Source organism: Trifolium pratense, linkage group LG4 (assembly GCF_020283565.1).
Source record: "Trifolium pratense cultivar HEN17-A07 linkage group LG4, ARS_RC_1.1, whole genome shotgun sequence".
NCBI classification, from domain to species: Eukaryota; Viridiplantae; Streptophyta; class Magnoliopsida; order Fabales; family Fabaceae; genus Trifolium; species Trifolium pratense.
This window is the reverse complement of record NC_060062.1, coordinates 42408078-42479513: the sequence shown is the minus strand read 5'-3', so window position 1 is coordinate 42479513 and position 71436 is coordinate 42408078. Positions and strand designations below refer to the sequence as shown.

General features: G+C 31.6%; 7 protein-coding genes across 9 annotated transcripts; 4 read left to right on the top strand and 3 right to left on the bottom strand.

Moving 5' to 3' along the window:
• Positions 1–5971: 5971 nt before the first annotated feature.
• LOC123921721 (axial regulator YABBY 5) lies at positions 5972–10581 on the bottom strand. Its single transcript, XM_045974374.1, has 7 exons — positions 10173–10581; positions 8861–8980; positions 7106–7253; positions 6949–6997; positions 6789–6864; positions 6583–6651; positions 5972–6325 (listed from the first exon to the last, which is right to left on the bottom strand). Exons 1-7 carry the CDS (start codon positions 10251–10253, stop codon positions 6278–6280), a joined length of 591 nt encoding a protein of 196 aa, XP_045830330.1. The 5' UTR covers positions 10254–10581; the 3' UTR covers positions 5972–6277.
• A 24444-nt stretch (positions 10582–35025) lies between these two features.
• LOC123920910 (methyl-CpG-binding domain-containing protein 11-like) lies at positions 35026–38923 on the top strand. Of its 2 annotated transcripts, none has more exons than XM_045973255.1 (3): positions 35026–35175; positions 35366–35482; positions 37828–38923. In XM_045973255.1, exons 2-3 carry the CDS (start codon positions 35372–35374, stop codon positions 38608–38610), a joined length of 894 nt encoding a protein of 297 aa, XP_045829211.1. In that variant the 5' UTR covers positions 35026–35175; positions 35366–35371; the 3' UTR covers positions 38611–38923. The 2 variants fall into 2 exon arrangements, with proteins under 2 accessions (XP_045829211.1, XP_045829212.1); XM_045973256.1 differs by having other exon boundaries at positions 35109–35175; positions 35334–35482.
• A 69-nt stretch (positions 38924–38992) lies between these two features.
• LOC123920911 (thylakoid lumenal 16.5 kDa protein, chloroplastic) lies at positions 38993–42289 on the bottom strand. Its single transcript, XM_045973257.1, has 4 exons — positions 41850–42289; positions 40480–40619; positions 39954–40026; positions 38993–39455 (listed from the first exon to the last, which is right to left on the bottom strand). Exons 1-4 carry the CDS (start codon positions 42193–42195, stop codon positions 39346–39348), a joined length of 669 nt encoding a protein of 222 aa, XP_045829213.1. The 5' UTR covers positions 42196–42289; the 3' UTR covers positions 38993–39345.
• Positions 42290–47591: 5302 nt separating this feature from the next.
• On the top strand, positions 47592–51327 carry LOC123924015 (glucan endo-1,3-beta-glucosidase 14-like). Its single transcript, XM_045976777.1, has 3 exons — positions 47592–48185; positions 49124–50151; positions 51002–51327. The coding sequence occupies exons 1-3, from the start codon at positions 48116–48118 to the stop codon at positions 51083–51085; spliced, it is 1182 nt and encodes a 393-aa protein (XP_045832733.1). The 5' UTR covers positions 47592–48115; the 3' UTR covers positions 51086–51327.
• A 1249-nt stretch (positions 51328–52576) lies between these two features.
• Positions 52577–53573, top strand: LOC123923608 (mavicyanin-like). Its single transcript, XM_045976300.1, has 2 exons — positions 52577–52965; positions 53205–53573. Exons 1-2 carry the CDS (start codon positions 52782–52784, stop codon positions 53564–53566), a joined length of 546 nt encoding a protein of 181 aa, XP_045832256.1. The 5' UTR covers positions 52577–52781; the 3' UTR covers positions 53567–53573.
• Positions 53574–59358: 5785 nt separating this feature from the next.
• On the top strand, positions 59359–61584 carry LOC123881948 (blue copper protein-like). Its single transcript, XM_045930724.1, has 3 exons — positions 59359–59727; positions 59807–60265; positions 60877–61584. The coding sequence occupies exons 1-3, from the start codon at positions 59544–59546 to the stop codon at positions 61314–61316; spliced, it is 1083 nt and encodes a 360-aa protein (XP_045786680.1). The 5' UTR covers positions 59359–59543; the 3' UTR covers positions 61317–61584.
• Positions 61585–68203: 6619 nt separating this feature from the next.
• On the bottom strand, positions 68204–70278 carry LOC123881947. Of its 2 annotated transcripts, none has more exons than XM_045930723.1 (4): positions 69915–70278; positions 69714–69807; positions 69474–69588; positions 68204–69317 (listed from the first exon to the last, which is right to left on the bottom strand). In XM_045930723.1, the coding sequence occupies exons 1-4, from the start codon at positions 70013–70015 to the stop codon at positions 68455–68457; spliced, it is 1173 nt and encodes a 390-aa protein (XP_045786679.1). In that variant the 5' UTR covers positions 70016–70278; the 3' UTR covers positions 68204–68454. The 2 variants fall into 2 exon arrangements, with proteins under 2 accessions (XP_045786679.1, XP_045786678.1); XM_045930722.1 differs by having other exon boundaries at positions 69714–69828; positions 69915–70270.
• Positions 70279–71436: the final 1158 nt, after the last annotated feature.

Here is a 71436-nt window from a genome sequence, read left to right as displayed (position 1 = left end):
ATGATATTTTAAGGGAGTGTCCGCTATCTAAGGTATGATGTTTCATAGGAAGCGCGAAAAAATAAGTAGGATGAAAAAAATAAATCTTCTTATTGAAATATGCTTCAATAGCATGACCTTGGCTAATGTCTTGTTTAATTTTTATTTTTTTAGAAATGATTGTAAACTATTGTGGAAATTATTGGTTTCATTGTACAAGGTGCAGTTGGTAACTGGTAAGGGTATAGGAGAACAAAGGGAAAGGAAAAATAGAATTCAAGAATAGTTTGAAGGTATACGTAAAGTTTGATAGATGATTGTTTTAGTCAAGATTCGAACTCACTTTTTTTAAATGATTCGTCTTTAAGTGAAGTTTATTAACTGCTTAGACGCATTCACTTGGTTACAACTTACAAGATTGCAAGTGACTAGAATAACAAATAAAAAGTAGGTATATGATATTGAGGTGGGACGAGTTTTGCATCCTCGCAGCCAACTCCTTATAGAAAATACACATTCACTCTTGTTCCATTCATGGTTGAAAAATTTGTGTCTTCATCCTCACTCAGTCACTCATGGGCGTTGGTTTTCTCTTAAATATAAAATATATCTGTAAAAAAACGGACCCCTTAATCAGGAAACTTAATAAAAGTAGAGTTTCTTTAAGGATACATGTTAAAGATTAAAAATATAAAGGAGTATAATTAAATAATGAAAGTCTTGCTAACAAATGCGTTAAATGTTAAAGAATTGAATATATGAATATTTTATTGAAATAATTTTTATTTTTTTTTATTTTTTTTTATTTTTAAGATAATATTTCTATTTATTATTTATTTCTAAACATCTACCCTTAGAACACACTCTCAACAATGTAGCTCTTCATTATAGGTGTTTTAGTGGGTCTCGTATATACAGTTATACATAACTTATTTTATAATTTTTAAATGTTAGTATTTAAGTATTCATTCTCTACAATTCAATTCCTCAAGAAAACTAAAAAAATGTTAACTTGTGTCTTTAGATCGGTTAAAGAACTAATAGAAGTATCTTTTTTGAAAATTGTGTATTTAATATTTAAAAGTTTAAAATTTAAATTTTCAATAAAAAAAAGGGTAAATAGGGTTTTATCCCCCTGCAAAATAGGCCAGTTTTGTGTTACCCCCTACAAATTCTTTTTTCGTGATTACCCCCCTGTAAAATGAAGATTCCATCATTTACCCCCCTCAGTCGATAACATGGATGTTGACTGGACAAAAATGATGACGTGGCACGTACAAGTGGAATTAATTTATTTTATATTTATTTTTTTATTGTCAATTCATTAATGAATGTATAATTATTATTTTTTTAATTAAAAAAAAACTGAAAAAAACGATAGTAATTGGGGTTGAAGGTTCATATTCTTCAATAGTTGTGATTATAGAAGATAAATAATTTAGGGTTGTTAATAAGATGTGAAATTTGAGAGAAATTTGGGTAAGAAGATTTTGTTGATTGTGTTGATTTGTGATTACACCGAGAAGAAGAACAAGGATGTTTATAAATAAATTCCATTAACAATTTTTTTTAATTTCTTTTTCTTTTTGAAAAATTAATAATTATATTAAGTTATTTATCTACGTGGCACAAAAACTTTAATAAAAAATGAATGAAAAGCCACACATGCATCCCACGTCATCAATTTTGTCCAGTCAACATCCATGTTGTCGACTGAGGGGGGTAAATGATGGAATCTTCATTTTACAGGGGGGTAATCACAACAAAAAAAATTTGCAGGGGGTAACGCAAAACTGACCTATTTTGCAGGGGGTAAAACCCTATTTACCCTAAAAAAAAAAGATTTGAGGTTAATTAAGTGGCCTAGTAACAAAAATTTCACATTTTTAAAGTAAATAAAAGATTTGAGGTTCGAACTCCAAATCCTACATGTACAATGTGATGTTTTTATCAACTGACGAAGCTCACGAGAACTCTATTTGCTGTTAAATGGATGAAACATCAATTAATTGTAAAAATAAGTAGTCTTCAAAAAAAAAAAAAAGTAGGATTCGATATTAATAAGCAAGTTGATAAAGATACGCAGCATTTGGAAGACAAGGATGCATATGTTAATTAGGAGGAAAAAAAAACAAACATGCCCTTAACTTGAAGGTGCGGGAGAGGGAGAGTGCGAGATAGAAGGGGGTGAGTGGTAGGTTGCTCCGAAAGTCAGAGATTCATGAAATATCGACATTCAAATATTGAAATGAATGCATAACAGACATGATTTTGACGTTTCAGATTCTCATCGTCATAAACAATTCACCAATACATGGCAAACTGCTATCAACCACCAATGTAGATCATAGTACAAAATTACACCTTTAATACCAAAAAATAAAAAAAAATAAAGCATTACTACTCCTTTAATTATTTGATTAGGGATAAGCCGATTCTTAGTCTTTGGTCAATCATTGTAGATGCCAACGGGTAGAGAAGGGTTGGATGACATTCCTCCAATCTTCGTTCCCAAATTTGCTTCCCGTCTCCGTTCTCCATCATGGGGAATATTTTTCCCATCCCCATATCCACGGTATCCACAAAGATCCATACACATTAAAAACTAACAAAATTTTTATATTTTTCAATAAAAAAAAATGCACTAGTATTTCGATACTTATTATTCTTTTTTTTTTAAAAAAAAAACTCGAATCAATAACCATATAAATATACAAAATTCCTATTTGCAACAATATTAACATAAGAGAGTGGTTGTTGTGATGATGAGAAGAGAGGAGACAATGAGAATATAAGAAAGAAGTAGATGAGACAATGAGAGTGGAAGAGAGGGTTAGAAGAAAGAAGAAAAGAGGGTACAATTCTTTAGGGTTGGAGATTGGGTTGTTGAGACTTTTTTATCTCCTGATTATTAAGTTTTACAACCAACTCTTATGAATATTATGAAGTGTATAGTATTTAATTTCTTACTTTAACCACTAGTTTAATCTGGTTCGGGTGTCAGTTCTGACATTAAGTGGTTTCATCTCTCTCGATCGCAATTGCGTGGATCGAATTGTGGTCCTCACTGTCAAGTTCAACACAACTACCTCTGAATCAACTAACGATTGGTTATTTAATTTTACTTTTATAGGATTCAAAAATGAGTCTACTTAAAGCAAAAAATGGTAGCTTATGGTTTTGTTTTTTTTACCGGAATAAATCTAGTGCATTTCATTCATCAATATAATTTCAATACAAGGTGCACAATAATTAAAAACTTGGGGACTAACATAATAACGGGTTACTTGAGCTAACTCATGAGCTACCCTGTCAGCTTGTCTCCTAACATAACCGACCTTACAGTTTTCCATCGACATTAATAAATTACGACACTTATCTATAATAATTTCATACTCTCATTTGTACCTAATTTTATTTTTAACGTGATGCACTATTTGTAATCAATCTGTTTCCAAATACATGTTGCTACTATACAAATGGTTAAAGGTAGCTTATGGTTATAGAATTAATTTTTACACTTTTTTTTACATTAATTAATTTTTACACTCAAATTTTTTTATTTAACTTTTTTATAACAATGTATCCAAACATAACTTAATTTACTCAAAATCGTCAAATATACACGGATTTCAATAAATTATTTTAAATGTTATATTATTGTTTAAAATTCACTATATTTAATTATATTTGGACCTTAAAAAAAAATTTAGCACTTAAAGACACATCAAATTTACGTTTGAAGTCCCACATTAAAATAATTATCATTGATCATCTTCTCTTATATAGTAGTGCATCTCAAAGAACTACATGTATATATTTAAGGGCAATGGGCCCTGTAGAACTACATGTATATATTTAAAATAATTTTACATGCTTTTATTTTTCAAGCTAAGAGGTCTCTCTTGAATTGTCTTTGGCCTAGCTAGTTGAAATTTTAAAAAAATCAAATAATTCATCTCACACTGAAATTGAAAGTGAGTTGAACATCTTCAAATTAGTGCTTTCATGGAGATTCCTGTAGATTGATTGAGAGGGAATCCATGATGGCAAAATTGTGGTCCATGAATTTCTTTTTGAAAAGGCCTTCGTCAATTTATAAGTTGGAGTTTCCTTATACAAGACCAAATCTTATAGAAATTTTATTTTGAAAAGTAAAAAAAGTCCTGTTTTGACTCCCCTTTGTACTACATAATAAACCTTAAAGACTCACTCTATTAGATACTCGATAATCTTATTAATCTATATTAGTCAAACAATATTAGATCACGTTTAATTGGGATTAATTTAAATGACTATTTTACTATACATAATTATTCACATATAATTAAGATCAATGTTAAATTAATGATCCAACAATTAGTGTTGAGCAATTGATAGATCGAATGTAAGTCTTCAAGCGTCCTATTCTTCATAAGAATAGGTGGTGGGATTAAAATCCATATTATGCTTATGATGTTATTTGTTTAAACACCCAAAATTACTAATTAATTATTTAATTTAGTATTGTTCTCCATCACTAAAATTGAAACTCTCATAGTCTCATTTATTAACTTTTAGTTCAAACCATTTGGGGTATCAAATCCATCGAATATTTGATGGTTATTTTTATAAATTTATGGTAATAATTCTGTTTTTTTTTTCACCATTAATTTAATATGATTTAGGGGTCAGTTCTGACATCAAATAGTTTCAATTCCCTTCTGATCGCAATTGCGGAGTATCGAATCATATGGTAATAATTCTTTAGTTTTCCTTTTCTTTCTTTTTTTAACCTAAAGAGTGTATGGATAATGTTTGTTAGTACGAAGACCAATTGTTAAATGATTCTTTTTCATTTGACTAATTAGTTTCTCTCTCTCATCATGCCTTGGTCTTCATATCTAATTTCCATGATTTCTGCATTGTGCACTTTCGTTTCTTAATCTTATCCACACTAGTAGTATCTGATGTGTATCATATGTTAGAACAAATGCACCCAATTTCTATGGTCACACGATGCCTAGGATAACTTAGTGCTACAAAAAAAAAAAGCGGATGGATTGAAATGTAAAAATTACACATGTGTATCGGGAAGCTAACAAATGTGCGGATGCATTAGCAAATATTGGATGTAATTTTAATCATGAAATAATTTTTTACGAGGCTTGTCCAGTGGAGATTAGGACTATATTGTTAGCTGATCAATTAGGGATTACCACCCCTAGATTAATTGTTATTTAGTTTTTGTGTTTGCTGGGCTTTAGCCCTCTTTTCTATCAAAAAAAAAAAAAACTTAGTGCTACAAAACATAGTAAAGGTAGGCATTAGGCAAGTTATCATTAAGAGAAAACATATAACTTAAAGGGAGCATAACACTTCCCATTCACAAATCAAGTTATCATTAAGTAATGTCTCCCACATTTGGGAAAGGCCCTAGCCTAAACCCCTAATTAACTAGACATCATATCATATACTAGAATCAAAGAGATGCTCCATTTCCCACCTTCCTCTCCAAGGCCCTAACAAACCAATCCACTCATGACTGAATTATTTGATTCTATAACTTATTTATCCTCTACACTATATATAAAAGTAGAAAAATAATGAAATCTTGATCCTACTGGGAAGGGGACAACACAACTCAACCTCATGCTTTTACAACGATTGACATTAATGTTTATTTTTGTTACAATGTTATAAGTACAAAGTTTTCAATATCTTTATGGGTGGCGAATCACCATTAGAGAATCTATTAGGCATATGTGATGGATTGTTACGAATCTTCTACACACACAGAAGTACGAGATTGAACGTCCAGTTGTTTTGCTTAAGAATTCAAAATCTCTAATTTACCACTTGGACATTGTTGGTGGAATGACATTATTGTTGGTCCATTGAATATAATATTTGCCATATTTTTTGACAAAAACATATTTGCCAATTAGTCACTACTATTTTAAGGGTTTTTTTCTTCTTATATAACAAAACATTAACTCAATGTCTATTCTTATTTTTGCTACAAAAATTTATGTAATTTCTTTAACACCACTATATATAGATAGATTGGTAGATTATGATGACAAGGGAAAGTAGCATTCTTGCTTCATTCATATTAAGTAAAAACATTCATTAAACAAGTAGTAAGCAGTGACAAACTGCTATAACATATAGAGAAAAGAAAGGGGAAAAAAAAAACAAAGAAAATTAAAATAGTCAATTGTCCTTAAAACTCATGAAAAGCCAGGACAATCTTTACATGACACACTTAATTGAAATTGATGAAATCGTCCCTAACACATTATGAATATTGCTTTCTTTATTTGTTCATTAGTGCAGCCCTTGACATCAAACGCTTCTCAGATACCTAATCAATTCAAATAACATCTCATTAGATGAAGGTTCATACAAATATAAAATAACATGTGTAAAATCAAAATAAATAAATAAATCTTAACCATATTGGTGAATTAAGGTCAATATTAATATGGACCTTTAAAAAATTGTCCAAAGATGGACCATTACCATTTTTAATATAAAAAAAAGTGAATAAATATAATGTTTTATTAAAATTTACTAAAAATAGAAAGATGGGAAAAAAAATTGGTTTATTGAGATACTTACATTCTCTATCTTAGCTTGATTGTTGGTCTCCAACATGAGTCCAAAATGAATATGAGGAAAATGTGCCCACTAAAAAAATTAAAATAATTTCAAGTTATTATAAATAATTAAATATATTTGCCATTCAAAAAAAATTACATATATTAATATATATTTCCTAAAGTAATTAATTAAATTAATTAATAATTTTAATATTAATTACGTACGTTCTTGGCAGCAGTACTAAAAGCTTCTCTGTGACTAATATCAGGATTATTAGCCTTAATCCTCTGAATTTCTTCCCTGCATATATATAACAAAAAATGGTTTAATTTGAAGTTGGCAATGGTAATTGAATTATATATGAAGTACTAAAATATTGTTTACTTTATGAACTGGTTATAAGCAGAAGGTACTCGCTGCCTCTTCTCGGGAGCTGGAAAAAGAAAATAACAACTCATTCATCAGATCATGAATAGGCTATAGCTAGGTTCCATTAATGAATAATATAGGGAGTGTATAGTAAAATACTACTACTACTCACGGCGGTTAACAACCCTTTCTTGAGTGGTTGGTGGTGGTGCAGTAGTAGTGCGCATTGCAATCCTATCGTTGCTGTATTTGGAACCTGATCCAGCTGCAGTTCTAATCCTATACTCTGGATTAATATTCATGCCCTGCTGACTAGGTGCCTGCATATTCAAATCATCAATTTTCTTTTTTTCTTTACATAGACTACATTTTTTATTACATAGACTAGACTAGTGTAAAGGAGTAGATAATTTTTCACTTCTACATAAATTTTAGCTATCGAAAATACTAGTGTCGGACGGCACGATGGGAGTTTGAACCTCGATTCCTTCACTTTGTGTGTGTGAGTTTTTGATGATTTTGTCATTTCGTTTAATAATAATAATAATTTCTAATGTAAATTTTTTATCAATAATACACTAATAAGTGTCTTAACGCATATGTTAATTTTTCCCTTATAATAATAATAATAATAATAATAATAATAATAATTTTTCAAGTCTTTTATTTATAAAAGATATGAATTAATAAAATAGATGTACTCCATTATAAGTTGTTTTGGTTTTATTTCAGACAAATTAAGGTAGATAATTAATTTTGTATAGGAAAAAGCAATAATGAGTTACATATTATCCTTTATTAATGGTATTGAAATAAATTAAAAAATTAAAAGAAAAGAGATTAATAAATAGTAGTTAAAGATTTATTAGAAAAAATAACTAATATTGTCCTTACAAAAAAAAACTAATATTGTAAAACAGTTTATAATTTGGAATTTTTTTTTCTCCAAAACAACTTATAATTTGAAATTGAGTGGGTATATTATTATATAAAAAATAAAAACCAATACATTAAACATTTTATTTTTAACAGAAGTAAAAAACAGTAATAAACCTGACCAAAAAAAAGGCAGTAATTTATTTCTTGATAAGTGGAAATACTAGATGAGAGCTAGTGCTCTTTATTTCTTCTTCTTCTTCATCAATGCTATGTTGAGAGAGAAAAAGAAAGCAAAATTAAAGCAGCAGCTTTAAAATCACTGAGCATTGTATGACAAGAATACAACAACTAACAATAATAATCTGAATGAATGAATCAAAGTACACAAAACCAGTTGAAATCAATTGAAGGTCTTAGATTTTAGGGATCTACACCAAACAAAAATACTCCACCACTTTTTTAAAAAATTAATTATAAAATAATCTCTCACATCACACTACACACACAACACAAGGTAGGGGTTGTTTCTGAAAAGAAATCATTAAACCAACATGTAAACTTTGCTACACATCAAATCAAATCAATCAATCTTGAAGGTAATACCCAAAAGTATTTCTTGAAAAACATTTTGAGTATATTGAGTTAAGACAGTTTCTGACGAGTCTATGAAAAAGTGGTAAAAGAAAAGGGCATAGCATAGATAGGTTTATGTTTATGGCGGCTTGCAGTTGCAAGTTTAGCTACCCACCTAGGGCTCATCAGGTTAAAAAAATTCTACTCCCAAACATGCTTTTGAAATAAATCGATTCTGCATAAACCTAGCTTCTAGCTCCCAAAAGCCAAACCAAAGATGTTTCGATTTACTCAAAAAAGAATAAAATAAATTTCCATAAACCCTAGCTAGGGCCTAGGATAGGATAGATAGGATCCAGAAATCAAAGAAGCCTAGTGATATAGGTCTATTTAGTATTTAATTATTTGACAACTGTTTTTTTACTTTTGAGTTAGTTATTAATGTGTGTTAATTACTGTAGAAGATGATTTTCACCTGAACATCTTGCCATGACAGTGACTGAAACGCGGCGGCCATGTTCACAGACCATAGATTTGTGCAGTGACCACATCGAACGGTCACTATGTCAAACAAGCTACTGCATGGAACACTCACCTGCATCATATGTTATATCAAGTCAAATCAATATTTATGTATTTATGTGTTAGATTCATCTCTTCATACAAAGGCAAAATAATCATCTTGCTATGATGCTGAGTTCGGACTATTCGGACGATTTTTGTCATAACGGTTAACATATTTTACCCTGTGCACCAATAAATAATTTTAATTTTGCTTATAAAAAAAATTATATTATGTGTTAATTATAGATCATTAATTATTTCTCATTTCATTACTTCTTACATGCATACTATAATAAAAGAATTTGCGGCCGAACTCTGAATTATCAGACTTCTTTCTTTGAGAATCAGATGGTTAATATGAAGGAAAAAAAAAACAAAAATAAAAAACCAAGATCACATAATGTTTTCATGCTTCTTATGACCTTATCTTGAAAAAAGAAAATAATAATAATAAGATCAATTTTTAAGAAATGAGGTTTATCTTTAGAAAGAAAATTAAAAGGTGCAATATAGTGATCAAGGTTTTCTTCCTTAATTGTTAAAAACCATGAAAATTAAGAAATTAAGCAAGATATAATTTAGGTCATAGTAGTAGCCAAGAAGTAGAAAATAAAGGGTAGAGAAGAGAAGAAGAGTTGTCATATCTAACAGTGTTAAATTTTTTATCATTTAGTGTTTTGTTTTGGCATTATGAAGATGACACAAAACACTACACATCTATGATCTATCTATCACAGTGGTAAGTACAATCAACCACACCTTCACTTTGCCCTTTCATTCCATACCTTGTTATTGTTAAGCTAAGAAAGAGAAACAAAATACATGTGACTACATGATTGTGTGTGTGTGACCTTAATTGTTGAGAGTTTTATATGACTTTTTTCTTTGACTGAAAAAGAAGGAAAAAAGAAAAGTCCATGGAGATTGAGACTTGACTGTAAGAAAAAACTAACAAGCCCAGAAAGTGAAGAATTATAAAAATATATATATATATATTATCATACATCAAAAGTGCAAACATAAACATAACATAACATAACATGCTTTCTTTTTCAGGATCTGAATGAATTCCTTTATACTAAGGACAAAGAAAAACAAACAATTAAAGACCAAAAAATAAGTGATTAATTAATTAAATAATATATGTAGCTAGCATGCAAGAGATGAAAAAGCAGATCCAATTAAGTAAATGAAATAAAAGATATTATAATAATAATATATACCGCAAGAACAATATTGCAAAAGTTGCAAGGGATGTAGCAAAGTTGCTCAGCAGGTGCAACATCTATGCTGCAGTTTGACATGTCTCTAGCTAGATACAAAGAAGAAAAGAGAAGATAGAAGAAAGAGATGAGATGAGATAATTGAAACAAATATCTTTCTTTCTTTCAAAATCTCAAGTTGGTTTGTGTATATTTATAAGGTAGGTTGGATATGAGAACAGTAAATAATAGAAGAGGGAAGGGGTGTATATATAGAAAATTAGGGTAGAAACTAGAAAGAACTTGATGAAGGGGTTTGTTTGGAATCCAAAGGAACAGTTGTATTAGAAAGAGGAAGAGAGAAGAGAATTAATAGGTTAAGGCAATGTGTTATGAGAAAAAAAAGTAGTTTTATTTTAAAAGTGCTTACAGCACAGTAGGGGAATGCTGGGACCGGGAATGGAAATTAAAGTGATTTTTAGTTCATATTGGATGGAACACCATATTTCAGTGGACAATTATTTCTGAAACATTATTACTTTCAATTAAAATATCATCATTTTAAAATATAAATAAATTTTAATTTTCGTGTAACTGCATAGACTAATATCTAAAGATGAGTATGATCATAGTAGGCAAGAAAACCCTTTTTCAACGTTATATTATGTTCCTATAGAAGATTAGGTTCGAACTCAAAAGAATAATTAGGTTTTGTTGTGCTAATTTAGCATAATGTGGCGTTGGGTGTTTACAAATTTCAAATGAAGTGTCGGTTTTGATTTTATTCAATGGTGTTCCGGTTATATTCAGCGCCTTTTTATTTGTAGTTCCGTTTTTTCCAGTTTCTTGTTTATCTTATACAGAAATCGGTTATTATTAATAATATATCTTATGAATGTTTAGTATGCAATTGGTAGATATTGATAGAATTAAATTCTACTATTGAAAGTGTTCTTATGAATGTTTATGCGCCCTCTTGCACTTTTTATGAGTGGAAGGTTTTTTTTTTTGACAGAATGAATGGAAGGTTAAAGTAGATAAGTTAATATATTTTTCCATTTCAAAAATAAAATGGTGGAACATTTCTTATATGTGCTTGATTAGTTAGGGGTAAAGTCGGGAAACAATAATCACACTGTTACACACAGTAATTGATATCTATCATTCGATAAAAAGATCAACGATTGTGATTAATAATGTTGAAAAGACACAGTGTTAATATAAATTGTCTGATCTCACATTGACGGCTGAGATCAAAAATAGTGTGAAACTGTATGATTTTGCTACTCAAGTCGGCCTTTCTCTCAAGGAGTGCCCTAACTTTATCTTCTTTTTTTTTTATTATTATTATTATTTTATGCTTTTCTTGTATTTTGGTTGTAGTTTTTCTTAAGTATAGATATTTTTTGTATGTTATTGTTCTCTTTGTAATTCGGTTTACCCATTTCTTTCTGTTTCCCGTAAGCCTAATTCATTGTAACCAAAAAATGTAAGGCTAATTCATTATATTTTTATTTTGTTTTTCTTTGTTGTAGATTTGAGTTCGGAACAATAACTTTTATCATTAAAAAATGGGTTTTTGCCGAGACAAATTTCTAAGATACTATTAGAGTCTCTCCACGATCAGCTGGGTCGCCTACTGCCGGGTATTCGAACGGGCCATCCACCATTTATATCCGCGTTCCAAGCCCAATAGCGTTGAAAACGATGGGGTGTATTAAGAAATCTCACATCGGTTGAGAGATGACCTGACTAAGTATTTATAAATTAGAGGCAATCGTCACCTTATAAGCCGGTTTTGTAGGATGAGTTAGGCCCAAATGAATTCTAAGAAAATTACCACTATCATTTCTAAGAATGGTGGTGTGGAACTTTTCAAAAGAAAAAAAGATGAAGAATGGTGTGTGGAAGTGTTGGCTGTAATTTTCTCTTAGTTTAACAACCTATGTATCGGTGATGCCTGTTTTAGTGCACGCTCTAGTTTCTTAGTTTTGATGCCTCTATTTTCTTTGAGTGTGTTTTTATGGATCACGATATACTGCAGTAATTAAATAACACATTTATATGCACTAGTAGGTTTCATCCATTTCAAATTGTTCGGTTCATATTACATCTTAATAAAATTAGTACAAGTCAATCTTAACCATTAATATTAGATCGGATTATCCTAATTAAAAATAACATGAAAACTGTGGGTGTGCTTTCATCCTCTTGTTCACTTTTGTTTCTCTCCTTCTTTTGGGTGTCAAATAGCTTGGGGCAGATTGCCTACCTTTTAGACGAGAGTCCTTAATATAAAAAAAAAATAATAATAAATAATATTTGTGAATCTATCAAAATTTTACACATCAACAATGCACCATTACATATTTTTTTAAAAAAAATGTATCGAAGAATTCACCTTTTTATTATTACCTTTTCTTTTACAAAAGAATCTACCAATATACACCTAGGACTTTTTTTATAAAAAAAAGAAGTTAATCAATAAGAAAAAGTTATGTGTACAAGGCAGGGGCGTCTCCGAGTTTTAGGAGGCTCTGTGCAAAATATAAAAGTGGCCCCTTAATAAAAAAAATAAAAAAATTATCGATTTAAATTGCATATAATATAAAAAAAAAACATTCTTGTAAACATATAAATTAATTATCAATATTAAACCTTACATTAAATTAAATGGAACAAGAAATACAAAATAATTATCTTTGAATATAACGTCAAAAAGAAACATCATAATCTAAGATTAAATGTTATGCAAAGATTAAAATGGACTAGAACTATATTTACGAGTATAGATAACTAATATATTGATACTCATGATATTTATGAACATTAACAATATATAACTATTATTTTAGGGTCTAAAAATTAATCTATTAATATACATATAATATTTTATAGGTATAAATAATATATAAATAATATTATAGGACCTCAAAATTTTGAGTTGAGGCCCTCAAAATTTTGAGGCCCTATGCCGTCGTACACCTCGCACATGCATGCGAGCCTCCTCTGGTACAAGGCTAAAAATGTTGAAGAAAATATTTACAGGAATTAAAATTATTTTTTTCTTAGATGAAGTGGTAATCCACTGAAATTAAACTCCCATAATTGTGAGATTCCGGGTTCGAACCCGGGTCACGACGTCCAGCCTAATATTTTCGATATTTTTATCAGTTGAGCTATAACTTATGGGACAAAATTAAAATTTAATGAACATTAAGGAAATTTGATGTAAAAATTATTTTAAAAAATATTATAGTCAATTGTCGATAACTGCACTTTTTTTTTTACTAAACCGGCCATAGTTATATATACATATTTTTATACTAAATTGGCCATAATTATATACATATGTACACATTTTTATTTATTTATTTATGAAATGGTCAATATAACAAAATGTACATATTTCTAGTGGCATCTTTATGGGTCGGTTTGATGTCTTTTTGGTGGTCTGAAAGTTAATGAGTGTCTTTCTAAGCATGAAATTAGAAGTTGACTTTTTTTATTGGTGTCTGTTTTGACATTTTCATTGGTATTCCACTTATATACGGTGTCTTTGTTTGTAACTCATATTTTACCGATCTCTATTCGTCTTGTACAGAGACCTAATTATTAATAATAATATATTTACCGTTAAAAAATAAAAAAATATATAACAAAGTTAATCAAACCGAGTACATTAAAACACCAAAACAGGAAATGTTTTGGCTGCATTATCAAATCATCAAATATATACAATTAAGATTAAGATAATAATTAAAAAAATTATTAATATTATTTCTACGGAATGAGAGTGACGACTCCATCATCAGAGATACCTGCAGCTCCGCAGCGGATTAGAGGGGTGAAAATTTATTACAGAGAAGAAGGTTCATTTATTCAATGCTATAACTCCAGATTCAGTAACGGTTTTCTATTATTTCAAGGAAAAACTGATGAGGGCTTTATTAGTAAAATTATAAAATGTACTAGTAATATTAATCTGATTTAAAAATAAAATAATTAAACAATGTAACTACCAGCAAAACTTATATTTTGATAAAAGATTTCCAATTTAAAAATATTATTCTGTCAATTCCAAAATAATTGTATCAAAAAACATAAAGTAAAATAATGATAAATAATTGACCAAAAAAATGATAAATATCGAACAAAAATTTTCAAGGATGAATTTGTAATTGGAGAAACTCCCCTCAATTCTAACTTTTCTTTAATTTTCTTGCAGTGTTTGGTCTTTTTTTTTCTCCGTCCTTTTATATAAATGATGATGATGATGATGATTAGAGGTATCCACTTTTTTTTTTTTTTGTACTTCTTTTTATTTGTCCGTTTGAGTGCGGCTTTGTTTTATTATCTTGTTACGGTGTTTGTTTGGTTTCGAATCGACAAATTGATTTTAATTTATTATAGATTCAATTAACGATTTGAGTGTCATTGTTATATTCGGAGATATGGATATTGCAGTCACTTTGATATTGTCTCTTGACATTCGTTTCTTTTTGTTTTATATTATTAAATTGAATGTTATGTGTTTATTCACAGATTTATTTTTTCCAGTTATGTGATGATTTAATACTAAACATGCACTTTTATCAAAACATTAAGAGCATCCACAATAGAGATACTTATTTTTTAGTACTTAACTGGATCTCACGTATACACATCACTCATTTATAATTTTTTAATAATAGTACCTAATAAGTACTCAATCCCTTCAACCCAACATCTCTTAAAAAGTTTTAGATATGTCTTACCAATAACACATCTCACCAATAACTATACATCATTATAAATGGGACCCACAAAAACAAAATAGGTACTAATGCTTATTATAAAACCGGTACATATTTGGTACTCAAATGAATATTGCTCTATGGTGGTACCTAATAAGTACCATGAATATCTAATAGGTACTACACTATTGGAGATTGTTTAACGATGAGTATTTTATATTCAACTTGCCTTGTGTTGGGCTTGGTAAAGGAGTAATTAGATGTGTAGTTTGGATTGGTTTAGCTTTTGTTGCTGATTTCTTTCCATGAGTTTTTTGCTTCTTTTCAAGCCCTGCTCTTCTTTCCTCGGGGTGTAATTAAATTCGTTTGCCCTTGTATTTGTGTAGTTTGGTGGTCGTGTGGTGAAGTGCTTTGGTTTGTTTTCCTCTACGTTTGTGCGTTCTCTATTTTTCGTAGGTTTCTTTTTTTTTTTTTTTTGAATACTTTTGATGCTCTTTACTATTCCATATAATTCTTTTACTGGTATTTTGCCAGAATATTTTTTATAATATATATTCACTAATAAAGAAAAGAGTGTTTATATTCAACTCGCTTTTAAATAAAATTAAATTTATAGAGAATCATTTAAAATAATTTACATTACCCAACAAAATGAGAAAGCTCAAAACAACATTCGACTTTTTTTTACGAACACTTTTTATTAGAAATCAAACTTTGATTCTTTTAAATGATTCGTCTTAAGGAAGAATTCATTAATGACTTGAGACCAATATATCTTGATTGGTTTTTTTAAGTAAATACTTTGGTAACCTACTAGAGTTTGTTGGAAATACACACATTGTTTAATATTAAATGTCATGTTATATATTTTATTATGGAATCGAGCTCGGCCCCCTTAAGTGTCAAGCTCGGCCCAATTGCACGCTAACCCTCACAACTCAGCATCATGCTTCAAGCGCTGAGAGGTATATTTAACATTCACATACAAAGGATCATGTATCTTATATTCTTTACTGTCTATCCTCTAGATTTCACTTCACATACAAGCACTGATTTGAGTGTCGAAGTTTCTTGTGTTGGAATATTTTATATTATTTAATTATTATATTCCAATAATTATTATGTGGGCATATATATTTATATTAGTTATTTATCAAATAAGAGCCTAAATTGATTAAGTGGTCAAATAAAGTTAAAAGGCTATTAGATTTCTATTTAGAATTAATTAATTAATTAATTAATTAATTAATTAATTAGATATGAGTTCAAATGGGTGGATGTCAGGATGACCCATTTCGGGATAATGGGAACCCTAATGGGCCATCACCCTATATAAGGCTATGGTCCTCAATATACCGTACGTAAGCAAACACTCTCTTCTCCCCATCTGAAGAGAATCAAGGCATCAGAGTACCGGTTGAGGAAGAACCAATCTAGCTACCATCTCTTTGTGTTTCAGGATCACTGCAAAAAAACTTTTCACCATGGATCCAGGTATTCCTAAAGATCATCTTATCGATTCTATAATTTTTATACATGCTTTTATGACTATTTTGTTTCCGCACTAAAGTATATGTCATAATATGTTAAGCATGTATATGTGTTTAATCTTAATTTAGTGATTTAATTATCTTGTAGATATATACTCGCCTTCACCACAACTAAAGAGGTGTTCCACACGACTATTCTAATCAAGTAATAAGATCATAGTTGTTTTAATTAATAGCGTCTACAAGTACGTATGACTCAAAACATAACTTTTAAGTATTGAAGAGAGTTTTTCTTTTTTGTCAACTTAGCCACATTTTTTTTTTTTTTTTTTTTTTTTTTTTTGATAAGCAACTTAGCCACATAATCACTGTTACATTGCCCATTTAGCTTTAGTCCCTTTCGATGTCTGATGCAATAAATTCTACATAACTCGCTTTGCTCATAACCCTCCTTTTGGTTTTATTGATAGATGTTATATCTATATCTTTTTATTATTTTTAAAAGCTTTTTATCCCCACTCAGTTTTCTCTTTTGGATCATCTCATGTTAATATGTAGTTTTCATACTTGCTGGATGCTACCATAGTTCTTGTCAGCAAAATAATCTATTTTTACATATTGGAGATGCACTCTATTTTATATTTGAACCGGTAAGTTAGTCGGGATGTTGAGTTGGGTCTCGGTACCTCAGGTTAATTGAGGTCCTTTCGATGTATATCCTACTTTAGTGGTTGATCTTTTTCTTCTTTTCGAGAGGAGACGAGTATATTCTCGTAAAATGAGATTCGCATGTGCTATTAATAGACAAAATAATAAAACACATACTCATATTAGCCAGACATTATAACCTACGAAATTTAACTCGGACTACCATTATTCAACTAAACTCGCATGAAATGGTGCGTATTTGTGACCCATGTTGGATGTATGTGACGTCTCATGTTTGGCTTTGCTTCACCCTATTTCGCAACACTTCCAAACAACTAGTTAGTCCTCTCTCGATGAAGATAGTGCTTATTGAAATTGCAGTGGATTTGCCAAATTTACTGGAATCATGTATTGTGATTTTGTTAAAATTCAAGATGTAGTTTTTGTAAAATCATGGCGGCTTACTATGATTATGCAAAAAAATAAACTTATATTATTTATGCTTGGACATTTTTAAATTACTTTTGAGTGTTTGCCACAAACTTGTCATGTTTTATTCCCAACCTCAAAATCGATAGTCTTAAAAACAATTTTCCTAACCAAACACACCACTTAATTATACTAGTACTAGTATACTTTTGCATTTTTTGGAATGGAATAAATAAAGCTGTGGAAATGGTAGGGAAGATCTCTATGTGTCACGGGAGGTGAACGAAATTGAGAGTAGCAAGTTAATGGGCAGTGACTAGCTAGCTGAATCTCTATGTATCTATTTTCTCTACTACAAAAAAAAAAAAAAAAAAAAAACAGATTACTGATAACTAGCAGCCAACCTAACCTAGCATGCGTGAAAGTAAACAAAGTACAATGAGATATATAGATTGTTTATGTTTATGTGTAGTATGAAATAAAGTTAAAGTAAAATATGTACGGAAGAATTCAAACATGCAGGGGGCAATGGGAGCAATATGTGGTATTCTATGATTGACTTTTAAATTGGTAGGTAGGTGGATCAAATTGAGTAAATTAATTGCATTTTCTCCAATTATTATTTTATAAAATGTGAATATTCGGACCACAAAAGAGGGAGATACCATATTTCCACAAAAATTTAAGGTATTAGACTAATAAGTCACATCTCTTATAAATCAACATTATTTTCATATATAGTCGATGTGAGACTTAATCGCTCACACTTTTTTTGAACGGCTAAATTTTATTAATAGTGTAACCGAGCCCAAAACGAGCTAGGTACATGCAAGTACAACACAAAGGAAAAACATAAACCGGCATAAACACCTAAATCCACCATACCATTTACATCCCTTAAAACCCCCCCTGAACAAATTGTCAAAAGAACCACATACCAACACCCCAGCCAACCTACTCCGCATAAAACCTCGCCGCATCAGTCAAACCGAAACGACAATCCCTAAGCCAACAAAGAGTCGCCAAACCAGAGTCGATGCACCAAACACCAACACCTTTGAAAGACCCAAATCACAAGCACCGTTAGTCAAGCCAAACCCATCGGGATATCAAAACCACACCTGCACAAAAGAGAAAACGCAGAGCAGCCAACAATCACAAGGAACACCCGCACAAAAGAGAAAACGCATAGCAGCTAACAATCACAAGGAACAATTCAGTTTTATAAAATTGCTTCAAAAGAAAGGGTGAGTGTGGATGTTAGAAAATGTGTCACTAGCCAGCTAGTTTTACATGGAGCCGGATCGACTGCTTTGTAGTTGCATTTAGTAGCACGCAGTCGTCTATCTCGATCATCAATTTATGATAAAACGGTTCAGATTTATGCAACATAAATTTTTAATAGTTTTATAGTATTTAATCTCGACCCTTAAAATTTGATCGGCCGATCAACATCAGTAGCTACATGCACGTTGGAACTGAACTGCGTTAAATCAAAATCCGTTTTACACTCAACGGCCTTTGCAAAATTAGAATTGTTCACCGTAATTTCGACAAACTCACGAAAATACCAAACATTTATTATGTGTGATTTAAGAGATATATAATTAATTTTAACATGCTTGCAACTTTGTTGGTAGAATTGAATATTAGCTTTTGACTTAAAATAAAGTTTTTACACTAAAATTTATTATTCATCTAAAATTAATTAATATGTATGGAGGCAGTGTTAAATACTACTCACAATTTATTTTGTGTTGTGTATGAGTTGTAGAGGAAATGGCAGAGGACAGTGTTGAGATGGAGATATCAGAAGAAAGGCATTAAATAGAGAGTACCTCAGCTTTAAAGGACTGTGTATCTCTGTCTTTTATGTTTTGGGCGTGGGTGGGACTTGCTCTATGCTTCACCCTTCATCGCCTCCTTTTTCTCAAATTCTCATGTGATCATCTTTTACTATTTTTTACAATAACAACAAAATCATTTATCCAATATGCATATTTTCTATCTGGAATTCTTAATTGATCCGTGGAATAATATTTGGAGTTAATTTGTTGATCCAATTTGTGTTTAAAAAATACTCTGTTCGATCATTATTATAAGTAAAAAATTATTTTTGTAAGTTTATTGAATAATCGGAGTATTAGATATAAGACGATTAGATATATTTATTATTCAATTATCTTAACAAGTAAATTTTTATTTATAATAGCGATCAGATGAAATATAAGGATTAAAATCACAAGTGTATGTCGTATTTGGGGCGAGATTTTATACTCCATTTGATTTTGTATGTTTTATGTTAGACACATTTTATGCTTCATTTAATTTTTATCAATCTATTCATTAGTTTTTTCAAAAAATCAAATTCACAAATCACAACAAAATTACAATGACTTGTTGTGATTTTGTCAAATCAACTATGATATCAAATATACACATTATATTTTTTCTATTTCTTTTTAGTTGTCGTTTTAGAATTTTTACATATCAGGATGATTATTAATTCTTTTATGAAACTATTCATCTTTTGTATATAATACTCGTAATTATTTATCTCAGTTATATATTTATCTCTGCAATAAAATTTAATGATAATATTGATAAAATAATAATTAATATTGTATTAAATTTTAAAAACAACAAATAAATAGAAACAAAACATTTTTGCAAATCTAACAATTAAAAAGAAGCGGATGAATAATTTATAAAAATTAGGTGGGGAAGCTACAAACCCAAGGCAAAAATTCTCCACGAACTTGAAGAAACTAAGATTCAAATTTGCGGATGAATCCGCGTATTTTACTCGAAGCAAACCACCGCAAATTTGAACAAAGTAGTTCAAATTGGACCCCGGACTTAAACAAACTCGAATAAAATTGGTTTAAATCACCAGATTGAACGGATCACCTCATTGTGTAAATACCCTACTTTTAAGGTTTGTATTTTTAAGTTATTTCATTAAATTTAGAATATGAGTCGTCAATTTTATCTAATAATTGAGATATGACTATAGGGTATAGCCTTTCCCCTACCACAAAAGAATCCAGGTCGCTATAGATATGTTACAAGGGTACTCTACCCCGTGACATCAAAATAAAGACAAGCATATTATTCAATCCATAAACATTTAAGGGGATTGAAACACCAATATTAATAGTATTAATTTTATACCTAAATGCTTCCCTCCTAAACATAAACCAAAACCATCATAACTTCTTAATATTTGGCACAACTTCATTACGTACCAAATAACGTGCTTCAACAGTACTGGTCTCCTCTCTTTAGCCTCTTTCAACATGTGTTGTGATTTTTAAAAAATATCTCAATTAGAGAATATGAATTTAATTTATTTATACATCGACCGGTGTAAAATGTATACATGTATCTCATCAAATCATATCACGTAAATATTTTGAGTACTAGCCTATAAAAATAACATTATAGTGTAATTTGATCAAATACATGTGTACAATAATTTTACATCGTTAATACATAAAGTAGGTTAATGCTACGGTGGACCACCTTCACAAGTGGTTCATCGTGGACTAGTGATCTACCGATTATGAATTTTACAAATTTCACTATTGGATTGAAAGTTTATATCGTATAGATCATCCATAATTTTTTTTAATTTTTTTGAAAATCATTTGATGTTTTATTGAGACCCATCAAGATTTACGTTATTTAATAAACCGTTAATCTTGATGTGTCTCAATAACATATCAAATGGTTTTCAATTTTTCTAAATTTTTCTATGGATGATATGATATAAACTTTCAATCCAATGATAAATTTTGTAAAATTCATATTCATTATAATGTTATTCGTGACTGGTTCACCATGGACCACTTGATGAAGCGGAAGTAATCCATATTAGAATTTACCACATAAAATATACTATATGTTCTTGTGAAAATTCTCTAACTCAAAATCACAAAGAATAAAGGTGTCTGAGAAAAAGTTAATGGCAAACAAAACTAATCGGTCAAAACAATAATAATATCCACCAAGACACACAAAATTGTTTACCTACTCCCTCGGCCTCTTTTATAAGTAAATATTTTAATTTGCACATTTTTTTTTTTAGAAATTTAATTTGCACATTTATTAAGAAGTTGTTTTTTTGTCTTAATTTTATGTAAAAGTTCTATCACAATTACTAAAATGACCTTATGATACATCAATTTTACATTAGGACTCAACAATTATCTTAAAAGTAGAACATTTAATTAGGGTAATTTTGAAAAAATAGCATTAAATAAAATTGGTTTTGATGACTTTTGCTTATATTTAAGCCAATTTTTTTTGTTGACTTTTGCTTATAAATAAAATCGGAGGGAGTATAGTTGAACCCAAAATTAACATATGTTTGGAGAAGAGAGATTAGAGAACATCTCTCATTCATTATAAATGAGTATTTACAATATATGCAAAGAAATTACAAATAAATCTTAATTTAACTCTTTGTATTGCTTCTCTCAAGCCACAAGATGAACAAACAAGAAAACAAGATCCCAAAAAAACCAAAATCAACATGTTCAAACCTAAAAAATATTTGATTTTAAACCACATTCTCCATGGTGTCAATTTCATATTCCTCATAAAACTCAAATGATGTGTGTCGAATTAATTCTTATTCTTTATCAGAGATATTTTAGTTTCATTTCTTTTTTTTTTTATTTATAATGAGAGATTGTAGTTTCCATTAATTAAGAACTACTACTATATTGAAATGATATTTAAGATTTAAAAAAAAAAAAAACTTATAACATATATATATATTTTGTATTAGATGTGGTTTTGGTATCTTCCGGTTGAAATATTAATACAATTTTTATGTATAAAATTCTGAACTTAAAATTTAAATTGTCTGATCTCAATCAAACGGTCAGAAGTTATTATTGAGTGCATGATTGCATGCTTCTCCAAATATTGATCAAAATGTCTTATATATATATATATATATATATATATATATTGGTTTATAGCCTCTGATTATTAGGAGAAAGGAGTCCTAGTAGTCTAAAATTCGGCCGCAAGGTAAGTAAAATATGACCAAGAAATTGTTCCACCCAGGAATCGAACCTGAGTTTTCCTGAAATCCATCTTTTTTTTGTGAAGTTCATTAACCACTTAAGCCTAATGACTTGTTTAATCAAAATGTCTTATATATTTATATTAATTGTATAATTGCAAGATTTTTAATATACTAAAGTATTTATTTATTCACTTTTTACTTAGTTGCACCGAATGAAGAAGAGGGTGCTCATTTACTTCTTTTTATGAGGTCTAGGGGAGGGTAGCTGTCCTTATCCAACTCCAAGGTTTAGTGTAGCACACATCTAGACTAAACTTAGCAACACACATAACTGGTAATAGCTTTGAAATAAAAAATTAAATATTCCCTTCTCAATTTCTTTTGTATTCTTATGAAGTTTTAATTTTGTTGTGTTTTGTTTTGTACGAGCATATGAGTTGGACAGTCTTAAAATTGAGTATTAGGTCTAACTCATCCTTACAAAACTGACTTGTAAGATGGGGATTATCTCTTCTTTATAAACACGTATTCATGTCATCTCACAAGCGATGTGGAAGGTTTGGCTTGTTGCGCAAATATAAATAGTGGAGGACACGATCAGAAATCTGATTGCAGGCGGCCCGACGAAGTGGCCTAGCGAATCGTGGATAAACTTTGATATCATCTTAAAATTGAGTATTGAGTCTAACTCATCCTTACAAAATCAGCTTGTAAGGTGAGGATGACCTCTTCTTTATAAAGACTTATTCGGGCTATCTTGCAAGCGATGTGAGACTTTTTAACAGAAAGTTACTAGTATAATTTTGCTTAACAATTCAAATAGTGGATGTTTTGAAGAATAACCAATATGTAGGGATTATAATTTATGAAGTTATAAAGTGAGAAGATATGTGTTATGATCTGTCTAAATCAATTAAGTAGATAATGCTAGTATTGGCCCCTTTTTTAAGTCAATAACATGATTAAAGAGATTTTAACCCTACAATTGGTGAGTTCTATTTATCAATAAACTACAAAGTACTACTACATATATATATATATATTGTCCACTTCTTTTGACCTTTTGCTAATCATTCCATTCGATCTATAGAATTATAACTAAACTGGTTTCATAGCTTGGAAACCTCAATAAAGGAAGTCAATCATATGCATTGTATTATCAATTTTTTTTATAAACCTAAACATTTTTGGACACAAACATCCCATTAGGGTTGTTCTCATACGTAGGCCCGTTAAGAGGTCTCTGTCTACTGATGAGCATATATACTAACCATCTCATTATGTTAATACACACTCTGACGGAAACATTTCTCATTTCATCAGTGAGAGGTAGAAGAACACTCAACCCTAACTTCTTCTCTAAAGATCAAAATCTACACGTTTAATGTTTTCTTAATAATATGCTATAATTTTGTATCTACCCATCAATGGCTAACGGTTAAATTTCTTCACGAAAATCATAATTCCTCAAAATAATCAACTAGATTCGCTTTAAAGAGTCGAATTATTTCGAAGTATATTTTTTTCATGTGAATCGGCTAAAATTTAAACATTAAACTAAATAGTTAAGAGACTCAATTATCGATCACTTGTCTGCACTATTTAAAATAGTTTGATCAATTATTAAATGTTATTGTTCCTCGAAAGGGGCCAAGAGAAAACCGCCCACTTTATAAGGCCCGTTTGTCACTGCACATAGAAAGTGATTACTCAAACCAAATAAAACCAAAATAGTTGCAATCTAGAAATTAACAAATTAAAGTTAGGAGCAGGAAATAGTTAGTTGCATATTGCAACCAAGTTGTTTCAGTTTCTTCCCACTTTCACATATGTAGAAACCCCCTGCCCCTTGGGCAAATTAAAATGAGGAAAGTAAATGTTCAATTTCATGTATATATACCGATTTTATCTAACATGTACAAGAGAGATAAACATTTCACTATATACAAGTTTATATCTATCATTAAATGAATAAGTCTCACCATTTTATTAATATGTGATATCACTTGTGTATGACTTTATATGGATTCAAACATAAAGCAATCAAAGTGAACAAAACATATACAAAGGTAAATCTAGTCTATTGTTGATGCACTACAAAAAATTGCCCTTCAGCCACGGTCAAAGCCGTAGCTAAAAGTATAATAGAACGTTGTTTATAAAGTTCACAATGTTATTTTTTAGGGTGGCTTATTCGAACGTCATAAAATTTGTTCTTTGTTACACTTTTTTTATGATATATAGACGAAATGATAAGATATTGAAAATTCACACACACAAAATAGAGGATCGAGTTCGAACTCAGATCATAGTTATGTTCTACCTAACAATTTCGACGTTTCTGTTAGTTGAAATAGGATTTATGAGATACTTTTCTAACCATGGTAAACCTTTTTTTTTAACATATATATGTAGTAGAAACAGTTGGAGGTCATATACTCTATAACACAACACAATCAGTTATTGGATAAATTGACTTAATTAAAGTGGATGCAACTATTCTTTATTCATATCTATTACCCCCATTCACCTTATAATTGGGTACCCTTATTGGAAAGATTTATTGTGTATCATTAAAGCATACAAGGTACCAATATGGCAAACAAAGCTAGGCCACATTATCATATATCTTATTTTGGCATCTCTAAGCTAAATAATATTTTAGAGGAATCGGAATAGTATTCTTGAAATTATTAACAACTTTCAAAAAGTGATAATTTCTTTTAATATAATGCCTACTGAATTTGAACTACTTGCTATATAGTAGCCTATAGTTGCCTCTTAATATGTTTCAAGAGAGAACATTTGGAATTACTTCAATATCACGATGAACACGAATGATTCATCAAAACTTGTGTAAGAGCTTAACATATAAAAAATCATGTAACAAAAATATAGATATAGCATATTTTTTTTAGAAAAATCACATCAAATATGAATTCTTCTTTTTCAACCTTTGAAATTAAACATGCAAAATGGATATTCATCTACTAGCTAAAATTATTACCAAAGTGTGATGCATAAAAGTTAAAACATTATCCGTGTGTGAATAATTTAGCGTATAAAGAGAGAGACATGGGTGCGTAAGTGAAGATTTTTGTCTGTGGATTGGATGCTTCGAGGTGATGTATCATGTTTGGGTAGAACTATAAATATATCTAGATACATGAGTTTATTTTGAAAATGACTAGGACCTTAAAATAGCAAAACTCCTTTTTGAGAATGATTTGTTTTAAATGATGAGGACAAAATAAAATTGGGTAAAAATCCAATAGAGTTTGATTGCAATTGCATAAATTAATCTATTGTCTCAATTGTCTTGACTATAGTATGAATGAAATACATCAATTTGTGTTGATTTAATTGTCTTTTATAAAAAGGACCGAAGGTAGATAATTAAGATTGTTGGAAAAAAAATCAAACTAAATTGAATATTATGACTATACAAAAAAAAAAAAAAAAAATTTGAAGAAGAAGAAAAAAAAATGAATTGTTAAACAAAACCATAGTGATAGTTCACAAACTAAACTACATCAGACCAAATAGGTGTCCAGTTCGATCGCGAGCTATTAGTCACAATTTAATTACGGTGTTGTTCATTTGTGGTTCGAAATGTTTTTTAATATGCAAAGTCAGACATTGCACCTAAAGTTGTCGATCCAAATTAATGAAAGGATCCACAATTTTATCTACAATGTCTGATTTCACATCAGCACGAACATCCAGAACTTTAGGTGCAATATATGAGTTCTCATTAGCAGAAGAATCATGAGGAGCATCAATATCTTAAACCACATAAGCAACAAGAAACCAGAATTGTCTTAGTTAAAATAGGTTTCAAATTCTAGAATCTAAAATAGGTTGCTCAAGTTCTCTAACATATATGACCATCTTGCTTTAGTTCTAAAACTTGAATGTGTAAAATCCTGAAATTTCAGCTTGGATTCTAGAGCTAGAACTTGAGCGTGTAAAATTTTAAAATTTTAATATTTATAAAGGGTGTTCGAGTTCTAAAACTTGAACGTGTAAATTACATGCTCAAATTCTATAACTCTTAGAAAATTCAGGGGGTACGCTAGAAGATTAGGAAGTGCCAAAGGAAATTCACAATAGGCAAAACCTATTACGGCCCAATATACATTTTCCCGTAAAATCCCACCTTATATGGATCAAGATATGGCCCTATCCCCAATTTTACATTACAACCCTAACCATCACCGTGAATCCTTTGAATCATATGCTATAGTGATCAATTATGAATGCCTATGATGATCTTCACGATGTAAAGTTATTTATCATGGTTGATGGTTGAACATAGCTTGGATCAATTATAATATTTACAATCAGGTTGTAGATATTCAAGATGCATAGTCCAGTGACTACACGACCCTGTGACAAACATCATCAAGGTACGTACTAAACTAAATTAGAATTCCAGTGGTTTTGTTCAATAGGACAAGTAGAAACATTATATCATATTTTTGTTACAATCATTTATCTTTACAAAGTGGCTAATAACAACTAGCATTGTAGTAGTCGATCAATATCAAATGATGTTTTCTCTCCCAACCCCCCCCTCAATTCTTTTCTACCCCCTGAATTTCCATTTTTGCCCTTGGGGTACTGCGGTTTATACGAACCGAAATAAGCTGACATGCTGATAAATTTCGGTAACCACTTACCGAAATCTGGGACATTTCGGTTAGCAGGTACCGAAACAATTATTTCGGTAAACTTCTACCGAAAATGGCCTAATTCCAACGACCAACGTACCGAAATCTATGACATTTCGGTTCGCAGATACCGAACAAGCGAAAACGCTAATTTTCGGTTTGCAGTTACCGAAATGGTCTAATATTTGGCTTCGGTGAATACGAACCGAAGTTTTTTGGCAAAAATGTTTGAAACCGCAAGGGGCAAAATTGGATTTTTGGGGGGTAGAAAAGAAATGAGGGGGGTCGGGAGAGAAAACATCATATCAAATAGATCAGCTAATCCTAGACTCCAACAATTCATTTCCCTTGGGCCTCATATATGGGCCAACCCTACCTCTTTTTCAAGGGCTTAAAACTCGATTTATCGGCCTTTTTCAACCCTACCACTCACTCAGGTGAATTAGAGACGAATTTCATTTTTATATTTTTAACTTTTGGTAAATTATTTACTTTTTTTAGTAGTAATGATTAATCATTAGCATTTTTAGATATATGATTGAAACAAGGGATTTGAGTGCCTTAAACAAGGTTATAGAAAATATACAAACGCACCACAATTTTTGTCCTATGATAATTTTTAGAATTTTAAATATACATGTTAACATAAAACTTAATTAGTTAGTTGGATCATGTATTTATCATTCGGCTGAAGTGGAAGAGTTCTCTTATCAAATACAATTGAATCATGTGATGCACGATCGATGACAATTGGTGCAAAATTGGTGACGATTGAACATAGCTATCAAGTTTAGATGAACTTAGAGATTGTTATTGAGACATATTAAGCATAGAATTTTACCTAAATGAATAATAGTAGTTGGTTGGCTAAACACCAAATTCGCATGACAACAATACATACATATTCTTATCTGTGTGGTAAGTAAGTTGCAATTAATAATCTGCTTTTGGACTAGGCCAAAAAGTTAAAGTATAGTCAAAGTGCTTATCATTGTATAAACTATAAACAAATTATTTGGAGGGATCATGCATAAACAATTAAACAGAGTATATTACATTACATATCTTGAAAAAAAGTAGCACCCTGTTATTTAAGCTCCACGAAGAAAACTGAAACAAATAGTATTCCCATAGGTTAAGAATTAAGTTTCACATGAGTTGCTCTGGACAAAAATTTATAATTAAAAGGTAATCATTATTTTATAAGTCAGTTTTATATGATTAAGTTAGATTCAACTCTCAATTTTAACATGGTATTAGCGTCGAGTTCAGGATTGCAATATGAGAATTAGACCCAGACCCACGCTAGGCGTGAGGGAGGGTGTTGAAATTGTTTGGAGTCCCACATTGTCCGGGAACCTGAATATATGTTTATAAAGTGAGAACAATCATCGCCTTACAAGTCGGTTTTATAGAGTTGAGTTAAACCAAACTCTCAATTCTAACATAGTATCAGAGCCGGGTTAAGAATTGTAATGTCGGAATTGGACTCGAGCTCACACTAGGCGTGAAGGAAGGTGTTGAAATTGTTTGGATCCGACATTGTTCAGGTTCTCAGACTATTGAATAGATAAATATGTTTGGACAACTTCATCCTTTGAATTAGATCCAAACTCATTTAACATTACCTTTAGCTTGTTATAGGTCAAAAATACATATATTAATGTAACAAATTAATTACTTTTTCTTGCTATGGAGTAACATCTTTTCTTGGTGAATACAAATTAAGGGTTTAAAGAGTCTTACAAATTCTATAAAAAAAAAAACTTACTAGGTCTTAAAGAGTACCCCGGAGACACTCGTTAAAATTTGCCATTAAAGTAGCATTAAATTTTGTTCGAGGGCATCAATATTCAAAATGAATATTTACAAATTTTCTAAGGTGACTACTTCTCTACCCTCACATAAATTGAGGGCATATGCCCTATGCTGATGTGGCATGATGTGTCACCAATGAAATTCAACCACATGTATTTAAATCAAATATAATTAATTTCTTACCACAAAGTAATTTTATTTTAAATTAATTATATTTTAAGTATTATATTTTATGAATTTACATTTTGGTCATTGCTTCTAATTTGTTTGTTTGCCTTCTTCTTCTTCCATCTTTATTTTTTGTTCTCCCTCTTTTTTGTTGCAGAGAATCACAAAATCCTCTTCAATGCATCATTCCTTCTGGTCTTCCCTTGAATCCTCAAATCTCACTATACGTCTATCCCTCGTCACGTTGCGTGGTCACACTAAATCCCCAATTCCTAGTACCGCATCACGTTGCGCCGTCACACTCCACCTATTGTGCCGTCGTTGTTCTCGTGAGATCAACTCTTCGTGTGCGACGCTTCTTCTCTTCTCCAACCGAACAACAACATGTAACTCTCTCTCTCTCTCTCTCTCTCTCTCTCTATATATATATATATATATATATATATATATATATATATATATATATATATATATATATATATATATATATATATATAGAGGAGTGTATCCGGTGAGAACTGATAATTATTGTGAGAAATGAGAACTATTAATAGTAACCATCAGATTTAATTGACGCATCAGATTAAAATCTTCCTACTCACTTAAAATCCATGTGATTCTATTTTGTGTATATTGAAATATCTTCCTATATATAATCTTTCCTAATTTATTTCTATAATATTTACTAATTTATTAATACAGCTCCCTCCAAAACTTATCACTCTTTTGGCTTCCCCTTCTTCATCCTTCCCTTAAAATGTTCTGATTTTGCATCAACTAAAATTTACTTAATCCTTGGCACTAAGATTTACTACACGCTAATGTTAAACATTTAACTTCTGATTGTGCACTAAAATAATGGCTCCTGCCCTTGAATATAATTACAAGTACCTACCAATCATTTTATTTCTCTTGATAAATTAGTACCTACCAATCATAAAATACCATTTTTTTAGGATATGCAGTTGGCAAATGTGATCACTTTTCTTTCTTAAGGTAGTTTTCAATTGGTCTGTCATTTGGTAGTGACTATGCAATAAATTTATGGTTCATTTGCGTTACTCTATGAGTCTATGGCTTAGGGGATTTTGTTGACGAGCCTGGTCCATGATAATTGGTACTACTGATTGTTTGTTGGGGGTTAGAGATATCAACATCTTTCAATTAATTAATTAATTGATAATTTAGATGTAAGGGGAAATCACATGAAAATTTAGCCCACTGAGATAGAGTTTAATATCAATAAGAAGCAGAAAACAATGTAGAAAAAACACCAGAAGACTAGCAGAAACCACGCAACAGAGGAACACAGTGAAACAATTCCAACAACGATTTGAAACCATGCTCAAAGGGAAGGATGAAGAAGGAGGGAGCTGTATTAATAAATTAGGAAATATTATAGAAATAAATTAGGAAAAATTATATATAGGAAGATATTTTAATATACACAAAATAGAATCACATGGATTTTAAGTGAGTGCGAAGATTTTAATCTGATGCGTTAATTAAATCTGATGGTTACTATTAATAGTTCTCATTTCTCACAATAATTATCAGTTCTCACCGGATACACTCCCTATATATATATATATATATATATATATATATATATATATATATATATATATATATATATATATATATGAGTCAGGATCCGTTGACACCAACTAGTTTGACACCAAATGTTACACCTCTCAATAACGTTTTAACCGATATAAATTTTATAAAATCCACCGTTGGATTGAAAGTTTACATCATATAGATCATTTGTGTAAAATTTCAGACAAATCCAAAATCATTTGATATGCTATTGAGACACATAAAGATTAACGGCATTTGGAGTTTTTGAAGCACGATAGTTAGGGTTAAAACTAAATAATTTGGAGTTTTTTCATCTGAATCTAATTATATTTAATTGATTGATTGATCATGTAATTGAAACTATAAATAATTGATTTGTGTTATTTTTTTTTGAATAAGCTAAATTAGCCCACCCAAATTGGCACCAGAGAGAATCGAACCTCAGACCTAAAGAGGAGCACACTCCCAGGTCCCAAGTCAATACCAATGCACCAACCCAAGTGGGTTATTGATTTGTGTTATTAAATCAATGTTAGGGTTTTTGATATGTTATAAATTGGGGAATTTGTGATTGTTAGGTGCTGTGATACTTTTCATAGCATTATGCATGTAGTTGCTGATTTATACTTAAGAATTGTGATCTGTTATAGATATATTGAGGTCTTAGGAGCACTTGTAGATAAGACATTAAGCACATCTCTTGGGTCTGGTTTTTATGTAAGGCAGGAATTAGTCTATCTTGACTCATATCGAAGTCCCTTGCTAGGTTGGTGTTATTATGATTACTTATCACTAATGTCTGAACTTAATTTGTTGTATGATGGTAGCTTAAAAGGAAGTATTATGGTAATGTTGGTAAAAACTTCTTAGCCGAAGAGTCGTAGACTTAAGGTAATGTGCAAAAATGGAGTCTGTTAGCTCCTCAATTTGGTATCGCTGAAACACTGGTTCGGTGGAATCTAAAAACAACTCATATATTTCCTTTATGTGATATAGTAGATTTCACCAGCTCATTTTCTAAATATTTTTTTAAATCGAACACTGATATTAAACTTCCTTTTTTAGCAATTTATATTAATCATTACATGAATAATGTTCAAAGTAATGTTGAACATTAATCAAATTGTGGAAGACAAAAACTCGGCAACATTACTTTGAACATTATTCATGTAATGGTTAATATAAATTGCTGAAAAAGGAAGTTTAATATCAGTGTTCGATTTAAAAAAATATTTAGAAAAGGAGCTGGTGAAATCTACTATATCACATAAAGGAAATATATGAGTTGTTTTTAGATTCCACCGAACCAGTTGTTTCAACGATACCAAATTGAGGAGCTAACAGACTCCACTTTTGCACATTACCTTAAGTCTACGACTCTTCAGCTAAGAAGTTTTTACCAACATTACCATAATACTTCCTTTTAAGCTACCATCATACAACAAAGTTCGGACATTAGTGATAAGTAATCATAATAACACCAACCTAGCAAGGGACTTTGATATGAGTCAAGATAGACTAATTCCTGCCTTACATAAAAACCAGACCCAAGAGATGTGCTTAATGTCTTATCTACAACTGCTCCTAAGATCTCAATATATTTATAACAGATCACAATTCTTAAGTATAAATCAGCAACTACATGCATAATGCTATGAAAAGTATCACAACACCTAACAATCACAAATTCCCCAATTTATAACATATCAAAAACCCTAACATTGATTTAATAACACAAATCAATTATTTATAGTTTCAATTGCATTATCAATCAATCAATTAAATATAATTAGATTCAGATGAAAAAACTCCAAATTATTTAGTTTTAACCCTAACTATCGTGCTTCAAAAACAACAAAGCGTTATATATATATATATATATATATATATATAGAGAGAGAGAGAGAGAGAGAGAGAGAGAGAGAGTTACGTGTTGTTGTTCGGTTGGAGAAGAGAAGAAGCGTCGCACAAGTGAAGAGTTGATCTCATGAGAACAACGACGGCACAATAGGTGGAGCGTGACGGCGCAACGTGATGCGGTACTGGGAATTGGGGATTTAGTGTGACCACGCAACGTGACGAGGGATAGACATATAGTGAGATTTGAGGATTCAAGGAAAAACCAGAAGGAATGATGCATCGAAGAGGATTTTGTGATTCTCTGCAACAAAAAAGAGGGAGAACAAAAAATAGAGATGAAAGATGAAGAAGGCAAACAAATTAGAAGCAATGACCAAAATGTAAATTCATAAAATATAATTAATTTAAAATAAAATTACTTTGTGGTAAAAAATTAATTATATTTGATTTAAATACATGTGGTTGAATTTCATTGGTGACACATCATGCCACATCAGCATAGGGCATATGCCCTCAATTTATGTGAGGGTAGAGAAGAAAAAGCCATTTTCTAATCAGAATTATCTCTATTTATAAACCCATATTAAAACACCACCTCAAGTAAAATGAAAACTCTAAAATAAATCGAGATTTAGATCTAATTCAACTATTCCAAATCAGTCACATATGTGAAATTTGGTAAAAGTAAGGGATAAAATAAAATAGCTAATTACATTGACCTCCCTTGAAGTTTACTTAAACAACACAAACACCCCTCTATTTTTCAAAACACACTGACCTCCCCTCATCTTTAACAGTGTTAAACTTCCGTTAGAAAAAAATAGGGTTTTATTTCATCATTGTTATAACAGCTGTGTTTCTTCCAAAATTGATTAACTCCTCTCTCACTCAAAAATTTCTCAAGCTTAGAATCAAGCAAGTATTAAAAAAGGAAAACGTAATTGAATATAAAAACATTGGGTCAAATCTAGTTGGTAAAATTATTTTGTTTGTGTGTTGTGTCTTTTATTGTTTCTTGAGTGTTTTGTGTACCGGCAGAGTATTAGAGGCTGTATCATCTTCCTGAACCAGCAATCTAGCATTGCTATTTTACAATTGCAATTTTTTCCCCATATTTTAAATCTAATTATTTAGCTTCGACCTTATAATAAAAATTAAAACCCCATATGTTTGGAAGAACTTAAAGTGCAACAATTGAAGAAATAAAAAATTCTTGACAAAGATGCAGAAAGGGTGGATAGTAGTGTGAGGAGAATGAGGAGTTAACAGAGATCAAACGGTGTTAAGGTGGAAGAGAGGTGTTTGTCAAAAAAGAGGTGTTGTCAAAAAATGACGAAGTATCTTGTCCGATACGTACTCGATATCGATACTCATCTGATACTTTCCGATACACATATTGGAAAAGTATCGGAAATTAATATTATTTTTTTTAAAAAAATACAACTGATACGTGTCGGATACATCTCCGATACGCGTATCGGAAAAGTATCGGGCAATTAATGCTCTTTGATGATGGAAACATAGGAAATGAGACTGATAGTATATTATATTGTTATGTTAGTTTTTCTTCTTGTCATGACTTGAACTCTGGATCTCCAACTCTTTAAACCTTAGCTCAACTAGCTTAATCAGTTGAGTTACCCATCTCACTCTCCTTTTTGGGTAGTACTTAACTTAAGATATGTAATTGTCAATTTTTTGCTCAATTTGAGTAATTTGAATGTTAATTTTTTTTATCATTATCGATTTTAGTTATGTTTATATATTGTGCATTTATATATATTTAATTTTTAAATAACGTATCTCGGTCGTATCAGATCGAGAATTTTGAAAAAATTTCTGTATCGATGTCGTATCGTATCGGTATCGTGTCAAGTATCAGTGTTTCATAAGAGGTTAGTGTTATGTTTAAAACTAGAGGGGATGTTTGTGTCATTTAAGAAGATCTCACGGGAGGTTGGTGTAATTTTCCCGATAAAATAGTACGGTAATCAACAACTTTTTTCAATTGGATAATTTGATTTGAATATTGAGTTGGTCGAAGAAGACAAAATCACTTCAATATCAAAATTTTCACATTTTTGTTTTTAGGGTCTTGTTAACATGTGCCCTTAGGGCACATGTTAAGATATACCAAAATAGAAATTCAACATTTAATGATACAAGAAATTTAATGTTTCAAAAGTCAAAATGCACAAATTAGCATTTAATAACTTCTATTTTTGCTTCCTTAACATGTGCCTTAAGGGCACAAGTTAACATTCTCCTTGTTTTTAAGCCTGTGAGAGAAACAAAAAAGTTAGAAAAGAGTACAGATGGCATAAGGATAGCATGACTGTGACGAATAGAAGTACCCAACACAGAAATCAAGTTTAGTAGAAGTAGTAGAAGCATATTTTTATCAGATTCCACACGTGTCTCTTGCGTGCTTAAAATTTCAATTTCAAACTAAAATATTAAATTAAATAAAATAAATATTAAATATTTATTGTCTCTTCTTCTTTCTCCACCTTACACTTAAAACACACACACAATTTCACTCAAACAAAAGAAAAATCGAAACAAACCGAAAAAACCTAAGTATTTTCTCTTTTATCCCTCTTTTTTTCTTCAATTTTTTTTTCAAATAATTTATAAATTTTTGTTCATGTATACAAAATTGTAAACTTTATTATTTTTATTATTTATTTATTGTTATTAATTATTATTTAAATTTCTGGTATTCTCGTTCTGAACAGTATTGTGAAAAAAATTGGGGGAAAATTCGCAGGTGAAAATGGCGAGCTCAGTGGAGAAAGAGGGTTCTGCTGCTGTCGGTGTAGCTGCAGATGCAGGAGAAGAAACTGTGTCTCTTGAACTACCTGCTCCATCTGGTTGGACGAAAAAGGTTTGATTTTTCATTTTCCCCCTTCTTTGACTATTCAATTTTAGGGCAATTTGAATTTTGAATTTTGTGTTTTTGTAATTTCTTGTTTAAATTTCATGTGGGTTTTGTTTAATTTTGTGATTTGTGTTGTTAAGATGCTGTTTTGTTTGTTTTCTTAGCTAGGGATTTGGTTTTTGGTTTTTGGTTTTCTAGCATTTTCTAGATTCATGCCTAAGATTTAGGTATTTTGTCCTATGAATTCGGAGAATTGTGTAGCTGTTGGTTGTTGAGTTGTCTACTAGGGATTTTCAAGATTCTTACTGTGTCAAGTGTGATATATCTTCATTGAGATTTTTGCTTAAAATTCTAGCACTGTGTTGCATAATTCAAATTGTTGTATGTTGCTTTGAGGGTATTTCTTTGTTACATTAAATGTTTGTTCTTTCTAAGTTGTACTTTTTTTTTACTCAATTCTAAGTTATACTTGGTACAAAATAAGTTTGTTGCACATATAAGCATGCTATTTTGTGTTTGAGAATTTTGCTCAAGTGTACATTTTGGAAAATGAGTACTGTGCAATTGGGTTTGATTGTTCCTTATCTAGGTGTTTGTATCATTGATCGTTTTTTCACTTGGAATTGGAAACTCGTTGAATTATGACATTTGTGCATTTCATAGCTCTGTGTTTTACCACGGGTGATAATGATTTCTTAGTTTTGTTGTCTTGTATTTAAAAGATGATTTTCTTTGTCTTTGATTCTTGTATTTTTGTATAATTCGTTAGATTATAAATATTTGGTGCTGTATATGTTATAGTAGATGATGTTTAACTCCAGGATTGTGAGTGAAGTTATCATTCTCCATTTGTCAATGTACCTTTTAGTTACCAGTAGCCATTTTTTGGGGAACTTGAATAGCTTTATTTTTATATCCTGTTCTTAACAAACACCTCTTTCCCTCAAAGATTGTAAAATGAACGGTTAATATTTTCATGTTTGAGATCCCATAGAGTTTGCTGTTCACTTGTCTTCTTTTTTCTCTCTTCTTTTCCCCTGTTTAGTTTCCAAAGTATATTCAGTTTGCTCTAAGACAGGGATCCAACTATTATATTTTCGCTTAGCACTGATCTCGAGATATTAGATTGTGAAATCATTCAACAGATCATATTTACTGGCTCAAGTTTTTTCTTTCTTTCAAACATCAGACTTAGTGTTGGTTAGCAAATCCAACACTGACTAGAGCATGAGCCACATGGTATATTGAACCCAGTCAATCAGTCATGTATAAGTCAGTAGAGAGGAAATAAACCATGTTTCTTACCATGTAAATGTGCAACAACTATCATAATATTTTCTGTCATATTTATGATCATTTATTCTAATATTTTCTGATATTGTGCACGGGATAAACCCTTTTGTATTAGCCCTTTTTCCTATATCTTGAAGTAAATTACATTGATTTGCCATTAGTTTTGCAAAACCTATGCAGTCACCAATTATTTTTTATTTTGTTTTTATGAAAAACATGACCCCTCTGTAAATTTTCTAAGTTGAGTCTATAGAGAGAACATATGTTTAAATAATAATTTATTGCATGCATATCTCTATAGTGATTATAACTAACCTGAATCTTGAGTTTCCAAGCTCCATACAGACTCGCTCTTTTTTTTAGGTACATAAGCTCTCTGGGTTATTGTTTAAGTACAAAATTAGAGGGCCATCTATGTAGGCTTTGCATGAGAAGTATTGTTTACTTTATTTTCTGATACAAGCAGTTGGTTATCATACTGAATGATTTTGTCTATGCATTCTCTGTTACTGCAGTTTTAGATTGGAAATGGTTTGTATACAGTCCACATGTGTCCATTTTTGTGTTTCTTGGTCATTATGAGCCATGAATTATTGTCCTCAGTCCTACACCTGTCCCAGGTATAGCCTGAATAGAAGGATTAAAGAGGGACAGAAAAGCCTTCTGATTGAACAAAGTTAATTTGGTGCCATGCTAGATGCTTCTATCTTATAACAGCCTATGATTTTCAACTAGGCACATAAATGCTTAAAACTGTAATCAAAAAAAAGTTTTTGAAAAAGAGAAGAGGAAGAAACATTTTTAATCAAGTATTCTCAAGGGTTTAATATACTTTTCAAATCATAAGACATAAGTCTTGTTTTATCTTTTAACAGCATGAGCACGAAAAACAATGCTTTAATGTATTGTGATGTGAGAGTAGGGAAGGGCTTCATTTTTCACATTAGGGATTACTTGTAAAAGTCAATTACTTTGAACAAGATCTTGTATGTGTTACAGTTGTTGATTTGTTGCATGTTATGGCATATGAATATTCATAAATTATATTTCCTTTGCAGTTCTTTCCAAAAAAGTCTGGAACTCCAAAGAAAAATGAGATAGTGTTCACTGCACCAACAGGAGAGGAGATCCATACCAAGAGGCAGCTGGAGAAGTACTTGAAAGCAAACCCCGGTGGCCCAAACATCTCAGAATTTGATTGGGGCACTGGCGAGACTCCAAGAAGATCAACTAGAATCAGTGAGAAGGTCAAGGCATCTCCAACAGAACCAAAAAGTGAGCCCCCTAAGAAACGTGGCAAAAAGTCACCAGCTTCAAAGAAAGAAGCTTCCGGGGAGGAAGGAGAAGAGGAACCAAAAGATGATGAAATGCATGAAGCTGATGAAACTAAGGATGATAACGAAAATCAAGATGGGAAGGGAGCTGAAGATGCAGATGTCAAAGAGTCCACTCAACCTGGAGAAAATACTGATATAGCAAATGATGAGGGGAAAACCAACACTGCTGATGGAGAGTTACAAGCATCAAAAGAGAAAATTGATGACAAAGGAGCTGAGGCATCTGAAGTTGTTCAGAATAAGGATGAAGAGAAGATTGAACAACCACTGGAGGAGACGAAGCAAGATGGTGCATCTGCTGAGCCAGAGAAATCAGAAGCTGCCCCTGCTGCTGAGAAAACAGCTGAAGTGGAAGCAGAAAATAAAGAGGAAGAAAACAGAAGCAACCACGAGGCTGAAGGAGTAACCAAGGAGAAAGAAGCAACAAAAGTGCATGAAGAAGAAAATCACAAGGTTCATGATATTAACAAGGCTGAATCAGAGGTGACCGTAAACGGAAGCTGAATTGTTGAGGTGAAAGCTTTTGAATAGGGAACAGAATAAATTCTTGGCTTCTGTCTTCTGTCACTCTGACACCTTTAGATCTGTCTGAGGATGACTGTAGTTTTTGTTGTTAAATTAATGTGATTTATCCGATTGTTCATTGAAATGACTATAAACAATCATAGAGTAGCCGTATGATGTACCATCTATGTATGTGCTGGAGAGACATGTAGCTTCTAGTTCCCATGTAACATTTGTTGTAACATTGTGTTGTATGATATCTGTAATGTGATATGAACCTATAACATTGTGGAGTATGTGTTTATTTCAAAAATCGTCTCAGATTATATCGGTAACATATATATGTTATTTCCAACGTAGTTGCAAACATACGCCAAGTCTATTTCTGTGTTTTTGGAATTATGGCTGTTTATTTCAATTCATAACAACGATAACAATAGTTTTAATCATTAATGACCAAAGTTTGGATGAAAATCTTTCCATCTGCACTGTTCTGTGAACAACAATAAGACATGTAGTCAAATTCTCAATACATTACAATTACAATTTTGCGCGAGACAATTTACACCTGAACTCAAACTTCATGAGCTGTGAAAGATGAGGTTGTTGGTCTTTCCTAGATAAAGCTGTGATGGAACTGCTCCAAGACACCACAATTTGGTGACCCGGAAGGGAAAATTAATGGAATTCTCTATATATAAGATGAAATAAAATTTGTGTAGCTTCACTCAATGTTCAAAGTCCTTTAAGTTTACCAACAAGCCCTGTCAAAGAGGTCCACTTCTCAAATGCAGCAGCTGAAGACACAAAGGCAATTTTGGAGGACTCCGCATCATTCTGAGCAACTGCAAAAATAATCAATATTAGTAAGAGTTAGTGTGTGCTTGAAGGGATCTTAGAGCCTACAATTTGAGGAAGACAGTACACAGTTTTATGTGCCTAAAACTTATGTGCTCATGCTACATGCACACATATGTGTGCGAGTGCTCACACACACTTATGAAAGTTTATGAGGATAGTCTATTTACAAGGTTACATATAGACTATTCTATAGTGTGCTTGGATTTCAATTTAAAAGGGTTTAAAAGTACGTTTGAGCCAATTCAGAGTCTTCCCACCAAGAATCGAACTCGGGTTCTCCTGAGCGATCCCTCCTAGGGGGAGCTCATTAACCACTTGAGTCCAATGTCTTGGTAGGCAAACTAATTTTGATACTCTACATCGTGAATCCAGACACGTGTTTATCTAAATCAAGAGAACGTCTGAAGTTGGATAAGATGCCTGATAAAGGAGCATATTTGCTGTCATGAATGAAACTTAATGCCTAATTGAATGCAACACACCTGATGAAACCAATGAAGCAAGTGAAGAATTGAAAGCGTCCACCTCAGATTGCTCTTCAGGACTGGAACTCAGCTGTTAAAAAAGATCATCCAGAAAAAGTGAGATATATCTATCTAATTAAGAAGCAGACCAACAAAGATTAAAAAAAAGGTGAATAAAACTTATATCCATAAAACCAAAAAGTTCGAACTTCTAAATGGAAATTAAAGAGTGTGTTTCAACGCCGACTGTATCTCAGGCATAAGTTTTGGATTTGAATTTACCACTTGTAATTGATATTAAAGGCACCAGTTTCCTCCCATTTTAAAACTCAGAAATCTAATGCAACAATATGAGCATTTACATATGAAGGTCAAAATTTAATGCAAATTAATGTCATTGATTACTAAGAGATTAGATGACATGACTGATGTTATCAATAACATGGAACTTTCCTTTTAGTCTAACATTTGCTATGCAATGTTATGAAAGATTTCATAACAAAAGTATTCATAATGAATGCATCATTTAAGAAAAAAGATTTACCTTATTCAAAGCTATATTTGCTTTTTGGACCCAATCAGTATCCTTGCCTTTTCCTAAGACAGAACCAGCTGAAGTTAGATCATTTTTCTCAATTGCTTGACCAACTTCACTCAATTTGTACACCAAGTCCTGAAGATACCCTGCAAATATTTTCAATCTTTAGTACAAAAAAAGGAAGAAAAAAAACTGTCTCTCCTGAATTTGAGAACTCGACGCAAAATAAGGCAGCCTGATTTTTTTTTTCAATTCTACCGCAAAAAAGCTTGTGTTTCAAGATTTTCATGAAGGAACTTGGGCCAACAATGACATGAACTAGGGAATAGAAGTTGATCATAAGCGGAAAACCGAAAACATGAATTATATATCTCAGTGTGACAATTTAAAATCCTAACTACATCACTTCTTTTTTTGATAATAATGAGGGCCTAAGCCCCAAACTACATCACTTTAATCCCTTAGCTGGAACTGCATACAAGTTAGTAGCCTTAAAGATGCAGTGTGCATAACAACTTGATTTTGAACTGTAATGTTATCTTCAATTTCTTATGGTAAATAAGAAATATTCACATTACAATCAAAACAAGGGATAAGATCAAATATATCAGTTCAGCAGAATAGATGGAATTACTGTTCATTTAATCTAATTGAACATTTATTATCATTCCTGTAAAACAAGCAGTTCAATTAGTATATGTAAAAGAATCACCTAAGCAATAATGTACTTTTAATCCACTGAATACTGGTAGTATAAAAATGTTTAAACTTAGCATCTGGTGGAGTTGTTGCCATGCAATGCAAGTGTAGCAAGCACATCATAATACAATTAATAGTGAATAGAAAATGAGATACCGATGCAAAATGAGCGATGCTAACAACTTCTGCACTAATAGTATTGCATTAAAACTAAACTTACACAATATCTGGCAAAAATCCAATAGAACAAGAAGCCAAGTTTTGCACTTTATGAGACCTTTTCATTTTCATTAGAAACCCTCAAGAACTGTGCTCACATACCGTCCAATTTAGAGTAAACTTTCAATTTGGTCTCAAAGCTATAGAAGTGTGATAAATAATCCTTAAACTATTCACAATCTACCAGGTTAGCTCCTAAACTATCACTATTTCTCAAAGAAACAGGGACACTCCTTGGATTAGGCGTGTCCAGGTGTCGAACATGCGTCGGTGTTCACCGATACAACACAGACCCTTATAATTACATTGAATTGTATCATTTTTCAAATTATTATCAGCGTCAACGTGTATGTGTGGTGTCCGGGATCCGTGTATGTGTATGTGCCTCATAGCTATTTCTCCTATTTTAAATTCACATTATCTGATACATAATAGGACAAATCAACAATGCACATTACCTGTTTCTTTGGTAGAAGAACTGATGACACCTTGTTTCTCAAGTCTCTTTTTTCTATCTTTCTTTACTTTTTCCAAAAGTTCAACATCATCATCAGCTTCAAGTATTGCTGCATTAGCATCAAACAAACCTTTACCAGTCAATGAAAGAACCAAACTAGTAACAAAACTTATAGATATGCCTCTTTTTGTCACACTTGGATTAACTACTTTACAAAGAGTTAATTGTCTTTTCACATTGCATTTGATTGGATTGGTGTAAACATGTGATGATGTAGAGGATATTGAGGATTGTGATGAAGATGCTAGATGAAAAGGGTTTGCAGTTGAGAGAAAATTTGTTGCCATGTTTTTTTTTTCCTCTCTTTTTTGTTTTGTTTATTTTTTGGCGCATGAAAATTTAGAAGACATGGCAATTTGGAACATTTGGAGGATAAGGTTGTTGTTGGATTCTGTAATCTGATCCAGTCATTTTTTAGATCCTCAAGGGTGTTATAGTCATTCAAAATTGACCAACATGGCATACACATATTCTCTTCATGTCTTCCAAATTCTATACTATTTTTTTTTTTTGAAGTCTTCCAAATTCTATACTGTAGTATTGAGTTAAAGGATGCAAATTGGCCATGGCATGTTGATTTTTAATCCCTGGACCATGTAGCAAGACTTTTGTTAATTAATTATTAATTTATACCAATATTTACCATATATTCAAATATGACTATTAAATTCATTTGTATTTAATTTAAATTTAAGAAAATATTTAATCGATTAGTCAAAAAAATATATATATTTAATCGACATGTCATTTCGGTGTATACATCTTGAGAGATAAAGATATACAGATATACAAAGAGTGATATGATAACCCACTTGGGTTGGTGTATTGGTATTGGCTTGGGACCTAGGAATATGCTCCTCTTGAGATTTAATGTTCGATTCTCTTTATCGTCAATTTGAATAGGCTAATTTGGCTTCTTAAAAAAAAGATAAGTTAATGATATGATAGAAATAGAGATAGAGAGAAAATTCTTACATGTCTTTTAAGACAATGAATTTTGTCAACAAAAAAAAAAAGACAATGAATGAAACTTTTATAAAATGTCTTTCTTTCTAGCTTACTATCTATTTTTTTTTTAGAGAGGTTGTCAGGGGATGATTCGAAAGAGGTTTTTCCTAGGGTTTGAGGAAAGGTGGAATCGTTGGTAAGTTGCGGATTTTGAAGCTAATAGCTAAACGGGTAACTCAAGAACTCCGATCAAAGGACCATTATTATTGGGAATGGAGATCGAAGTACTACAACATCGTCATCACCTAACACATGCTAGCCCACATTTGGTCTTTGTGTAGTAGCCAGCTCTACTTATGATCAATGTATTCATCATACTCCTTCCCTTGATTTGACTTTAAATGAGCCTCACTCAATTGAAGGTTTTTTTTGGTTACATAGTTAATTTAACTTAATTTATTTTACTAAAATTTATATAACCATTGTACCCAAAAAAAAAAATATATAACCAATTAATTGTGGATTTCGATCATTTGTCGCTCTCTCTACTTCTGCACTCTCTGCTGCAATTTTATGTCTCTATTTATCTTAATCATCCTCAGTCCTCACTTGTTCTTTTTTTTTTTTTCCTCTCGTCTCACACTCACAAAACCACAACTGCAGTGTTGCCCCGCAAGAAGTTATCCAAATCCATTAATTGTATTAGTACTCATTTTGAGACTCCCCGCAAAGTAGATTGTTGCAAAATTGAACCTGTGTCCATAATATAAAGTATAAACTCTCCAATTATAAATTAAAAATGAGATCACTGAGTGTGTGAATGCGAGATGATTATTCCTTAGTCCTTTTATCTTCTATATTTGTCATACTCTCACTATAGGCTATGGTATGGTACTAAGTAACTTCTTCTAGTTCTAGGTGTTATGCTGATTCATGATCACAAGGTTTTTATACTAATTTTTATGTACATACGAACATTGAAGCCCTTAATCACAAACATTGGTCCACATACACACATTAAAAGTGAAATGAAGACGTTAAAAGCAGATTCCCTTACGTGGGAAGTAAACAATGGTTGATCTAAAAGCCACTTTTTTCTACAAAAAAATTGTGCTATTAAATCAGAAAAACACTAGCCAGCACTAAAGGAACACATTCTTGATGAGATTATGATCACACTGCTTTCACACTCTTAAGAGTTTAGGAATGAAAGAAAAGGGAAGCATATAACCGTGCATCAATAATGTTATAGCTCTTTCATTCTAAACTTTTTTTTTTAATAACAAGAACTTTTTTTTTTGAGGTATTTTAATAAGAACTTATTGATTATCATTGGGTGCATTATTTTAGAATTTTAAAGTGCTTCCACCTAGTTTCAAATTTTTGTCTTTTTTCTTCTTTTTATGAAAACTCTTTTCTTTTTGTGATATACCATTAAAATCTAATTATTTTTTTCTTTTCTTTTTTTTACAAGTAAATTGGTGTCTAAAAATTTACTTTTTTTTTGTCAAGTAGTTTATGCTAGAATTTCTCCTTTTTTGACAGAAATTAAGTATAGTTTAGTTGTTTATTTTAAATAAATAGTTTATATTATGTCAATTTACCTTTTTAGCCTTTATGATATTATATTTAAGAAGACTTTGTGCTTCATTTGAAACGGGTGTGGTTATGGTGCATAAGCCCAAACTTATGCACCATGCATAAACTTGCTTCCTACACCCACCATATTTACTTCCTACACCAAAAGTCAACCAAAGGTCAGCCCAAGCCCAAACTTATCATTGGGTGCATTATTTTAGAATTTTAAAGTGCTTCCACCCAGTTTCAAATTTTTGTCTTTTTTCTTCTTTTTATGAAAAACTCTTTTCTTTTTGTGATATACCATTAAAATCTAATTATTTTTTTCTTTTTTTTTTTTACAAGTAAATTGGTCTCTACAAATTTACTTTTTTTTTGTCAAGTAGTCTAGGCTAGAATTTCTCCTTTTTTGACAGAAATTAAGTATAGTTTAGTTGTTTATTTTAAATAAATAGTTTATATTATGTCAATTTACCTTTTTAGCCTTTATGGTATTATATTTAAGAAGACTTTGTGCTTCATTTGAAACCAATCAAACATTTCAATAAATACCTTCTCTCTAAAAAAAACTCTCATTCAATATTATACATACTATGTTTGCATAATATCTCTTTGGTAACGGATTTTATTCTAAATTATTAGAATCTCTACTTTTGAGACTTGAATTTTATCAGTTCGTCCCTAGAATCTCATTTATCCGTTACAATTGGTATCAGAGCAAATGAAGCACAAAGTCTTCTTAAATACAATACCATAAAGGCTAAAAAGGTAAATTGAAATAATACAAACTATTTATTTAAAATAAACTATTAAACTATATTTAATTCTTATTACACTTCGAAGGTGAATAAACAGGAGTATCAGAGTTCGAACCTCAACCCCTACAATAACATGCAATATCCCTGCCAATCGAGTTGTGCTCACAGGAACATGAACATTACCTAAAAATTTACCCTTTATACTGAATAAGTGAAAATTGTGAGTTCGAACCTCAACTCTTGTGTATAAAATATGATGTCGTTACTAATTGTAGATACATACAATATCCAACAAAATTTATGATTTACAAAAAAAAAAAAAATAATTCAATTATTAACCATAGGTCCCATAATGCCGTAATCAAATTGTTTCGATGAATTGAATAAACAAAATATGTACAGATGTAGGGTCTTATATTGAATACATTTTTTTAAGGCTTTTATGATTAGTTACTTTCTCTAAAAGCAAAAAGTGCTACAGAGCAAACTTATAGAACTAAGGTTTTGGTTGTGACATAGACATTGTGCTATAATTATTGAGCAATAAACACTGATCTTCAGTTGACTGCATATTTTTTTTTTACAGTTAGTATTCAAATGCCAAAATCAGTTGGGTGTGTTTCCCTTTGACCAATGACTACTCGCATATTTGTGAAATAGTGAGGGTGTTCTTTGTTTAAAACTTACATTATTGTATAAATAAAAAAATTGCATTTTTCAATGTAATTGGTCAATATTACTCCCAAGTTATTACATATATCTATAAATGAAATTCAAAAACAGAAATTTGATGTTGCATAGAAGTTAAGTCGTTATCTAGAGGAATAGAGCTTGAAACCAATAATGGAACCTGAACGTGATAGCTCACAGTGATGCACTTTAGCCACTACTTGATGTGTCAAGAAGAGTGAACTTGAGATAGATGTCATGAGTTATATTTCTAATGTTTTAAAGTTTTTGGTTAATATGTAATGTTCAAATTCATTTGTGTGCTTATTCTTAATCCAATGCATAATTTCACCACAATGTTTTAGGCTTCCTCAAAAATTATAACATTCGTATCAAAATTTGGTTCGACTTAGTGGAAGAGCGGATGTGATTCCTAACTTCCTGGTTTTGCATAAGGGTGTTAAGAGACTCACACTATTGCAACTTTTGGGGAGCCTAAAACCTTGGGATACATCATCGGATTAGATTAAGAGTAACCACAACAACCCTAATTTTTTGTGTGTATTAGAGCTCGAGTAGTTGTGCGTCATGTAAGAGTTGTTAATTTTTCTGCGCAAAGTTTTTAGTTGAGAGTGTTTGTAGTTTTTGTTATCCAAAAATTATAAAAATAAATTATAAATTATATTCAACCAATTACATATACAAATGAGAGCTTGCACGGTGCCACAAAATAAACAATTCATATACTTATGCAAGATGCGACCTCCTATACTAAATGAAGATCCATAATTCAAACCTCAAACATTTCCAAGATAAAAAAAAAAACTAAAATGAAAATGAAACATCAATATTAACCCTTCATCTATTGATTGCAATCACAACTCCGTCTTTGAAGAAAAGAAGTCGCAACTCTATCTTCGAAGAAGTGAAAGTTGCTCGCAGTCTTCTTTGAAGAAGTGATTTGGGGTTAGAGAGAACTAAAGAGTGACTTAGGAAAAGTTGCTCACATGTCTTTGAAGGAATCAATTAAGGTTGGTTAGGTTACTTGACTTTGTCGGATTTATTTTAAAAATTGACCGAAAAAGATAAAACATCTATTTTTACTAACTTTTTTAGTGGACTAGCCCATCACGACCCATGAAAATTATAGGCCCGATAGGTTGGCCAAAAAAGATACAAAGTCATTTTTCTGTGCTTTTTAACGGGTCGTCCCATGTTAAAATACAAGGTCGATAGTCCGATCCATTTTGACAGCTCTACTGTTAACGATAATTACTCTCCATCGAGAAAGTTGTGTCCCTCTCACTCAAATTTTTCTATAGGCAAGAGTCAAAAAATTGAACTTTCTATAACTTGCTTAAGTTGTAAGACTCTTGCCACTTAGATTAATTAGATTAATGTGTCCCCCATAAAAAAATGTTTAGGTTGAGTATTATTTTTTTTAATCAAGTAAGATTAAAAATTTCACCCATATCTTAGAAAAAAAATAAAATTTATGTTTAGTTTGAGTATTATTATTATTATTATTTTTGCCGAGAATAAATAAAGTAAATTATATATATAAAATAATTACACTTTAATGAAAGAGAAAGAGAAAATAAGTTGCGGAGCTAACCTTTTTAAATGACAAAACCAATCCACTTAAACACTAGATATTGAGACCTATGAGATATTGACGCGTATACTCTTTGATTTTTCATTTTTATTTTAAATAAATTTGTTTTCCATAGAAAGAAACCATAGAGAAACAGCACGAAGACGAAACTAGAAACGAATTGACCCATACAAAAAGCTACTACTTCAGTTGAGCCAACACCCACTAATCGTTCTTCCGCGTTGTTTGTTCTTTTCTGATTCACTCTCACTTTATAAAACCCCTTCAAATCTCACTCTTAATTCTTCCTTTTTTTCTTCCCTTTTACCCTCACTCTTCAATTCCCTTTCTTTACTTTACTTTTCCATTAAAAAAAAACGCTTAGACTGAGATGAGAGTGACACTCACAACAAGAACAAGAAGAAAAAAAACCAAACAAATACATTAATTCAATTTCAAACGTTGTAGCAGATGATGTAGTTGTTGTTTTTCAATTCAACGCTACAAAACAAAAATAAAAACCGTTTCTTTTTCATCTTATGGCATGCCCCAGATGGAACAACAACAACAATAACTACAAATTCTGCTTCCAATTTCAACAAAGCGTTTCTTTTTATTCTCTTTTGGACCACCCCATCAATAACCCATTTCCTAACTTTCATGATCATCATGATTTTCCGCTTCTTTGACTCTTTCTTTCTTCTCTTCTTGCTCTTCTTCATGAGATTTGGTAATTTCTTTCTCTCTTACTATTTCACTGTATTTCATGATTTTGCTCGATCATTAATCTGTGTTCAATTGATTTCAATTGAGACCATGTTCTTGCTCATATTGTTGATTTGTACTACTTTTTCTTGTTTTTGGGTTGTTTTATATCTTCATAAGACTTGATTTTCATGCTTACTTAGCTTCTAAGTTGAGATTTTTAAGTTTCTTTATTTATAAATATTTATATATATTGCGTTCCTTTTATGCTACCATTATTATAATAACATTGAAATTCAGGAGTATCCTCTTTTAGTACCTATGCCTGATTTCACCTGGGATGAGATGGGACCACTGTTTCTTGAATTCATCATATATTGATTATTTATTAGTATTCAAGTTCTATTATATGGTAGTAGTTCTGAATTTGGATTGTGGATGGATTCAGTGTTGTCAAATAGCCGCTACGGAGGCACTATAGTGCCCTAGTGTAGCAGAACTTGGACAAATTGTTATTGTTTTGCTATATACGGTTTAATAGAAAGTGTTAAATTAAATCGAACAAACAGCTGTTTTTTGTGATCCGCAGTTGACAACACTGAATGGATTTTTTTTTTGGGGGGTTTATCTTATGTCTTCGTACTTTCCGTGTATATCTAAGTACTCCCTCTGGCCATATTTATAAGCAAAAATCTTTTTTTAGATTCGTTGAATAAACTATGTATCTGGTCGATATTATAGACTAAATACATCAATTGTTCAATGAATGTGAAAAGTGAACATTTGCTTATAAATGTGGCCAGAGGGAGTACCAATTTTTGTTGTTCATCTCACTGTGAGTGAGTATGATTGCAAAATTTCATGTTAGTCTTCTTGACAGTTGAGAAGTTGCTAGCTTGTATTTTATTTTACGTCAACTAAGTAATGTTAATGGAGTTTTACTGTTTTTTGTTTGGCTTTCAGCTTCGCTGCAAGCATTTACCGGAACCTATGGTATAAATTATGGGAGACTTGCAGATAACATTCCCTCACCTGATGAAGTTGTTACTCTTCTCAGAGCTGCAAAGATAAGGAATGTTAGAATCTATGATGCTGATCACAGTGTTCTTAAGGCTTTTAGCGGAACTGGTCTTGAAATTGTAATTGGAGTTACTAATGGACAACTCCAAGACATGAGTTCGAATGCGGATCATGCTTTGAACTGGGTGAAAGATAATGTGCAGGCATTTCTTCCCGAGACACGCATTCGTGGAATTGCTATTGGAAACGAAGTTTTGGGTGGGTCTAACACTGCTTTGTATGGAGTTCTTTTGGATGCTGCGAAAAATATTTATAATGCTACCAAGAAACTTCATATAGATAAGCTAATTCAGATTACTACCTCAAACTCATATGCCGTTTTTCAAGATTCCTACCCTCCCTCCTCTTGTAAATTTAACGTTAATTTTATACAGTATATGAAGCCGCTATTAGAGTTCTTCCAACAAATTGGCTCTCCTTTCTGTTTGAATGCTTACCCTTCCCTAACTTATATGGGTAATCCAAAGGATATTGATATAAATTATGCTCTTTTTCAACCAAACAAAGGAATTGATGATCCGAAGTTTAAACTGCATTACGACAACCTGCTCGACGCTCAGATTGATGCAGCTTATGCTGCTTTGGAGGATGCTGGATTTCACAAGATGGAAATCATAATTACCGAGACAGGTTGGGCCTCTGCAGGAGATCAAAATGAAACTGGAGCAAATGTTACTAATGCCAGGACTTATAATTATAACCTTCGTAAGAGGCTTGCGAAGAAAAAAGGAACCCCGCATAGGCCTAAAAATGTTCTGAAGGCATACATTTTTGCAATTTTCAACGAGAATTCGAAAGATGGTCCTACCTCTGAGAGAAATTATGGACTATTCAAGGCTGATGGGAGCATATCATACAATATTGGATTTCATGGACTTAATGCTGGAGGTTCATCTCATTTGTCTATTAAGGTATCATAAATTTCATTTGATGCTATATTGTTTGATTCTAAACTCATTTGTAAGTTTTTTATAGCATAGACATTGCATCAACTTTTACTATACTTAAAGGAGACTACCTTATTGCAAACTATGTATCCTAGTTCCTAAGTAATAGGACTATATGGTTTAGGGAATTCAATGGAAGTTTGTGGTTCTCAAAAGTGCAGTTAAAGAAAGCTAAAACAAAAGTTATTGATAACAGAAGAAACAACTAAAATATAAAGAAATTTGACACACAAGTTAGCCTTAACAAAAGATGACTTACCCTATAAAGAATTTGAAAAGTTGTAACATGAAATTTGTTTTGCTGTTTTCTTTCGTATTTGTTTTATAATGTCAGAGCAAAGATATCAATTGTGAACCTAAATTATGCATTCCCCTCCCTTAGACAAACCATGTAAGGTTTCCATCCAATATCAAAATCGCTCTTTGCATAACATAAACCTAAGGGGAACTCAGAAGATATTTTTCTCTATAAGTTCAATTTGGTCCGATGCATGGATAAGCTTTATTTATGAGTAGGAATTGAACTCAGTACCCCAGGATTTACAACACTCGCACACATTGCACCAATCACTTGCGCTAGCCTCTAATGGTCGATGCATGGATATCATAAATTAGACCTTAAGAAATTAAGGATATCATTTATTAGAAATGCATTCACCTTGCTAGATTATCTTGGTAGTTTGTGAAGATGTTTTATTAATTGGTGTATATTGCTTGAGATGGAAATGTCTGATTGTGAATTTAATTGCTAAAATAGGAATTTGAAACCATGTTATGTATTCTTATCTTGTGTTTACTTGATTTCACTTTGCAGGATATAAATACTCATGGTTTGTCGCGGTCGTACACCATCACCTTAATACTGTGCCTATCAGCTCTTATACTGATGATTTTCTAGAGTTAGTTTCCTTAGCAATGAAGGGGGTTTGCCTTGGCTTTACTTGCTCTCAGTGTAGACCAAAATTATGCCATTGATTGCTATATTTCATAAAGCAAAATCTGGAAATTTTGATGTATTTTTCCCATATTTAGAAAAATCCGTAATTATAATTATTTATCCTCATAAAGCATTTCCCCTTCTTTACTTCTATAAGATATAGAACTTTTTTCAGTTTTAAATAGATTCTATATTTTCAAACACTTAAGTTCATCAATTTTACTCGTATCATTTTGTTTATGTTCATTACAAATGATGTTTTCTCTCCCCACCCCCCATGAATCTTTTATCCCCCTGAATTTCCAATTTTGCCCTAGAAAAAACTTCGGTTCATAGAAACCAAAGTTTTTTTTTGCCTTGAAAACAAATTTCGGTTTCTAAAAACCGAAATTTACTCTGAATTTGCACTAGAAAAAATTCGGTTTCTGCGAACCGAATTTTTCTGCAGGGGCAAAATTGGAATATTGGGGGGTATAAAAGATTCATGGGAGGGGGGAAGAGAAAACATCATTACAAATTTGCTAATTTTAGAGCGATTTAAGAATGGGCCTTCACAAAGGAAAATTAAGGCATTGTGAGGCTTGGACTTGTATATTTGTGTTGTGGGAATTGTTAAATGTACCCCCCAACAATGCTTATTGTTATGGATTTGGCATGATTTGACTTGGATTTAAGCCTTAAACCCATGTTTAGCATTCTTCCAAAAGTACTTACTATAAGGTAGACAGATAATATAGCTTTATATTACTTTGTAGCATGTCCTCTAGTATAAGAGCTCTTTGAGTTTGAAGTATTACTTTTTTCTACATAATATATTATAACTTTTTTTTAATACTATACTATTACTTTTTGTTTTCTTGTTCAACCAATTTTGTGACAGATTTCCAAAATAATTGAATTAAAGAAAGCATTTTATAAAGTGTCTCTTCAAAGAAAGCACTTAATAATAATTGAATCAAAGTAATAGGGTGTGTTCTTTCATGATTGAGTTCATAAATTAAGTATATTATCTCTTCTTATTTCATGTGGTGTCATAATTAAATTGATGCAACTATAATCTGTGGATAAATACTTCTTCAAAAAAAAAATCTGTGGATAAATATTTAGTTGCTAAAAAGGAACTATGTATAAATACTTATGACATGAATGAAAGTATCACTCATTATTAATGACATTGTCAAATGTTTTGTTGACCAAACTCAAACCAACTTATTTATCTTTGGGTCGATTCAAATTTGACATAAAAAATACGGAGTTTTTATCCTAATCAATTAAGTTTGATTAGGTCAATTATGAGTTTGATCAAAATTTATCCAACCCGACCTACGAACACCATAAGAATGATAAAAAAATAGGGTGAATAGCTTATAGGCACAAGTGTATTTATTTTAGAGGTATGTTATGTTAAGGACCATTTCCATTAGTTGACATTTTCTGCAGGCAGTAAACAACAATTTTTTTTACAACAAATTGTATCAGTCAACCATCACCAAGTGATGAGAGCTGATAATGCATTACTCAATTGTCAAAGGTTGCTTGCTTGACTTAACAATGCTTATTTTGGGTTAACCTCTACCTTTTATATGCAACAAATCAACACAAAGGGTGAATTAATATTAATGTGCCTCTAATTAGCCTTCTTATCAATAAAAGAAACATGTATCAAATAGTAAGAAACATCACAATTCTCATTGTGGTTTCAACAATATTGCTACAAACCTCAGAAGCTGAAGATTACATAGTAGGAGATGTCATAGGTTGGACTAGTTTTCCACCTGGTGGTGATTCTTTCTATTCCAAATGGGCTGCAAATTTTACATTCAAATTAAACGACAATCTAGGTAAATTAATCACAAATTCATTTTTATTTTATTTTATTTTTTTTGTGTATAGACGTAGTGACAAGCATCACCTGAAACTCACAGACACAATTGTAAGGTTCCAACCTTCCAGGTCAGAATCTAGGTGAATGTGTTCAGTCTAACAATTTTGATATTTCCAGTAGAGCTCGGCTTTATGGACATCAGAAACTCATTATTTGAGAATTGATGTGATATTAGTATCCTTTTTTTTTTTGCAGTGTTCAACTATGAATCTGGAAGCCACAGTGTTGCTATACTTAACAAAGCTAACTATGAAAAGTGTAACATCAATGACAAAAATATTCAAACCTTTAACATAGGACCAACCAAAATAACCTTGGATCGAACCGGCGATTTCTACTTTAGCTGCACCTTATCAGGACATTGTACTAGTGGCCAAAAGTTAAGTGTTAAAGTCACAGACACTTCCTCTTCTTCTTCTATACCACCAGCTGAAGCTCCTTCTTCTACTGGACCAGATTCTACTGCTCTTCCACCACAGAGCTCGGCCACATCGATCGCTGCTACCTCCTCTCTTCTCCTCATTACTATTGCCTTCAACTTTTTGTCTTCAATTTAAGGTGCGAAAAAAAATGACGGAAAATAAAGATGTGAAATTTTGTCGCGTTTCATTAGCAGAAGACTCTTTTTAAAAATAGATTAGCCAGTATTATGTTGTAATTTATACTAATATATGCAATTACAGTGTTTTTTGAAATTTCAATGTTGAGATGTAATTGTGTTTGGTATGAGTGTGATATGAACAAACAATTATTATCCTATTGTGGGCTAATTCAAGTTCAGTTTTTCAATATATAAATTATCTTTCTACTAAAGTTTGACTTTGCTAATGAAAATTTAAATCTAAGTTGCATTGAACAATTGTGTTTTAGGTGAAAAAATGGAACATCTGAACATGACATGTTCAAATGTACATGTGTGTTATTTTGACTTTGAGCTTGCTATAATAGTCTTCCAAACAAAAGCACAAATATTTGGATATGTTATTTGGTTTTATGACCTAAGGCTAAGAGTATATACTTTAAATTATTTTGCTATAGTAGCTAGGACTATTTTTATTTTTTTTTTTTGAAAAATGCTAGATTAGGAAGGCAACAATATGTAAGTCATATCTCAATTGATAAATGTCAAAATTATTATATTATAACTATCTACATTCTACATTATTCTAAGTTTGAACCTGATGTCTCTCATTTATGTGTCGAGGTTTCATGAGATATTTTATAGTTTCGACTATAAAAATGAAGTCAACAACTTGCTGCTTGATAACTTAATTTGGCACGGGCTAACCACCTCACTCTCCTATAAATAACTTCAATAACTTCATCAAGACATGCTAATGAAAATTTAAATCTAAGTTGCATTGAACAATATTGTGTTTTAGGTGAAAAAATGGAGCATTTGAACATAGCATGTTCACATGTACATGTATGTTATTTTGACTTTGAGCTTGCTATAATATAACTTCCAAACAAATGCACAAATATTTGGATGTGATTTGGTTTATGACCTAAGGGCTAAGAGTATAACTTTAAATTATTTTGCTATAGTAGGATTATTTTTTAAAAGGAAATTGATTAATGCTACATTAGAGAGTCAACAATCCGCGAGTCCTGATTCAACCGACAAATATTAAAATTATTAGATTAGTTATCCACAGTGTTATAAGTTCGAATCCGAAATTTCTCATTTGTGTGTGGAGGTTTCATGAATGTCAGATAACCGATTATCTCAAAAGCTTTAAGCTGTTAAGATAGGGTCACATCAATGGTTTTATATTATTTCTAACACGCCCCCTCACAGCGTGGATAATGCATAGACTCACCTACCATATGCTTAAATTCACTTTTTAATTAGAAAGTGAGGGGAACGGGGATCGAACTTTATACCACTTAGCCATAGAGGCTCTAATACCATGTTAAAGTTCAAACAGAAACACAAAGTGACGGCTAGAGTTTCAATAATATTAGAATGACATTGCTTAACATAGTAAGAATTACAAGAGAATTTAAAGCCCTAATAATACTATTATTTATCGGTTTCGTCTATAAAAAATGAAGTGAACAACTTGATGCTTGATAACTTAATTTGGCACGGGCTAACCACCTCACTCTCCTACAAATAGGACTTCATCAATCAAGACATGCTAAAAGTGCAACACACAGCACATGCATCATGATTATAAGTCGTCTTTAAATAATACAACTATGTTTTCTCTTAACTCAAAATAACAATTGTTAAACTAACTATTCATAGGAATTAAACACTTGTACTATTTAAATAGAGAAAAATATTTCTAGCGATGGTTCATTTAATCAAATGGAATTTGAATAAACGTTCTGTGAATTATTCATGTGTATATATTTACTAATGTTAGGTGGAAGTATATATTCGAGCAATTCTTACTCGAGCGCAAATACAAATAAAAAGGGTTTAGACGCATACATAGTATAAAAAAAATTAAATTATGTATAATTTTTAAATAAATAAATTATATTTATTTTAATGTGTGTCTACATTTTTTTTATTTAAGCATGTACCCAAGTAAGTATAATATATTGAACTCTTACAATTAAAAATCACAAAGTATTTACTTTTCTATTGGTTAATTTGAGTCTATTTTTAACCCGAGTGTAGGGGTTCAAACTCTAATAACCCGCAATTATTATTTTTGAATTTTTTTTTTGTGAACTAAGAGCATAACGACATTAAAAAATTGAAAGGAATCTCAACTAGGTTGACACCCCTCGCGGATCCTTATCCTACCCCAATTTTTGAAAAATATTACCATAATTAGTATTAAGAATAGTTACCATAAACTACAAAAGAAATATAAAAATGGATGTTGGGTTGAGGGATTCAAACCCTAACCACAACACCCTATTGATTTTGGCCCACAAAATGATAATAATATGAGGTTAGAGATGTCTTTTTCTTTTTTGGGTGAGGTTAGATCTGTCTTTAAGAATGCGGCAACTGTTTCAAAAATATATATTCCTTCCGTTTCTTTTTACTTGTTGTTTTAGAAAGAAAAAAAATTGTTTCAAATTACTTGTCGTTTTGTTAATTTAAGGTTATATTTTGTCTATTATACCCTCATGTAAATTCTAAATATTTAGGAGGAGTTGTTGAAACCGTAAAAGATTTAATATATATTTGGAAAACTACAGTTTTTTTTTTAAAAAAAAAAATTGGTACATAACATATTAAATTATTAATTTATTTTGTCAAAAAAAACATATTAATTTTTTTTACATAATATATTAAATTTATTGGAAAGAGAAAGTGTGTGAAATAAAAATTGGTGAATTAAAGTAAGGGTATAATAGGAAGATAAGGTGCAAAAATACACTTTCTTAATTATTTATTTTTTTCTAAAACGACAAGTAAAAAGGAACGATAGGAGTATATATTAAAAATTGTTTTAATAAAATAATAGAAAAAGTTTGTGAGATGTTTGGATTTAGTTTTTTTTATTATATATAAGAAGCTTATTTTTTTAACTTATAGGATATGAACCATCATGGCAAAGAAAAGTTTGATTAAGAGGGAGAAGAAGAGGCAAAAATTGGAACAAAAATATCATTTGATTCGACGATCCCCCCAAAAAGAAAGAAGAAAAACTGGTCGTTAAGTGAGAAATGAGAAATTCAGACAAAGTTAGAGGCACTATTGCGTAATAGTGCACCTACACAAAAATAGTTTATATAAATAAATAAATTTTAACTCAATTGATATATATAAAAATTGTTTCGTATAATATATACAAAAATTGAATTTTAGACTCCAAATATTCTATTATTTTTTCTGACAAATATTCTACTTAGCCCCGTTTCGATTAACTAATTTTTGAGCTTATGCAAACATCTTATGCAATTTTTATGTATTATTATAAGTTTATCAAGATAGTTTATGATAAAATAGCTTATAAAAATACAATTTTCACTGATGTGAACTTATAAAATAACATAAAACTTAATTTATATTGTATAAGTTGTTTGAATAAGCTCAAAAATAAGTTATTTCAGATCTTATTATAATTATCAAGGTTATCAAAACCGGATCGGACCGGCCGGTCGGACCGGTTGGACCGTGAACCGGTCATAAAAACGGTTCGGTTTTGAGCAAAAAACGGATATGAAACTGACCGGCAAAAAAACGCGTGAACCGGGGTCGAACCGGGTTGAACCGGCGAACCGGCCGGGCGGTTCAACCAGTTTTGCAGTTTTTTTTTTTTAAAAAAAGAAAAGGGCAAAACGACGTCGTTTTAATTTTTTTTTTTTTTAAAAAATCTGAAACAAAACAATGACGTTGTAGGAATAGGAAATGTTTTTGTTTTTCATCTATTTTTCATTTGGTTTGAATTATAAATTTTATTTTATTTTGACTTGTGACATTTTATCTTTTTAATGTGTGAAATTATGAAATATTCAACAATTATTCATATATATTTATTTATATATTAATTAAAATATATATTTAATTAAAAACGGTTCGATCCCGATTGAACCCGGTCCGACCAATTAAACCTTGAACCGGTGAGCTCGCCAGTTCGATAACCGGTCCGGTTCTGACAACCTTGATAATTATAACTAGTGGACTACTTAAACAAAAACAAAGACGCGGAAAAAAATTACGCAAGAAATTCATCATGGTGTTGAATGATTGACTCAGTGTCCGTCCATGGGTCTGGTGCAGTGTTTTAAAAACCGGACCGGACCGGCCGGTCGGACCGGTTGAACCGGGAACCGGAGCCTGTCCGGTCTGGTTCATACGTTGGATCGGCCATGCAGTTGGACCGGTGGAAACCGGAAAAAACCGGGAAAACCGGGAAAACCGGTGAACCGGCGGTTTCCCTGAACCGGCGGTTTGATTACACCCTTTTTTTTTAGCCGAAAACGATGTCGTTTTGTTGTATATTTTTTTCTTTTTCAAGATATCATTTTTTTAGATCTATGAAAATGGAGAAAGGTAAGATAAATCCAGATCTATTAAAATGGAGAAACGTAAGATAAATCCAGATCTTTGATATATTTTTTTCTCGTTTCTTAGATCTATGAAAATGGAGAAAGGTAAGATAAATCCAGATCTGTATTCATCTTCGTCACCATCTCTTTGTCGTGCTGTTGCATATACGTCGTCATCCCATCAGGTCTCCGGTGTCGTTGCACGAGTGCCTGATTTTGTTGTGATACTCAGATTAAAGAAGAGAGGAGCATTTGATATATGGTGTTTTGTTTTGAGGTGAAAGTTTGAATTTTACTAAGGAGAAAGAAAGTATGGAGCATGTTTGATTGGGTGAAAGTTGAAAGTGTTTGCTTTTGGGGTTCTAGAATTCTCCTGAGAAAGAAAAAGAATGTGTAGAGCTTGTTGTTCAAAGGCAAATGGGAAACGATTTTACATTATAATACCATAGTTTAGTATTAGAATTTTTTATATTATATTTATCATTTATTAACATTAAATGAAAATAAAAAAATATAAATTGGTGGGATCAAGTATATGGTGGGGGTTTGTAAAAAAAAAGTATATGGTGGGGTCTGTACTCATATAATTTATGATTTTTTTTTAACTATATAGCAGCCGGTTCAATAATTATATAGAGACCGGTTTATTCCACCGATTTAATTCGGTTTAATCCGGTTTGTCATGCAGTTCGACCAGTGACCCAGTGGTTCGACCAATGAACCAGTGAACCAGTACCCTCACCGGTTCGATATCCGGTCCGGTTTTTAAAACATTGGTCTGGTGTAAAAACAAAAAGAGTTGGAAGAGACTATCAAACGCTACAAGTCAAATTGATTTGGTAAAGCTTAATTAAACTAGTCTCATCTTACGCGGTATCTTTTTTAGTCTCAAATCTCTGCAAGTCTAAACACACTAATTTTATTGACCTAACAAATTAGTGAAATACACACCTCCACCGCCCTAAAAAAACACCGCCATAGTTTTTGTTTGTTAAAATAGATGTGAGTAGTTGTTAAACAAAAATTGTTTTATTTGTAATTAAAATTTTAAAGATAAAATATAACAAATTCCAATAAAAAAACAAAAGAAAAAATATAATATTTTTAGTTTGTTAAGTCAAAAAAATATTTTTTGTTTGTTAAAATATTTATGCTACATTAAAATTATTGAATAATATTTTTAGTTTGTTGAAATATCTTATTTTATCTATATACTTGGTATTTTCATTAACTTGGTCATGACCAAATAAATATTTTCAACGAAGTCGTTTCACCATTCAAAAAAGTTAGTTTTTTATTATAAAAATAAAAGTTTTTTTTTTTCTCTAAAAAAAAAGTTTCTAGTAGCTTTAAATTTGTTACCCATAATATCGGGACGCATCAAATTAAAGGCTTCGTATAAACCCCAACGACTCTTAAGTATTCTTTATCTTTTTTCCTATAAATATACCAACAATACACATTACCCTCACAATTAACTTCTTTCATTCAACAAACCAAAACTCCAAACAAACACAGTCCTAAAAAACAGGGGCGACCCAAACCTCAAAGAACACTACACAAACAACCATGGCAAAGAACCTTAATGCTCTTGTTTTTGTTCTACTTACGGTAGCAACTCTTCTCCATGGATCTTTAGCTCAAACAAAACATGTAGTTGGTGATACCACAGGCTGGACCATCCCAACCGGTGGTGCTCAATTTTATACCAATTGGGCTTCCAAGAAAACCTTCACCGTTGGCGACACTCTCGGTAAGAAAACAATAGATCTTTTACGTGCTCGTTTTAAATCGTGTAAACTCGTTTTGACTTTAATTTAATTATGTTACAGTGTTCAATTTTGCGAGTGGAGCACATGATGTGTCTAAGGTAACAAAAACAGCTTATGATGGTTGTGATGGAACAACCACACTTTCAAAGGTGACAAACAGTCCAGCTAGTGTGACCCTTAACGAGACAGGACAACAATATTTCTTATGTAGCATCCCTGGTCACTGTTCAGCTGGTCAAAAAATTTCAATTAACGTTGTTAAAGCTTCTACTTCACCTGTTGCTGCTCCTAAACCAAGTGCTACACCACCAAAGGCTAGTGTGACTCCTGTTGCAGCACCTACACCAGCCACAGCTGTTTCACCTGCACCGGCACCAACCGCTGATTCACCTGCTCCGGCTACCGGAGCTGTTACTTATACCGTTGGTGACACCATAGGTTGGACTATTCCTACTAATGGTGCTGCTGCTTATACAACTTGGGCTTCTCGCAAATCTTTCAAAGTTGGAGATGTTCTTGGTAAGTGATTATTTTTTAAGGAGTTTATTTATTTATAAATTAAATGCCATGATTTGGATGTGCAAAAATTGGAGATCTCTAATTTTTTATTTTTTATTTTTTACTTTAAACCAAACTTTATTCCAATATCTGGGACACCTAAGTTAGACAATTTTTTTAATGATTAATACAGTTCACATTAATCTAGTTGACATTATTGAACTGCATAATTAAATTTGATTTATTAGATTATCTAATAAGTGATCGAAGAGAGTAAAGTTCAATCAATGATTTGGATTGTTAGTTGGTTCAGTGATAATTCGCCCTGAACTTGATAGTAAGACCACAGTTTGATCCCCGCAACTGCAATCGGGGGGCCGAAAATACTTGATGCAATAACTGACCCCGAACTAGATTAAGAGGTCCAGTGAGTCAGATACTTGTGGTAAAAACAAAACAAAAAGTTCAATCAATGGTTAATTATCTGAATTTTATATATTCATTAATTAATTACTCATTGAATTGCATTAATATGTCAACTACCATAAATCAAGTTGTTGAAACAGTGTTATTTTTTTTATAAAAATTTTGTGATGCAAATTAATGAAAACCTTGAATGTATGATTATGCAGTTTTCAATTTCCAATCGAGTGCACACAACGTGGAAGAAGTGACAAAGGAAAAGTATGATTCTTGCAACTCAGCTTCTCCAATTGCAACTTTCAGCACCCCACCAGTCAGAGTAACACTCAACAAAACTGGTACTCATTACTACATCTGTGGTTTTCCTGGACACTGCAATGGAGGTCAAAAACTTACCATAAAAGTTGGTGGTGGTAGCAGCAGCAACAGCCCTGCCACATCACCTTCTCCCGCCTCCTCATCACCTTCTCCTTCCGCCGGTGCCACTCCACCCTCCGCCGATTCTCCGTCAGGTTCTAACGTCCCTTCATCTCAGTCTCCAGGTGGTTCAGCTACCAGCCCCCCTCCCGAGAACTCCGGTGCCGCGTCTCTTGGAGTTGCTGGATTATTTGTGACCTTCCTATCAGTTGCTGCAGCATTTTTCTGTTAGAGCAATGACATGAGATGAGATCCTATAGTCATTAGGAGGATTATTGGTTCTTGATTTGTTTGTGTGATTCTTTGTTTTTCTTATGTCATATTGTGTTATTTTGATGAGGACATTTTACAATAATGTTAGGTTTCTGTTCATCTACTACATTTTTGGTTTCATTACTTTTTTCCTTTTTGATGGAATATAGTAGGTGGTGTATGGCTGTGTTAATATGCTAATAAATAAATATTGGAAAATAAATACTTCTATAGTTCTTTAAAGTTGATATTGTTGTTTTTTACCAATATCGAATCAGTTTTCAGAGTGCTAGAATTTTCCTTTTCGATATGAGATTGGCTTTTTTGAAGAAGACAATAATGTTAACTTTTTTGAAGAAAATTTTTATCGCTCATTCTGTTAAAATAAATATATATCGCTCATTTTAATACTACTTAAAATCCGATAGATTAATTTCAGTAGTTATATAAAAGAAGGATACCTGGTTTGAAAAAAACTAATTGAGATTGTTTGTTACTTTGTTTGAGTTTTAATTAAAAATGCATATTAGTGGGTTGAATTAATGAATTTATTGCAAGATGACAATCACGTTGTGAGTGTTAGTGGAGAAAATGTAACATTGTTTTGGGTTTGAAATTTGAATACGGATTAGGGTTGATTACTTAACATCTTTGAATTATGAAAAGGGGTTAGTACTATTTTTTAATTGGAGAAAAGTCTTTATTGTTTATTGGAGAATAGTCTTGTGACGAAGGAAGTGGTGACATTTGGAAAGTTGCTTTACTTGCCTTCCTTTTCATTAAGTAGAAAAGTCTATACCGTTGTGGTCACGGGTTTCAAAACATTTACTTAGTTTAACAATACTACAGTACTATACTAGTCCTTAAAATAATTATGCTTTTGCTTCTGGTCCCTGTTCCCTAATTGAGACGACTAGAATATTTATGTCATTGTGCATCAATGATCTGGAAAGACCATTTTGTGTCCTTCTAATAAAGTACACTTTTAAATTATTATTAAAAATTTAAATCTATGATCGATCAAGTATGAGGTGGGTTAAAGTCTCACATTGCTTAGAAAATAGATGTTGAACATTTTATAAGTGAGAAGACCCATAAATCTAATGTCATAAGGTTTTGGATGAAAGTGTAGTGTCCAACTCACTTAAATGGTTGTTCTTAAGTCTAATGTGGATGATCTCTGATTGTTCCCAAGTAATTCAACAGTAGTATCATAATTGATGGTTCGACGAAGGATTCGACCGTCACCTTCCATTCTTATTGGCAAAGTGATCAGGTGAATTCGTGACCCAACAGTTTGGTTATTAAACAAACAAAATTATTCACCTAAAAATTTTGTTTGCGCTCACCTAAAAAAAACTTAAACAAAATTATAGTAGTTTGATGTGATTTTGTGAAACTTATGAACAACAAAAAAATAAAGCAACACTCTCTCATTTTATCACAATTTTTTATAGTTACCATATTTTTGCTGTCAAAAGATAGAATTCAAATCTCTGCATATGGCATGGTGGTGTCATACTTGATTGGTAATACATTATTTCTCCCTAAACAATTTGTTAATACAAAATTTTCATTCCTGATGTTGAGATATCCTAAGATATATTTTATGTGTGACAGCAATGGGGACAAAATTTTTGTAAAGAAAAAAGATATATAGTACAAAAATTGCCGTTTGAATTTATATTTTTGTAGGAATAATTTCATCGAGATATTTCAATATTTGTGACCGTTCTAATTTTGGACATTGAACTTTAATCATCTACATCGCATCATCATCACCGTCTTATTATACCGTCTACAAAAACGGTGCATCAACATATAAAACCAATGAATTGAGGCCAAGTGTAGCATGTTCAAACTAGTAATAAAATTTAGGATGAAAGTCTTTAATATCGTGACCAAATGATCAAGAAAATTATTGCTAAATTAATTGAGTTCAATTTTTTTTTCATCATTCATGAGACTGTCTAATTTGGTTCGAAAATCAGTTCTAACATCAAGTGATTTCAGCTCCTTTCGATCACAATTGCGGGAATTAAACCGTATTCATCTCTACTAAGTCCAGCATCAATCACCACACCACTGCACCAACCAACTATTGATGAGTTCATATGTTATTTAGACATTAAAAAAAAGCATCAAATTAAATTCCCATCAGTTTACTCCCATTTTTTTTGTCAATGGTCGTTTGTTTTTTATATTGTTCATGTGTACAAGTCAAAATGAAGCAGCTGTCAGTGGAATTTTGGGAGTTTGTTTTTCTTTCACTAAGAATGTCCTCTCTTTGTTTCTCTTTTTTGGAGGGTCAAAGATTCAAAGCAAGGAAAAAGAATTATGAACGTACGCGTATATATTTCCAACTAATTCGGTTATTTTGAATGTATAAATTGACTCATCCATCCATGTGCATTTTGTTACCAATTGGCATTAGTTGGGAGCTGTTACTATACAGTAGTCAGCGTTCGAAATTAAAATGTGATGTCAAATTCTCTTTAAGTGGTTGTTCTTAACTCGATGTGGTGATCATGTGATTGTGAACTCTACTCATGACCGAGTAACAATGACGTAGTAATATATATATGAATGAGTAATCCAACTTAGCTAATCTCTGATTCTAGAAAGTGCTCTCAAATAAGTCCTTAAGATTGTAAATATCTGAAAAAAATTATTAGACTCTATTAAGATGTCAAGTTGATGCCTATATTTAGCTACTATCTAATTAAGCCATTAAATTTTACTAATTTACCATCAATTCAATCTCTCTAACTCTCAAAAGGACTAAAAGTTTAATATTATACTTTTTTTCCCCCAATTATACTCCTACTTTGCCAATTATGTTACATTGAAAATAAAGAGATAGAGTAAGTAGGTGAATGAACTAAAGAAATGTACATTTAGAATTTATTTACTAATTAAAGTTATTTTTTGATTTGTGTAAACAGAAAAAGAGTAGTACTAGTATAAGAAGTCAATGAATACTACATATTCAATTTATGGTATGCAACGTGCAAACACGAAGAAAGAAAGTTATTCACATCACACCAATAAACTAGTTGTAGTAGCATAAAATTCTGGATGCATCTGACTTGTCTTTTTGGATTATATTATTCTAACGATAATTATTGGACTTCATCTTTGTGACTAAATGTGCCTCATTTCATTTTTTATTAACTAATTTAGTCGACATGTGAAGCCCTATCAGTGTAAAATTTAAAAGTGTATGGGGAATTCTTGATATCTTGATATCACGTAGGGCACCATTTGTTAAGTGAAAACATGATGAGCAGATTAGTGTGTACCTCTTTTCTTTTGTAAATTACAATTATTTTTTTATTAATATTGAAAAAAAAAATTATTACAAAGAGGGGGAAAAGAAAACTACAACAAAACATTCATAGGGGTGACGATTTCCTTCTCATCGACAATTAAAAGGTGCTTAAAATCATTCGGACAATCCTTAAAGAAACAATATGCATCACTCAAAGAGTATTTGACAACCACTTTCCATACTGTAGTTGTCGACCACCATTCGCCTCTCACAGCCGGCAACGTTATGACCTTCCCTGACCGATTCGCCACTACCCGATATTTTGGATTCGTATGCAAAAGGTAGTACCACAATAGAAAATTTGAAGAATGTATTTTTATAGTCTATATAGGAGCAATAATTGTTCACCACTTGAAACCAAATTCCTAACCTTAACGTTCCTTCTCCTAAATCTTTATAAAAATTGTTGTCTTTGAAATCGTAAAATCCTGATTCTTTTCTGGAGTACAACAAAAAGCCTCAACAAATAAATAACCCATACAATAACACAAATAAAACACATAAAGAAGGGGAGTCTCAATCTATGAATTATCATTCTAGAAATTCAAGGTCTAGTAGTTTTTTTTTCAAATAATTGCTCTTCCCATCTCATGAATTGTCCAGAATATTTTTTTTGGGGGAACAATATATGAGAGAGAAGAACAATCACCTATTTTAAAATATAGTGTTGGTCTGGTATTTTTCTTCCGAACGCGTATTCCAAAGTTTTTCTAGTTCAAATTTGGAAAACTTGTTCCGAAGTTTCAAGACAAAAAAAAAATCCGAAAAGCGTTACAAAACTTTTATTCAAGGGCAAAAATGGAAATTCATGAGTGGAGGGAGAAAAGAGATGGCAGGGGGAAGAGAAAAACTCTTCTTCCGTGCACAACAACCCGAAAGCCCAATACCTAATATAAATGGATACACAATATGTGGAGTAAGAAAAATTCTCTCCCCACCCCTTCCCGCACACATTTTTTTTATATCCTAAAATTACAATTTTGGCCATGCAAAAGAAATTAAAAAAATATGTTTTGAACTTTTTATGCATGGACAAAAATGTTATTTCAATGGGATAAAAAAAAAAGTGTGTGTGGAGGGGTGACTTTTCGTGGAATAAGGGTAAGGGTGTGATTCAACTTGTGTCCATGATAAGATATGTTGAATTCTTGTAGAATTTCTATCCACTATACTACTACTTGACAAAAAAATTGTGATCTAATAATTCAAAACAAATTATTTAACCACAATAGTACGACTTTTCATTTTCAATGTAATTAATATTAATTCTTGATTAAAAAATGTAATTTTATTTATTTTTTCAATCATACATTTTAATTAATATTATGTGCATCACTCAAAATTAATATCTTCTACTTTATATTTATTTATGATAACGGCTTAATTTATATAATGTTTCACAGTCAATCAATCATTACCATCAAATTATTGAAAAATATTTTTTTTTATAAGGTAGAAATTTATTCAAAAAGTAAAAAGAAAAATTTGGAATACATAAACCTAACCCAATAAAAAATAAAAAGAAAAGAAAAACATTTTAACTCTATATATTTTAAAGTCACATATATCAGTGGTTGTAATTTGTTTGCAATGTAAATAAATTATTATTTTTCTTTCTTCTATATAATATAGTACTCCCTCCGTCCCAAAATATAAGCAAAAATTGGTCAACAAAAGTGAATGTATTTGGTCCAAATTCTTAACCAAATACATCAAGTTTCTTTGAAACATTTTTGCTTATATTTTGGGACGGAAGGAGTATTTCCTTAATAGTAGTAGTATATGTAAAATAAACAAGTATGTGATTGGTTGGTTGTGTTGTGGGGGACGGATAGATGATACATTACTCCGTTGACACCTCAAGGCTCAAGCCCTACCCCTCACCACCCGTTACACCAGATGGGGCCTTATGATTTTGATAAATGCTCTGTTTTTGAGAGCGACTAATAGTAATAATGACACCCTCGTTTATACTTATGGACTCATGAAAAGGAACTATACGAAACTGCGTAACAATTCAAAAGCACGACGTTGACAAACCTACTCTTGGTTAAACTCATGACTAAAATCATATGTGGAATAAAATCATGATTTTTAAAATCATGTGATATTTTATGAAGGTGAAACATTTTTCAAGCCATGCAAATATTTTCATTTTTTATTCTTTCTAATAATTGCCATGCTGTTATAACTTTATTATCTTTCCATTTCAAAACTTGCGTGCTTTATTTTGTTTTGTATACAAATTTTTAAAAAATTGGCTGATATATCTTCATCTAAATATATTTTCATCACTATTTTACAACTCATCCTTTTGGCCTCTCCTATTTCAACTGCAATGGTCTTCATCTTGATAGTTATTTGACTGTCTTCTTCATTCTCAATTCAGACATTTTATAAATTATATATTTAATTTTACGTCGTTGTAATATGAGTGTGTGTGTGTGTGTTTTGAACATAAGCAGTGTAGACATGTTTGTATCCTTGTCGTGTGGTGCGTGACGTTTGTGCATGTCCGTGCTTCAAAATATAATCTAAGCATTCAAAACAATAAGAGTAATCATGTTCTTTTGGTGTTAACCTTCTGGTTCTAGTGAAATGGAGCCCTATAATCCAGAGTAATCATGTTTTATTTTGAAGTAGAACCCTACTACTGGCTTAGATGTCAGTTCCCTATATGTTGGGGCCTGAAATCCTAAGGTAAAAAAAACAGGAAAAAAAAAAACTTGCAATTCATGCTTTATGCAGCTCTCAGCTTGTTATCCTTTGAACAAAGTCTTGAAACTAACATCTAATGAAAACAGCTCAACAGATTCTCTGTCCACATCCAAGTATATAAGCATTTAAAATCTTGAAAAATTCTTTAGTTAGGCAGTTCAATAATCAGACATGTGTATAACATTATATCTCTCACATTATCCACACAGCATTACATGTTTTTGATGTTTAGTGTAAAATGGGTTGTCTATGGTAGGCAGCAATATGCCCAGCTAGGAATTTCTCATTGCATCTCTAAGAAAAGTTCGACAATCTTGTTTGAGATTTGGTTAGGTCCCAATCCCTTAAATTCCAGCTAATATCCTCTCAAACAATCGGTGCAATGCAACCACCACTCTACCATTGAGGTCAACTTGAATATCATTAAATGTCACCATTTCACAATATTCTCATGTCTTCTAACTTATTTCCTTGCTTCCTATTTTTGTTTTTAAAATTATGAATCAGATTTAATTATGTGCAGCTAAAGTTTGTTATGTTTAGTACTAGTAATGTCACTGGCATGTTCTTTAGTTAATTTTTGCTATAATGCAAAACATACTATCCCAGGCCGACATACTTGACTCGGGAAGCTAATCTTGACTGTGAAATGGATATTTAAGATAGCAGATCAAAGTCTCAGCCACAATGAATCAGTCTGGTGCAGATAGCATGCAATTGCAAACAATATACACATGGGTTGTGTCTTTGCCATGCATCAAATTTAAACTAAACTACTTCTTTTATCTTCGGAAGGGGATATGGTTACTTATAGACACTCAATTTCAAAAGTTCAAATTTCATACTTTTTTTTTAATCTATTAAGAGCCAAAACAGAAATCAAAGAAAGCAAGCTAAGATTTTTATATACAGTTCACGTTTGCAGCAATGCAACTAGTAACTCAACGCCATCTTCTAATTTTTTTTCACAAGTAGAGCTACATATGCAGAGAGTCTACATAAGAGGATTCAACAACATTTTGGAGCATCTTGAATTGGAAAAGCATATATGGCACAACAAAAAGACTAACTACGAACCTGGCCTACCAGTAAAACGATTGGATGGGACCCCTAGATGCCGGCAAAATTGTCCATCCTCTTCACTGTTAGCTAAAGGTGCTTTGCGTTTCCGAAACATTGCCTCTGAATTCTGATCTTCACCCTCTACATTGCCTCTAGAATTGGAGTCGATGGTACCATAACCAGCTCCTCTAGGGTAAAGTGATAACTCTCTATTTCTCTGGAAAGACACATGACTATAATTGCTTCCCTCCGGAGAAAGACCTAAACCAACACCATCTATTTCAAATGCTGAACTACTTTTTCCGCTCGAACTAGGATGCAGACACTGACCCAACCTCAAAGACAAATCACATTCCCCACCTGGCGAGTCATGAGTGCTTAAACCAGTTTCTTGTACAGTTCTGTTAGCAACATGTTGAAATCTACCATATGATGAGTTTTCCAATAGACCAATTCCAGAAGGATCAGAAACTGGAGCAATGACTGGTCTGCCAACAAAGATCGTGTTTGAAGAAGTATTATCTATTACAGTAGTCCTTACTTGAGGCTCTCTGGCTTCGCCACCGTAGTACAATGGGTAAACTGAACCTGTCGTGTTCAATGAGGGTTTAGCTTCCATTGTCAACGGCTGATGATGACCAGATGGAAAACTGTAATGATAGTTAGAAGAACCACTCAGCTTACTATTTTGGTGAGCATGCTGGTTAGAATCCGATACGGGATTCGGTGCAAGAGCAGCAGAAGGAGGTTGCTGAGGTCTTGGAGACCCTGAAGGAGTTTGTTGAGGTCTTGGACCAAGGTATGTCCTAGGGTTATTATGCCGATCACTTCTCGAAGTTCTAACAGGCTTGCAGCCAAGATTAAGTGCAGCTGATCAACACAAGAAAATGACCCAGAAAACCAAAAATCAAAAAACACATCACTACCACCTCAAAATCACTCTAACATCCCAAATGAGACATAAAAATATGATTTTTACACAAACCCATTTCAATGGATCCAAAGAAAAGTTCAAAAATCAAGTACCTTCAACACATGGGGGCAAAAGGTCACCAGTTTCAGTTGTCTCATCTCTCCGTATAATTGTATTAACAGCATCATTGAGACGGTCCCATAGTGTTTCAGAGTTCACATACTCAGCCTAAGAAACAAACCAATCAAATCAAGAAAAAATCAACAAAAGGGTTTATACAAAAATCCACATTACACCCAAAAAAAAACTCTGAAAAAAAATTCAAAAAAAAATCGAAAAAAAAAATTAAAAACCTCTGAATTAGCTTTGGAATACATGATTTCTTCAGCTTTAAGAACAACAACGGGAAGTTTCTCTTGCCATTCCTTGTTTCTTTTAGTAGCGGAACTGTGATTTTCAGTGACAACCCTAATCAAACACATGGTGTGCAATCAGAAAATGTAGAAGAGAAAACATAGATTAAGAAAAGAGAAAAAAAAAGATCAAGTAAGAACCTGAAAATTTGTTGAATAATAGAACCTCTTACTGGTTGGTGACGCTCACTGTGCCAAGCTCTTCTCACACACTCATATGGCCTTGGACCTGGCCGCGGCATCTTCAACAATTTCAAAACACTCACACTGAGACACAACACAAGAACAATATGGGAAGAAGGAATGGACAGAAATAATTGAGTAGTGTGTCTATGTTTGTGTTTGAGGAGTTTTACAATTTACTTACATAAATTATTATTTTATAAATTTAATATTTTTTTTCTAAATTTAATTTAATTTAATTTTTTTATGTATGTACAGAAAGAAACACAGTGTAGTGGCGACAGAGTCTCTCTCTTTCTTTCTCTTTCTCTTTCTATTTCTCTCACTCTACATGGATGGGGTTTTGTTTGTTTGATGGGTCAATTACAATATTTTTCACTTGTCTTTGTTGTTGCCATTTTTATTATTATTCTACAATTTTCTAATGGGACGGTTTTTGTTTGGGGGAGTGTAGTAGTAGTAGAGAAACAAAAAAGGGATAGTACCTTTCTTTCTTTTGAGTTTTGTCTTCCTCAATAATTTTTAGGGTTTAAAATTTTCTACTATGAATTTTTATTTGAGTCATGCTAAATAAGAATAGTGTTTGGTAAAATTAGTGGTTGAACTACTTTATAAGTATGAATGACATAAAAAAAAATATGATAGTAAGAAGATAGGTGTAAAATTGAAAGAAAAAATAATAAGTTATCCGCTACTTAAAAGATAATTATAAACTATAAACTTTTTTTGAAAAACTACTACAAAGCACTTTTAAAAATTGATGTATTTGATCTATAATATAGGTCAAATACATCAGTTATTCAATACATCTAAAAATTGACTTTTGCTTATAATTAAGGAGAAGAAGTATAAGACCATCTCCAATGGTGGGTACTTATTTTTTTAAGTATTAGTACCTAATAGGTACTCTCATTGGAGCAAAACACAAAGAGTAATAGGTACTGGTTCTAAAATAAGAAGTGATATCTATCTTGTTTTTGTGGGTCTCATTTTTAATGATGTATAGTTATTGGTGGAATGTGTTATTGGTGGGACTTATTTAAATTTTTTTAAGAGATTTAGGTTGAATGGATTGAATACTTATTAGGTACATCATTAAAAAATTATAAATAAATAATGTGTACACATAGGGTCTTTTCATTGTGGATGGTCTAAGCTATTTTTTTTTTTTTGTGTGTGTTTTAAGGGTATGTGTTTAGGGTGGGGTAGAGTCCAGATCCTCTCCATTTATAGGGGAAATGGCAATCTCAATTTCCTTAATATCAAGCTGACACGTGGCAAATAATATATCAATGGTTCAGATTTATTCAACTTAAATAAATTCATTTAAAGTAAAAAAGAATGAATTTTGTTTTAGATCTATGTCCCCTTCCTTCTCATTCATGATGCCCCAGTGCTCACCCAAGTTCCGGCGGAGGCCACATCTCAAGGTTGTGTCTCGTCCGCCCTCCGTCGATGCCATAGAAATCAATTGAGCAGT

What these genes read in the sequence shown, in the direction of transcription:
- LOC123921721 (XM_045974374.1), bottom strand. Translation starts at nt 10,253, where the DNA reads ATGTCAAACTGCAGCATAGATGTTGCACCTGCTGAGCAACTTTGCTAC. An exon ending in AGAAAGGGTTGTTAACCGCC is followed by an intron (nt 6,998 to 7,105) that starts GTGAGTAGTAGT and finishes TTCTTTTTCCAG; the next exon opens with CTCCCGAGAAGAGGCAGCGA. An exon ending in ATCAAGCTAAGATAGAGAAT is followed by an intron (nt 6,326 to 6,582) that starts GTAAGTATCTCA and finishes TGAATTGATTAG; the next exon opens with GTATCTGAGAAGCGTTTGAT.
- LOC123920910 (XM_045973255.1), top strand. Translation starts at nt 35,372, where the DNA reads ATGGCGAGCTCAGTGGAGAAAGAGGGTTCTGCTGCTGTCGGTGTAGCT. An exon ending in CATCTGGTTGGACGAAAAAG is followed by an intron (nt 35,483 to 37,827) that starts GTTTGATTTTTC and finishes TTTCCTTTGCAG; the next exon opens with TTCTTTCCAAAAAAGTCTGG.
- LOC123920911 (XM_045973257.1), bottom strand. Translation starts at nt 42,195, where the DNA reads ATGGCAACAAATTTTCTCTCAACTGCAAACCCTTTTCATCTAGCATCT. An exon ending in TTCTTCTACCAAAGAAACAG is followed by an intron (nt 40,620 to 41,849) that starts GTAATGTGCATT and finishes AAATATTTGCAG; the next exon opens with GGTATCTTCAGGACTTGGTG. An exon ending in TGCTTCATTGGTTTCATCAG is followed by an intron (nt 39,456 to 39,953) that starts GTGTGTTGCATT and finishes TTATTTTTGCAG; the next exon opens with TTGCTCAGAATGATGCGGAG.
- LOC123924015 (XM_045976777.1), top strand. Translation starts at nt 48,116, where the DNA reads ATGATCATCATGATTTTCCGCTTCTTTGACTCTTTCTTTCTTCTCTTC. An exon ending in GCTCTTCTTCATGAGATTTG is followed by an intron (nt 48,186 to 49,123) that starts GTAATTTCTTTC and finishes TTTGGCTTTCAG; the next exon opens with CTTCGCTGCAAGCATTTACC. An exon ending in CATCTCATTTGTCTATTAAG is followed by an intron (nt 50,152 to 51,001) that starts GTATCATAAATT and finishes TTCACTTTGCAG; the next exon opens with GATATAAATACTCATGGTTT.
- LOC123923608 (XM_045976300.1), top strand. Translation starts at nt 52,782, where the DNA reads ATGTATCAAATAGTAAGAAACATCACAATTCTCATTGTGGTTTCAACA. An exon ending in CAAATTAAACGACAATCTAG is followed by an intron (nt 52,966 to 53,204) that starts GTAAATTAATCA and finishes TTTTTTTTGCAG; the next exon opens with TGTTCAACTATGAATCTGGA.
- LOC123881948 (XM_045930724.1), top strand. Translation starts at nt 59,544, where the DNA reads ATGGCAAAGAACCTTAATGCTCTTGTTTTTGTTCTACTTACGGTAGCA. An exon ending in CACCGTTGGCGACACTCTCG is followed by an intron (nt 59,728 to 59,806) that starts GTAAGAAAACAA and finishes ATTATGTTACAG; the next exon opens with TGTTCAATTTTGCGAGTGGA. An exon ending in CAAAGTTGGAGATGTTCTTG is followed by an intron (nt 60,266 to 60,876) that starts GTAAGTGATTAT and finishes ATGATTATGCAG; the next exon opens with TTTTCAATTTCCAATCGAGT.
- LOC123881947 (XM_045930722.1), bottom strand. Translation starts at nt 70,015, where the DNA reads ATGCCGCGGCCAGGTCCAAGGCCATATGAGTGTGTGAGAAGAGCTTGG. An exon ending in ATTCCAAAGCTAATTCAGAG is followed by an intron (nt 69,589 to 69,713) that starts GTTTTTAATTTT and finishes TTTGTTTCTTAG; the next exon opens with GCTGAGTATGTGAACTCTGA. An exon ending in TTTGCCCCCATGTGTTGAAG is followed by an intron (nt 69,318 to 69,473) that starts GTACTTGATTTT and finishes TGTGTTGATCAG; the next exon opens with CTGCACTTAATCTTGGCTGC.